General features: G+C 40.2%; 9 protein-coding genes and 1 non-coding gene across 16 annotated transcripts; 4 read left to right on the top strand and 6 right to left on the bottom strand.

The window, feature by feature from the left end:
• Positions 1-2,653: 2,653 nt before the first annotated feature.
• trnap-ugg lies at positions 2,654-2,725 on the top strand. Its single transcript has one exon. It is a non-coding gene; the product is annotated as a tRNA-Pro (tRNA).
• Positions 2,726-10,932: 8,207 nt separating this feature from the next.
• On the bottom strand, positions 10,933-13,642 carry si:ch211-170d8.2 (uncharacterized protein LOC571755 homolog). The gene is made up of 3 exons (XM_012826220.2): positions 12,463-13,642; positions 12,044-12,188; positions 10,933-11,854 (listed from the first exon to the last, which is right to left on the bottom strand). Exons 1-3 carry the CDS (start codon positions 13,007-13,009, stop codon positions 11,500-11,502), a joined length of 1,047 nt encoding a protein of 348 aa, XP_012681674.2. The 5' UTR covers positions 13,010-13,642; the 3' UTR covers positions 10,933-11,499.
• A 92-nt stretch (positions 13,643-13,734) lies between these two features.
• On the bottom strand, positions 13,735-26,078 carry hps4 (HPS4 biogenesis of lysosomal organelles complex 3 subunit 2). Of its 3 annotated transcripts, none has more exons than XM_031570785.2 (13): positions 25,949-26,078; positions 25,144-25,275; positions 24,524-24,614; positions 23,921-24,064; positions 23,225-23,332; positions 22,572-22,688; positions 21,978-22,072; positions 21,592-21,664; positions 17,714-17,850; positions 16,601-17,429; positions 16,029-16,155; positions 15,361-15,472; positions 13,735-15,060 (listed from the first exon to the last, which is right to left on the bottom strand). In XM_031570785.2, exons 2-13 carry the CDS (start codon positions 25,176-25,178, stop codon positions 14,889-14,891), a joined length of 2,040 nt encoding a protein of 679 aa, XP_031426645.2. In that variant the 5' UTR covers positions 25,179-25,275; positions 25,949-26,078; the 3' UTR covers positions 13,735-14,888. The 3 variants fall into 3 exon arrangements, with proteins under 3 accessions (XP_031426645.2, XP_012681683.1, XP_031426646.2); XM_012826229.3 differs by having other exon boundaries at positions 17,714-17,847; XM_031570786.2 differs by having other exon boundaries at positions 25,144-25,244; positions 25,949-26,075.
• Positions 26,079-26,949: 871 nt separating this feature from the next.
• Positions 26,950-31,277, bottom strand: LOC105899093 (hepatic lectin-like). Of its 3 annotated transcripts, none has more exons than XM_042708296.1 (8): positions 31,133-31,277; positions 30,070-30,157; positions 29,326-29,405; positions 29,035-29,133; positions 28,742-28,792; positions 28,392-28,531; positions 27,907-28,022; positions 26,950-27,508 (listed from the first exon to the last, which is right to left on the bottom strand). In XM_042708296.1, the coding sequence occupies exons 2-8, from the start codon at positions 30,153-30,155 to the stop codon at positions 27,349-27,351; spliced, it is 732 nt and encodes a 243-aa protein (XP_042564230.1). In that variant the 5' UTR covers positions 30,156-30,157; positions 31,133-31,277; the 3' UTR covers positions 26,950-27,348. The 3 variants fall into 3 exon arrangements, with proteins under 3 accessions (XP_042564230.1, XP_012681684.2, XP_042564231.1); XM_012826230.3 differs by having other exon boundaries at positions 29,326-29,409; positions 30,074-30,157; XM_042708297.1 differs by lacking the exon at positions 29,326-29,405 and having other exon boundaries at positions 30,074-30,157.
• Positions 31,278-32,325: 1,048 nt separating this feature from the next.
• LOC105899094 (cytochrome c oxidase subunit 6A, mitochondrial) lies at positions 32,326-34,085 on the top strand. Its single transcript, XM_012826232.3, has 3 exons — positions 32,326-32,472; positions 33,372-33,523; positions 33,722-34,085. The coding sequence occupies exons 1-3, from the start codon at positions 32,370-32,372 to the stop codon at positions 33,809-33,811; spliced, it is 345 nt and encodes a 114-aa protein (XP_012681686.1). The 5' UTR covers positions 32,326-32,369; the 3' UTR covers positions 33,812-34,085.
• Positions 34,086-36,878: 2,793 nt separating this feature from the next.
• Positions 36,879-41,332, bottom strand: LOC105899090 (phospholipase A2, minor isoenzyme-like). Of its 2 annotated transcripts, none has more exons than XM_031570783.2 (5): positions 41,225-41,332; positions 40,991-41,043; positions 40,726-40,882; positions 40,171-40,304; positions 36,879-39,244 (listed from the first exon to the last, which is right to left on the bottom strand). In XM_031570783.2, exons 2-5 carry the CDS (start codon positions 41,037-41,039, stop codon positions 39,030-39,032), a joined length of 555 nt encoding a protein of 184 aa, XP_031426643.1. In that variant the 5' UTR covers positions 41,040-41,043; positions 41,225-41,332; the 3' UTR covers positions 36,879-39,029. The 2 variants fall into 2 exon arrangements, with proteins under 2 accessions (XP_031426643.1, XP_031426644.1); XM_031570784.2 differs by having other exon boundaries at positions 41,258-41,317.
• A 3,884-nt stretch (positions 41,333-45,216) lies between these two features.
• LOC105899085 (phospholipase A2-like) lies at positions 45,217-47,986 on the top strand. Of its 2 annotated transcripts, none has more exons than XM_012826219.2 (4): positions 45,217-45,419; positions 46,343-46,499; positions 46,928-47,055; positions 47,784-47,986. In XM_012826219.2, the coding sequence occupies exons 1-4, from the start codon at positions 45,383-45,385 to the stop codon at positions 47,912-47,914; spliced, it is 453 nt and encodes a 150-aa protein (XP_012681673.2). In that variant the 5' UTR covers positions 45,217-45,382; the 3' UTR covers positions 47,915-47,986. The 2 variants fall into 2 exon arrangements, with proteins under 2 accessions (XP_012681673.2, XP_031425847.1); XM_031569987.1 differs by lacking the exon at positions 45,217-45,419 and adding an exon at positions 45,633-46,227.
• Positions 47,987-48,068: 82 nt separating this feature from the next.
• Positions 48,069-52,198, bottom strand: prkab1b (protein kinase, AMP-activated, beta 1 non-catalytic subunit, b). The gene is made up of 8 exons (XM_012826224.3): positions 51,941-52,198; positions 51,344-51,527; positions 50,903-51,069; positions 50,342-50,435; positions 49,911-50,025; positions 49,576-49,709; positions 48,950-49,018; positions 48,069-48,654 (listed from the first exon to the last, which is right to left on the bottom strand). The coding sequence occupies exons 2-8, from the start codon at positions 51,491-51,493 to the stop codon at positions 48,577-48,579; spliced, it is 807 nt and encodes a 268-aa protein (XP_012681678.1). The 5' UTR covers positions 51,494-51,527; positions 51,941-52,198; the 3' UTR covers positions 48,069-48,576.
• A 3,064-nt stretch (positions 52,199-55,262) lies between these two features.
• LOC105899088 (transmembrane protein 233) lies at positions 55,263-59,749 on the bottom strand. The gene is made up of 3 exons (XM_012826223.3): positions 59,233-59,749; positions 56,703-56,837; positions 55,263-56,375 (listed from the first exon to the last, which is right to left on the bottom strand). Exons 1-3 carry the CDS (start codon positions 59,443-59,445, stop codon positions 56,364-56,366), a joined length of 360 nt encoding a protein of 119 aa, XP_012681677.1. The 5' UTR covers positions 59,446-59,749; the 3' UTR covers positions 55,263-56,363.
• A 711-nt stretch (positions 59,750-60,460) lies between these two features.
• Positions 60,461-62,820, top strand: LOC122132979. The gene is made up of 4 exons (XM_042708110.1): positions 60,461-60,614; positions 60,742-61,056; positions 62,270-62,581; positions 62,699-62,820. Exons 1-4 carry the CDS (start codon positions 60,563-60,565, stop codon positions 62,818-62,820), a joined length of 801 nt encoding a protein of 266 aa, XP_042564044.1. The 5' UTR covers positions 60,461-60,562.
• Positions 62,821-68,313: the final 5,493 nt, after the last annotated feature.

Genomic DNA, 68,313 nt, shown 5'->3' with positions numbered 1-68,313 from the left:
AATGTGGACTTCATTCTTGGACTTTGTAAAGGGCCCTCAATTTCTTAGGGCTCTAAAGTGACCATACAGACATTACCCCTGTACAATCGATGGGCAACCCACTGTCTAAATACCCCTTGCCAATGTACCAATGAACGTGCCATCTGGTTTTGAGTGTCATTTTATATAATTTATTTTATTTGTATCATTATTATTATTATTATTATTATTATTATAATTTTTTATTTATTTATTTTTTGTCAGGTAGCTTGTTTCTTATGTTTACTGTATTTGTAACTTGTTCTTCCTTGAAAGGAAGGGGAAAAAAAGAAAAACCAATAAACACATTTTGGAAAAAAAAAAAACAGACAGTACTGGCAGCCCTTATGGAAGACCTTAACTCTTTTTCTCTAATCTCCGGTTTAAAACCAAACTATGAAAAATGTACAATCTTAAAAATTGGTGCCATCAAATATTCAAATATGAAGCTACACTGCTCGGATCAAGTCAAATGGAGCAATGGTCCTGTCAATATGCTTGGGATTAGTATACCAGAAAATATGGCTGAACTGACCAAAGTCAACTTCAATAAAAAAATTATAAAGCTGGACAAGATACTCATGCCTTGGTATGGGAAATCATTGTCCCTTTATGGAAAAGTGACTTTAATAAACACACTCGTAGTTTCTCAATTTGTTTATTTATTTCAATCACTACCTTCACCAGATCAAGGATTCTATAAGATATATGAAACAAAAATATTTTTTGTGGAATGGCAAACCAGAACAAATAAAGCGGAAATACATTTATAATTCTCATGATAGAGGCGGATTTGGTCTAACTAATATATATACCCTGAATCAATCACTAAAAGCTTCTTGGATCCAGAAGGCATACCAAAATAGGGGCTGGGCATACTGTAAGATATTAGAAAACTGTCACCCCCTCTTCAAAACAAATCTGTTTCCATTTATTCAGCTGGAAGCTGCTTTTTTCTCTTGGTTTTTAAAAGAGTATTTAAAAAATGTTTCGATTTTTACTAATGAAGCAATAATGGCTTGGTTACACTTTCAATACCATCCTCCTGAGGGACCAAACGATATCTTAAGCCAGATACTATGGTTAAATTCAAACATACTGATAGAGGGTAAACCTCTATTTTTCCCAACTCTCATCAAAAACGGGATTATATTTGTTAATGACCTGATTGATCCAAAAGGAAGTTTATATGATTTTAATACTTTCTGTAAGATCTTTGGGAAATTATGTACGCTGTTTGAATACAATCAGCTGTGTGCAGCAGTTCCAGTGAGGTGGAAAAAAGGAATTCATAATACAGACCGACTTTTGGTTTGCAGACCTTGCATTAGAGAGTATAAATGGCTTAACAAATGTAAAATAAACAAAGCAGTATATACACATGTTTTACATAGTAGAAAATTGACAGCCTTTCCACACAAGTTTTGCAATTTTTGGGAAAATCAATTTGATACTCCTATTGACTGGAATAAAGTATTCAATCTGATTTATATTACAACTGTTGATTCCAAACTACGTATGCTGCAGATAAAAATTATTTATAAATATCTCCCGACTAAGAAAATGTTAAACATCTGGGGTATTGAGGAGTCGGGTTCCTGTCGCTTTTGTAGTGCAGAAGAAGAAGATCTGTTACACCTATTCTGGTATTGTCCTGTAGTAGCACATTTTTGGGAGACTGTACATGGATGGATAGGTCCCAGCACTAAGAACTTTAGTACATCTCCTGATATAGTTCTGTTGGGTGATTTGAAGATGGGTGGCAATGGGTTGAATAACATAGTAATACTTCTAGCCAAGGCATTCATTTTTAGATCTCAAAATATGAATGAGCTTAATCCAACTTTATTTAAGAAATATGTTAAACAATATTATATGTTGGAAGCCATAATTGCTGGGGATGAGAGTGATAGGGTTACACAAAAATGGGAAAATCTTATTCTCCGGGAAAACTGGAATTGACTAAGGAGTAAAAAAAATATATATATATATAATTATAAAAGATGGGCGTGATAATTCTTGTTTTCTTTTGGGTTCATACACACACATTTTCTTTAGTATTGTTACTACTTTTGTTTGTTGTGTTTTTGTCACTATTTATATATGTATGTTTGTCTAGTTTGGTTTAGTTTTCTTGTTTTTTCCTTGTTGATATGTTTTTTGTTTGGGTTTTGCCCCCCTCAGTCGCGTCCTCGTATGCTTACACCTGTGCGAGTACGGTGACTCTGCTGATAATGCATCCATCCCACTCTTTATTTTTGTCATTGTTAATGTTGTTATTATTATTATTAATATTGTTATTCGGCCTTATTTTGTTATATTATATAGTTTTTGTATATGGGAATGTATGGCTTTGTCTGTACATGTGTATGTGTATAAACTGTTGCCCAACTTTAGATAGGGTCTATATATGTATGTGTGTATATGTATGTGTATATATATACGTACATATGTATATTGTGTTATTATATATACAGTATGTGTAGAAAGAAATAGGAATAAAATATAAATGATAATAGTGATCAAATTTTTTTTTTTTTTAATTATAATAATAGCAGAGTCCCCCAATTGAGGGGGGCTGGTGGCGGGATTAAATTTAAAAAAATAAATAAATAAAAAAATAAAGCAACTGCAGGGCTCATTGGTCTAGGGGTATGATTCTCGCTTTGGGTGCGAGAGGTCCCGAGTTCAAATCCCGGACGAGCCTTTCATTCTGTCAAACTTGTTAATGGGGTCTGGAAGAGTAATCCAATATCTACCTCTGCAGATGGTTACTGATGCTTTAGTTTCTGGCACACTGACAGTGCAGTAGTTTGAAAGCATGCTGAATAAAAGCATTAAATAAAGTTACTGCAGGGCTCGTTTGTCTAGGGCAGGGGTTTTCAACCGGGGGTCCGCGGCCCCCTGGTGGTCCGCGGCGGCATTGCAAGGGGTCCGCGACATGAGCCTATATTAATCATTTCACCATTGATTTTTTTTTTTTATATAAATTTGCTTTGATAATTCAACACATTTCCAGATTACTCTTAAATATCGTGAAACATATCTAAAATAAGAAAAATATGTCTAAAATAATATAAAGGAGATTCACGCTGACAGAATGTAGCCTTGCACCTATCCAGTCTATGGTAGCCTGTGCTTTGCTAATGTTAATGCATTGCGTCCCTAACGTCACGACATACGCATATTCTTCATAACGTACAGTCTCGCATGCGAAGTTGACAAGCATCTGCAGCTAAGCATAGCCTACGTGTACTTTTGAAGTTTAATCGAAAAAGTAATACTTTTGGTGAACGACTGAAGATATCTACTGTCCTTAGCTAACATTTCGTTCTAACGTCGAGTTAGCTGGTCAGAAGCACCAATGGATTGGTTTTTAGTGAGGAGAGTGACAGGGACAGGCTGCCACGATAGAGGGACAAGGACAGGCTTCCAACAAAGCTACACCTTCACAGGAAACAGGGAAACAAAGTCAAAGTCAAAAAAGAAAATGCAATGAGGAATACATCAAATACGGATTCATAGGGACGACAGACAGAGCAGGAGAGGAGGTACCAATGTGTTTCGTGTGTTCAACATGACTGTCAACTGAAGCCATGAAGCCGTCAAAACTATTGCGGCATATGGAGATGCATCACGTTTTCTTGAATGCCAAGCCTATTGAGTACATGCAACAGATGTTGCGTGATTTTCATATGACCTAAGTTCTGGATAAGTTGCCAGACAGAATTTCCAGAGCTTGCTGCAAAAGCAATGAGGTGTCTTTTGCCCTTTAAAACTACCTTTGTGAGAGCGGCTTTTCTACACTGGCGTACTTGAAGAATAAGTACAGGGCAAGGCTTGCACCAGAGAATGATATGAGACTGTCGCTGTCTACCATTTCGCCACGAATAGACAGGCTGTGTGGACTTCAACATGCCCAGATATTACACTGACAGGTCTCCCCTATCTCCACACACATATGCACACGCATGCACGCACACACACACACGCACGCACGCGCTCGCAGGCACATAAGTGGGCCGCGGATTACTTTCTAGTCAGAATGGTGGGACAAAACCAGTTGACCCTGGTCTAGGGGTATGATTCTTGCTTTGGGTGCGATAGGTGGTTGCTAACAATGCCATCCGGTTGCGGGAGATCAAAGCAGCGTTCTTAGCTGGGACATTTGTCAATGTGAACATTGCCAGTGTTGCAACAATAGACCTTATCCTCAAACGCAATCTGGTCGCATCGAAGCAGCTATACAAGGTACAATTCCAAAGGAATAGCAACAATATGAAGGCAGCGTGTGCACAGTATGTACAGGTACGGATCTGTCACTGCAAGGGATTTGTCTTGCTGCATAACATCCAATTACTGTAGATAACAGCACCTTTTGTATATGTTGTAATTTACTCTGAATTTCTTTTTTAAGAGAGTAATGGATCTGGAAGCAGACGCAACACATCATGTGTTCATCTATTTGAATGAGGCGGGATTCAATCTCTCCAAAGTTAGGAGACGTGGCCGTAATATCACTAAATGCCTTGCATGATAGGCTGATGCTGCCACATGAGAGAGGCCTGTTCAGGGCTGACATATCCTGTTTTGTAATCATTTTGGACAATATGGCCTTCCACCATTCATGAGTAGTGAATAACTGGTTCATTGCCCACCCACGTAAGATGATTCTGTTTCTTCCAGCTTACTCTCCAATGCTGAATCCAATCGAGGAGTTTTTCTCCTGCTGACGTTGGAAAGTTTATGATCATAGGCCACATGACCAAATGTCATTACTGGATGCAATGAATGCTGCATGCTTGGCAATCCGCGCAGAGGGCTGTCAGAGATGGATTCGCCATTCCAGAAGATTTTTTCCATGATGCATCGCAATGGAACACATCAACTGTGATGTCGAAGAGAACATGTGGCCTAATCGCCAGGTCCCCGTCGGTAATGTTTGAAAAATGAATATTTACAGGGTTTTCATTTGCTTTTATGGACTTTATAGTTAGATATTTTACCTTTTTACTGTATATTGAAGCCTGTCATTTTGATTTATTACAGTATGTACATGTAATGTGGAAAAATTACTGCAATAAATATTTTTGTGTAAGGATATTGGCCTGCCATGTTGTACACAGTACAACAAATGTAAATCAATGGTGTTGACAAGTCCTTGTTTACAATATTCAGCAATACAAAAACAGAACTACTGTATACACATTTTCAGATTTCAAATACTTTCTGACAGTATATTCCCTAATTAAGAGTGCTCAGTACAAAATCCAAATTGCAGTATGTTGTCAGCAGTCAATACTGTGAGGGTGCTGCACAAAAGTTGAAGTGATGGATGCAGAGGTTGATATTGATAGCTGTAGTTTCAATTTTGTTATCCATTCTTAAATAAATGACATAACATACATTTTCAATTGAGCATAAATTGTAGGTTTTGATGGAAATGTTAGGTTTTGATGGGTGTGTGACAAGTTTTGAGAAGGTGGTGTCATTCTGCAAACATCATATGGTGTTTTGGTCATTTTGTCTTCGGTTAAAGGCTGTGTGAGCGGTTTCGAAAGAGTAAACTGTGGATGGAAAAATGAGCCAAAGTAATCGAGAAAAACTGTAACTTAGAATGTATAGTATTCTAGTGTTCTCCCTTGCCTTGAATCTTTAGAAAAAATCTTTACCACATCATATCCATCCCTAAAATCCCCCATATTCCACAAATATTTCAAGGGAAGCTGTTGTCATGACACCGAGAACAAACTTTTCTGTTGCTTTGCCTGTCACAATACTGTAGATACCAGTTTTGCATGCTAAGACTGCCAGGTGTGAACAGTAGTACAGTGGTTAGTGTTGTTGGCTATCAAGTTGCTCACCTGGGTTCAAGTCCTGAGCAATGCAAGATGCTGTTGTAAGTCACTTTGGATAGACATGTTTGTTGTAGTTGCTTTTGTGGGTCACTTTGTCGGCCACATTGATGGCCAATGACTTTCATATGCAGCAGTAATAGTGGGCAAATGTCTTCAGCGACACTTACAGTACCAGTCAAAAGTTTGGACACACCTTTTTTTGAGAAGTGTTTTCTTTACTTTTATTATTTTCTACATTGTAGATTAATACTGAAGAGATGTAAACTACGAAAGAACACATATGGAATGATGTTCTAAACTAAAAAAAGTGTTATCTACCATGTAGGAAATAACAAAAGTAAAGAAAAAACGTCTCAAAAAATGAGAAAGTGTGTCCAAACTTTTGACTGGTACTGTACATCAATTGATTTCCTTCATAGATGTACATTTCAACGCAAATGTTGTGCTTCACCACTGTTGTATAGTTGTATAGTATAGTTAGTAACAAGGCTGCAAACAAGGCAGTGAAACTGAATACATTCATGAATACATCAGCAAAATTATAGAATAATCCGTTTTATTTCAAGTGTATTATTTCATTTGTCTGTGAAAGAACAACATCTCTCCATCTACAGTGAATTTTGCCTGGATTTGAACTGAAAGTTAAATGTTTTGAACAGAGTATCTTAATATCTGCAAAAACTTCTGTAGTTGCACAGCGTTTTGCTGGTGGTGAACATTGACTGAGACAGGTATCCATAAATCTCGGAAGAAATGGTCATTGACTGCATTTTGTATCTTAGCAATGGAAAAGTATCCACAGTTTAGTTCACATAGTCTACTGATATGCTGAATGTGTTAAGTGTTCTGAGAAAGTGTACATGGTATTGAACCATTGAACTATGATTGGAAAAAAAAATGTAAGTGAAAGAACAACACGTGAGTCTACCACTAGTAGTGTCCTGAAGCCCTAATGCTGATCCATGGTGACATTTTTATGAACTTCACATTTTCAGTACCGAAACATTCTCCCTTGCATGGAAATTTAGGAAAAATCTTTAGCACATCTTATCCAGCCCTAAAATTCCCCATATTCCACAAATATTTTTAAGGCAAGCTGTCTCCATGACACCTACTAACTTTTGTGATTGGTGAGTTTGCCTGACACAATACTGTAGATACCACTTTTGAGTGTTGCAAGTTGACCATGTGTGAACAGTGGTTAGTGTTGCTGAATAACAAGTAGCTAACCAGGGTTCAATTCCTGAGAAACGCAAGATGTAAGTCACTTTGCATAAAAGTTTCTTGTAGTTGCATTTTTGGGTCACTTTGTCTCATTGATAGCCCGTGACTTACATATACAGCAGTAATAGTGGGAAAATGTCTTAATTTTCTCTATATTTTTCCTTCATATATGCACATTTTGATGCAAATGCTGTACTGCACCACTTTTGTATAGTTGTATAGTATAGATGGTAACAAGGCTGCAAACAAACAAAACAAAGCAGAAAAACTGAATAACTTTTCAAGTGTATAATTTCATTTGTCTGTCATAATACAGCATCTTTCCATCTACAATTATCTAAATGTCGGCAAAGTTTTGCTGATGGTGAAGATTAACTGAGACAGGTATCCATGAATTTTGGAAGAAGTGGTGATTGAATGCATTTTGTATCTAAGCAATAGAAAAGTATCCACAGTTTAGTTCACATTTGTCTACTGATATGCTGAATGTGTTAACTATTTTGAAAAAGTGCACATGGTTTTGAAACAAGTGTCAAAATGATTGGAAAAAACCTCTGTTGGCAGGCATTGAAGGAAAACAACCGCCAAAGCTTCAGCACAGAACAAGATGTTGTTACTCTCGCTCAGGCTGCATTCACCTAGTCACTGTAGCACTGAACAAAGTTCTCAACGAAGAAGTTTACAGGGCATTTGGAGCACTTTCACTCTCTTCCTGTCATGAAGGAATTCCTCACAAGATAACAGCTAAGGTGAGGAGTTTCCTCTCGCTTTGGGTGCAAGACGGCCGGGGTTCGAATCCCAGATGAGCCCATGAGATGTTCAGGTGCGTTGCTTCCTTGAGACGCTTTGCCTTGCACCAATGGGTTAGATCATTTCAATATTTTTCAGGCCTTTTTAATTAGGCCTAGCTGAGTGGTCTTGTTTGCATGTTTCATCACTTGTTTTGAGTGCATGCTATATTTTGGGTCTATTCTGGTTTTATTTCCTTGCTTGTTTGCTGTGCACAAATAGGCCTAGGCCTACTGCAATTAAGCTCCTTTCTTTCAAAAACTCTTTTGGATAATAAATCCCTTTTGACTGAAAATGCTCTGTGCGGTTTTATGTTGTTTTCTGGTGCACAATACAATTTTGATTGCAATATCTAGAGGAAGATTTTCTTGTATTCATTTCTAGGCTCCTTTAGCAGGTGCTGATGTTGCTCTTTGTGACACATAACAATCGCTTATTAATAAGAATGGAATATAGATTAGCTAAAATAAGCGGGGTGTCTGTTGGGCCCCGACCTGTTACAAATACGAAAAGGTGGGCCTCGGAGTAGAAAAGGTTGGGAAATTTTTTTTCTGCATAAATGGCAGGTTAGTTGGTCTTGTGTGTTTCTTGCTTTGAGTACGTTATCAGGGGTTCAAATCCTGAACGAACCCTTTCTTGCTTCTCCTCCACTTTAAATATAAAATAATTATATAGTTATGGTAAAGGTATTTAGCAGACACTTTTGTCCAAAGCAAATATGTGTAAGTAATGTTTGAAATTGAGAAACTTGTGAGGACTTTCTGATGGTTTGAATACTTTTTCAGGACACTTTAGTTTACTAAACGAAACAAACACCCAAATGAGACATGAATTTGGAGCTTTTTGAATGGAAGCACCCTCCAAATGAAAAGTGCAAGATGTTGATTTCTAATGTATTGTTTGTTTCAAATTTTGCAAACTTGAGGCATATAAATGATTAGGATTGTATTTGGGTAATTTTTGTTTCTTTAAATATTTGTTTATTTACACATTATTTTAGATAAAGCTGAGGGTTTCTGTCTCTAAACAAAGTTATGTGCTATCTTAGAATGAAATATTACTTTAAATTTCACTCTTACATTTACTGATTACTCTAACTTACTATGTTCTTGCTATTGTCTATGATTACATTTGGAAGATGTTAAGCCTATTATTATGATCAGGGAAGACACAAAGTACTTAGTGGTTATCTTCTCAGTAGCTTTTGGGATTTGTTCTTCATTTAACAAATATTAGGTGTAGTTGACTGTTAAGGGTTTTTTCACATTTAAATAACCAATCAAGAAATCTACCAGTCTAGTGCACTTAATCATTTCATTCTTTCTGGTGACATTTTTAATCCTGTCACTGATGCTGACAGCACCAGCAGTTCACACCTTAGAATGGTCTCACTGGGATAGTATGGTGAAGGGTTGACATAAGTAGCTCATTCCAAAATGAACCACTTCCTGAAAGACACCCTCCAACTTAACAGTTAACCAAACCACACTTGGGTAAGGTACAATTTCTTTACTTAAATATTATTTCTTAATAATGGAGTCATATAGTGTTCTTTGCACACATGATAGGGTGATGGTAGTAGTAACAGAGTAATGGATTTTCACTAACAATGTGTTTTATGCAATTCACAGGGTAGACTGCAGTGTGATCCATATCGCCTTACGTTTAGACCATGGGTAATGGAACATCCAGCCTCCAGCTATCGCAGCCATCAGGAAAACTAAGCCATTCTTATGCATCCAAAGAGGACAAAGCAAAGCTAGAGGACGTCCTGGATAAACAGGAACATGATCTGTGGACAGTTTCTTTATGCAAGGGAAGTGGAAATCGTTGGCGGAGCAGGAGCCGTCGAAACAGATATGTACATCTAACTGAGAATAATGCCGACGGTCAGAAGTCCTGGACCTCATTGGAAGCCTGCAACAACGCTTTTGTAGATGACAAGCACTTGTAATTATAACTCTGGCCATTATTTGGTGATTCATTTTCATTTATTTATACACTCTGCCTCAGTGACCAGTTCTCAGGGTAAATACGTTTATTTAGTGAACCAAAGGAGATGTTGGCTAATATATATATACATTTATACAAGCAAAGGTAGATGATTTATTTTTTCAATATGGTTACTATTGCTGGTTCTTTAACAGTTCTAGGTTTATACAACCTAGTCATCTACATTTGTCCATTCATTTGAATCACTTCAGTCCAGATGTTCTTTATACAAACTTAATTTCCTGGGTGAATTCGCTGGTTTGCTGTATAGCTCATGTTATCTAGCTAATTACATATGGCAGGAAATTTAAGCTACATTTCTTTAACATCTTGAACTCTATCAACAACTTATTAGTTAAATTCTGCATTTGGTGGAGGCCTATGGCTGGTCATCAGAATAAAGTATGTCCAAAAAATCCTGTTCCAGCTTTTGGCTTTCATCAGTGTGTTATCAGTATTATCAACGTGTTACTTTTAAGAGACACAGTTTATTACTTAATGTTTTTCCCCCAACATGTTCAAACTGTATTCCCTACTATTGATGAGCTGGGAGAATAAACGGCTCAAAACTTTACGTGTGTATGATTTCTTATTCACCCTAGTATACTTCCTTCCTCTTGCCTCCTTAACTTGAATTATGTCTTCCATTAGGCCACTACGCTAAAGTCATCTTGATTAACAGGAGGATGAATGTTCTTTCCATGACTTGATGAGTTTAACCTAACCTGTTGCTCAAGTCAGTAAAAAGCCGTAAATCATATCATACAACTTTTTTCTTCACACATTGAGTAAAGATGTTGTCTAATGGAAGCATACAAACCTGATGTAACTGTAAAGAAATTATGGCTTTCAATGCGCTACAACTTATACAAGGAGAAAAAGTAACTCCTATGAACCTATTATGCTAAAAGCTTGCATTGTTAGTGTGTCCATTTTATCATATATTGTAAAACATCATCTTCAGGCAGTTGTTTAGCTCATTTAGATATACTTTTTATTGTCAAAAATCATATGCATTGATATATCAAAATATACACAGAGAAAAAAATAATTCAATGAAATAATAGTTTATTTACAAATGTACATAACTGCATGCTTTGCAGCCTTAAACGTCCTAAGATGTAACCACACTGTTATGTTAAGATAGATAGATAGATAGATGGATACTTAATTAATCCCGAGAGAAATTTAGGTAAAAAGAAATGTTCATATAAACTATGTGCTTATATACAGTGTTTAGTGTGACAACATCTTTTCTTACAAAACAACACCAATATAAGTTAATATATTCAACTTTTGGAGAAGTGCAAAATACCCCCATTAAAATGGGCACTTGAGGTCCAAGTAAACTTTATGCGGCTGACCACCAGTGGGCTGGGAGACAAAAGATGGCATTTAGATTGAAGTGTTAAGCCAGATAATGGTGGGACATTCAAAGGCCATTCACCCCAGTTGTTAGTGGAGTGAAAGGAGAGTTGTCCACAGGATTTCGGAGGTTAGGTACTTATCTGTTGCACTTCAACCGTAGCGTCTTTGTGTTTGTGTATGTGTGTGTATCTTTGTCAGTATTCAGAGTACTTAGCCCCACATGATACAGCCTTTTCCACCTTATTCATCCCTATCTGTACGAGAGAGTGATAAAGGGGGTGTGTTGCAATCTCACTCCATTAGTCTCGCATGGCACAGCTTCTCCACTGCTCCTGCAATGCAGAGCAAATCCTAGTTCCATGGCCTCAGGCAGGGGGCTGCCAGCCTTTCCTCTCCCCCATGCTGTGCCCTCTGTATCCTGCAGTGCCTGGGCCCTTGCCTGGGGCTCCGCTGTGGCCCCTGGCCTGGTCAGGCCCCCCACCTGGCGCATGTGTATCAGGCTGGGACCTCCCTGTGCTCCTCCTACTGCCTGCTGCAGTGTCTGGAAGAAGAAGAGGAGGTCCAGCTTTATCTCCTCAGATCCGTCACAAGACCATGCGTGGTACCTGAAGAGTGAGGAAAAAAAAAGATCTGGGTAGATGAAGAAATCACTGGCCAGTCCAAATCAAATTACTTAGAGTAATAATGTACTGAGTATGTTTAGGACATTCAGACATCAGTTAAGAGAAGAAATAACTCAAAACAACAACAAACTAACAACAAACATGATTGATGATCTGAAAGGGCAATCTCACCTGGTGGGGAGCTTGCGTTTGTCCAGGTAGAATATGACTGGCTCCACTTTCAGGTGTTGAGGATTTGAGAGGATGAGGTGCATCTCAGCTCGAATGACAGTAACAGACAAAACGTCCTGGCTGAGAATGAACTCTAGATCTGTACCTGCGGAAGGAAAAGAAAGGATGGTAGTCAGAAAGGTCGAAAAGAAAAAAAAATTCCAATAAATGCCGAGGGGAAGAAGACGATGGTACACTAACACGAGTGTCACTGTGACAATTCACATAGGATTGGATAGAGTTGGTTGGTTTTATTGTGAACTACAGCAAATTAATGAAAGCATGGTGTAACTATATAATCAAGCGAATAGACAAGATTGTCTGTTCAGTGCAAAAACACTTATAAAAAGTGCCAACTCCAAGATCAGAGCTGCTCTTACCATGATATAGTTGGCCTTGAATTCCCTTCACACTTCCACAGTGGTATCCCATCTGACAACACCGATATACCCGTCTAATAAAGCGGAAAAGCGGTTGCTCAGGAAAGATAGTCCGCAGCGCGCTGTCTTCCGACATGGAAAGTATCCTGATGCGATACAACTGTTCCTGGATGTTTACTGGCCCGGTGGCCTCATTCCACGGTGCTGTGAGCATGGTGCATTGCTCCAAGTCAGACTCTGCGCTTCCACGACGAGATCGCCGGTGTGTATTAATCCGTGAACCTCTGTTATCAATGACAGATTTGGACCGCTGGCCCCGAAGCGCACGACTTTGCGCCGTCATTAATAAAACCATGACACACAAAAGGAGTGAAACTATCCGTGCAAGACGTCCTGCGGCCATTGCTGTAAAATATCCCGTTGTTTGCTTGGACAGTTGATAACCTATGGTTAAACTGTAATTTAATAATCCTCTGTATTTTATCGTTTCCAACCTGAAGTGCTCCAGAACGCCAGGTGCGCTGTGTAAGTAACTGTAGTTATACATTCATTCTCGTATCTGACAAAGGAGCTTCAGTTTTGTGTCGACCGAAATTTGAGCCCTGTTCCCCGTTTCTCCTCCCCCCGGTTTGTTCGAACTTTTAAGTAGCCTACCCATTCACACTCCCAGTCGGTCCTTACGACGTGTTAGCATAATGAGGAGCCCAAAGCACGTAGGCTCCAAGCCTATTCTCATTCAGCAGTGAGTGTAATGACCCCCTAATTACGCTGGGCCAGGACCATTGCCAAACGACTCATTAGCAAGAGAAATGACACTCACAGTGCGAGAGTAAAACTTTCTTCAAGGTTCGTATTCAGTGGGTGGCCGCTACCATCAGAAGATCAGATTGGAACCCGCGGAGCAATTTCGAATAATCTGACCTCAACTACAAAAGAAGTATGCGCTTTCCACGTTTATGTATAATTCATAGATTGATGTGAAATCTCTATTACCGCATTTATATGCAATCGGGAATGTGGTGACGAGCGATTGCATGGAATGTGAAAACAGGTGCGCAACGCAAGCCACACTTAAAGCCTGCCACATAAGGATGGACACAGCATAGCAGTAATGAAATGCCACAAGTGAATCGTCATAAATCTATGGCATTAAATTCAATGTATCGTGTTGACAATACAATGTAGCTATTTTTGCAGTGGCCAACGTTCAGGGCTAAAACCCTGGTTATCTATTAAGCTCTGTCCAACACATTTAACTGAAATTAATCAAACCACACTATCAACAAGCGTCTTTATTTTACATAATGCACATTGTACAAAATTTTAAAAAGTCTTCTTAATATATACATTAGAATCAGCATGTAGAGACATAATCTCAGGCTTCACTGCCTTCCCACAATCCCAGTGTACATTTTTGCTCAAGCCTGGTGTTGCCCTACACCCCACCCCCTTGTCAGGACCATTATGAGGGGGTGAAAGAAACTGATTAGAATTCTGAATTTAGTAGAGCTAAACAAAGAACCAAACATGCAGAACATGTCCACGTTTTTGTCTTTTAGGAGATGTATTTCATTGTCATGGCAACTCAGTGTGGAAGTGAAGTGAAAAAATAAAACATGTTTTAGGATAGACCAATCTGGAGTAAGCGGGGGTGGGGTGGGGGGGGTGAAGCACTGGATCACTCTGGGTCGGCAGAGGACTGGGCTGTGCAACTGAACCATGGTGTGCAGATATTACACTGGATGGCAGAGTCCTTGTGCGAAACAAGTCCTTCTAGGCCAGATTCAGGAGAGGAGACAGCTCTCGCAGTGTCATCTTTGAGACAGTCGAAGCGCAGGGAAAGGAGAAGAGGAGGGGGAAGCCATCTATCAGTTCTCAAGGAAAGCCATGTAGTCAGTGCCAGCGTAGTCAGCCATTTGCAGTTGTCCATCTCAGACTGCAAAGGGGAGGAGACCACAAATATGGTAGAGCTCCAGCTATGTAAGGGTATGTGAAGGGCTCTACCATCAACTTGTTCTTCAAAATATGTGGAAATAAAGCAGCAGCAACATTTGCTATACAAATAGCATAGCTTACAATATGTACCTACTTATAATTTAAGAACATTAAACTACTTCTTTAACAGAGTGTGCATATGTGCATGTTAAAATCACTGTTTACATATGACAAAAGTGCAACTTGAGTTTCCAGAGTGCTCCTATGAAAAATAAAAAAAATTTGAAGTGTCTTTTCTAGAATATTTAAAAAAGGCACCGCTTTTGTTTCTTACAGCTTGTTTCCTACTTTGTACAAAAGTCTAACCCTTGCCAAAGCCATGCACGTACCCATGTCAATATGATAAAGTCATAGAGGTTGGGATGTGTGCTTTGTAACAGAGCTTTCAAGATCAGCTCAAAAGCTCCGTGGCTGTCTAACCCCAGGGCGGCTCAAAGCAGGTTGACCCCATGTTTGAGCAGCCGGTGGCGGGCTTTGTTGGGCAGGGAGAAGGCGCTATCCAGGTGGTTGGGGATGCCAGAGTTCCTGACTGAGGTGGCATGCTGCAGGAAGTAGGTCTCCTGGGCTGGGCTGCGCGTGCTGTACACCGCTGCTCCCGCACTCCTGACAGAGAGAGAGAGAGAGCGCGCATGTGAGCGAGCGCACACACACACACACACACACACTTTCATACCTGTCCAGGCATATGCATCACCCACTGAACTTTTGCATACTCAGTGACATACAGAACATATTACTATGATTCTGAATCTGTGCAGAAGGGAACACTGTGTAGAGCAATGTTTGGGTGCAGAGATAGTCGGTCAGTGTGCTGTGATCATTTAAATACAACAGCGGCACCGAACCTCCCCCAAGACACACACACAGATACACACAAACAAACACACACACACACACACTAACCTGACAATGGCCTCCTGCAGAGTCTGTGTTTGGGAGAAATGTGAATGGAGAAGGGCTGTGGCTCTCACAAAGGAGCGATCCTGAGGTGCAACTGACCGTCCAGACAGGTTGGCTGCAGACACACAGGCAACACATAAATAGCAATGCTTTTCCAATGGAAAAAAAACAAACAAACAAGTGACTACACACCTATGTGTGCAGACACACGCCATGTCACTTGGTGTCTCCTATTTAAACAAATTAAAAATAAACATCACCACAACCAGACTAACCAAACCTCCAATTACAACCAAGTATACTAATACTGTACAAATGGTTTTGCTGATGACTAAAGCTACCTCTTTACCTGCCTTGTAGCATGTATGCATTTACTCACCATGCATGAGTGTGTGGGGTTTTCCTATTTATCATTCTCATCTAAGGCATGTGTGTATGTGATCATGAATGTATTCTGATTGCAGTTGTGCCTGTGTGTGTGAGGGTGTGTGAGGAAGAAGGAAAGAGATGGAGATTGAGTTTAAATGTTTGTGGATAACAACAATTCACACAGATGTCTGTGTGTGTGTTTGTGTCTGAGTTTATTAATGTTACATTTGTGTCTAAGGATGTTTTGAGAGTTTGTGTGTGGGTGTCTCTGAGATGTTGTGTCAGTATGAAGAGCCTCTTACTGGTGAGCGTGTTCTGGATGCAGTCGTAATGAGCGAAAGTGTAGGGACCATGGGGCCCCGGGCCCCCGGGCGTGCTGGTCCTCAGATGAGCCTCCAGTCCATTTAGAGAAGCCAGGCTGCTGTGGGACTGCACAGAGAACACAAGCATATATACCAATATGAGGAATACAACATCAATGTAGCTACTCTTTTGTATAATCTGTGCACATTGTCTGGAGGACAGTTTTATCCAGCCAGGTATAAAGTTTACATTTTACAAACATGTAGTTTGATAGTTTGTGTTTCTAGATTTGAGTCTCTGTGCTTTCTTTGATAGATGTGTTTCTAAATCCAAGATCTGCTCTAAGATGACAATGGGATGGATCTGTCCTTAGCCCAAGATACATCTGGCAAATCAGTCCCAGATAAGGGCCACATCCATTTTAGAGTTGGATGCAGCTTTGGAGTTTTCATCATGTATTTATTATAGTGCAGTATGGAACTCTCTTTATATTTGCTAGGCATATTTCAAATGTTTTCAGAGAGGGCGTGCACACACACACACACACACACACACACACACACACACTTACCACCTCTTCCACAGCTGCCTGGTCACTGTGGAAGTGCGGCTCCACAAGCAGAGCGAGCACCAGCGCCCTCACCCTGTGCTGGTACAGGGCCCTGGGCAGCAATACCTGCTCCTCTTCCGATGACTCTCCCTCCCCACTCTCCCCTCTGCCCATCCCGTTCTCTCTCATCTCTCCGTCTCCCACACCTTCTCTATCCTTCACCTCAATCTTTCTTCCACTGTTCTTCATGTTTGCTTGTCTGTTCTCGTCTCTCTCCTGGTTATCTTTTTTTATGTTTGCTTTCTCCTTCTTCTTCTTCTCTTCTTTGTCTGGCATCTCAGCCCCATTCGACAGAGGCTTGAGATGGCTTGTGTCTGGCGGTTCGTCGCCGGAGCTCTGGTCAGAGTGGTGATCGGAGGCTGGCTCCTGGTGATAGCCATTGGTGTGACAGCCATTTCCATTCTGCAGGATCAAGTCGCCACGTGCTTCCACCTTGCTTTGGTCCATCCTCAGCTCCACCTTTTTGCTGCAACCATTAGCCATCTTGCCTCTTACCACTTCCTCCTCCAGTTCACATGACGCAATCTCATTGGACAGATCGTGATCATGTGACTCGGCATCCGTTGTGCAGGGGTTTTCTGATTGGTGAAGGGGGCTGAACTCGGGGGTGGTGGCTTGAGAGGACGATGGACAGGGGCTTAAGCAGGACTCGTCAGAAAGACACAAAAAAGGGGTAGGGGCAGGGTCAAGTTTAGCAGCGTCTAATTCGCTGGGGGGAGTGTCGGATAGCGTGCGTGACAGGAGGCGGGACTTTCTTGGTCGAGGTGGAGGTTGGGGAGTACAGTGAGACCTAAGAGTGCGACAGAGAGACAGACACACAGGCAGACAACAGTCTTGTTGATCAGGGTGTACACAGAAAAGGTGCTTGGATTATTGGGTGCACACGGTTTCATACATCTGAATTTGTTTTGTGCATACACAGCATTTCAGCTCAGAGTAATGCTGTTATAGTATAAATTCTATGCAAGGCTTTGTACATAAGGCCCCTGGACTATAAATACAATTTCAGGGTGTTCTTACAAAAAAATACAGCAAAATACAGTGGTAACATGTTTGACATGTTTGAGGCTGTACCTGCATGTCCTATTCACTGGAGGGCAGCACAGTGCCTGGAGCTCAGCGGGGGTGAGGAACACTGGTGTTGTTCCTGTGCTGGAAGAGGGCGTACCACAAGCACTGCTGATCCCATTGGCCACTGGCCTGTGGTCCTGCTTAAAAACCAGTGTGTGTCGTTAACCTTACTTCTGCATGGTTACTCAGTTTATGTTTACAATGGTGTTGGGTCACATAGGCTTCATAACCCCAGAGACCACAAATGCTGAGAAAAGAGTGTGCTATTCAGTGACCGTGGTTACATGGATTCGAATAACTGCCTTAGTCGGACTGAAATCGCATTATCCGTTTCATGTAAGCACCTTAGTCGGATCGTAGTCGGACCGCACATAGTCGGACTAACACCCCTGGATAACTCGATCCGATCCAGTTGATAGTTCGACTATTGCGGCATGTAACGGTGAATTGGATAAGGAACTGGACTTTGCGTCTTTGCGCATGCTTGAGATCCCGCCGCCATCCTCCCTCCCTCCCTGCCAGGTCGTGACCCGGAAGACGAAAGAGACGATACGTTGTCTCAGCTGTTCATACTAATGACACGTTTATTTATGAATATCCTGCAGACTGTCTCACAAGCTTATTCTTGTTGACTATGAACAAACATAACAGAAGAGGTCCGAAGATATGAGTACCTTTACAACCCCTCCTTAAAAACGTATAAGGACGTTCAAATTACGATACTTATGTGGTGCCAGTGTTGACAAAAACGTTGACTGCGACTGTTTGGACAGAGCGCGCTAATTCACCGAACAAATACTTTCATATTAATTTCCCACCACTTGTTAGTCATGTCATCCATTCATATCGATGTGAATCAATCAATACTAATACATCTTTAACTGTGATGTGTTTTTGTTTCATTTCACAACGTATTTACTGTATAATCAACGATAGCAGGTGCCCGCTTGTAAACAGTCCACATTTTATTTGCTTAAAACACACAGCAGTACTGTCAAATCAGAAAGCAAATCAGCTGTTAAAGGGCTGTTACCTGACCAAATACCTTTCAAACTCGGTGATAGTATTCACAACTAATTTGTTCTTCATTCTATCAAATATGATGAAGTGTGGTCCGCGACGGCCACAAGTAAATTATTGCGACATTTCTAACATACAACTCAGAACGAAGAGAACACAGCCAGTAGTAGCCTAATCTAATAAAGAGTTGTCTAATCTATTAACAAGGTCATGGATTGGTGGCTTAAGACAGGAACTATGAAAAGAAAATTAAATGAGAAAGCCTCAAACATAGACAAGGAGAAAGTGATTCAGCCTCATAGGGCATTATCTCGTCGCGGAGTTGCATTCAAAACACTGTGTTTTTCTCCCGCTGAGACAGCAAGATGATAACTAGGCTATATTCTGTGTTGTGTGACGTTGGATAATGACAGCTTTTAATTATGAAAAGTTGACTACTAGGATGGCTGTATTAATGCCAGTGGGCTAGCCTACTGTTGGTAGTGAAATACTGCGGTCAGTATGCGCATCGTTGTGTTTTGTGATGTCTGTCTGAGTGTGTGATGGGAGTATGAGGCTGTGAGCGAACTAGTTTGTAACATAACCAAGTCACGCATGGAGCAGGGTTCCAGATGCTTTGCCTTGCGCATTGTCATATCTATAACTAGCCGACTGGTACGTACAAAAGGAGAGCCCGCGAAAATCATGTGTGCGCTAACAATTGTCTGGCGCCAGGTCTTGGGTAGGAGGCATGTTGTTCCGGGGATATTTAGTTAAATGGTCCGCGAATTTTTATTGGCTAAGTGGTCCTTGGTCTGAAAAAGTTTGAGAAACACTGCTTTATAGACAATAACGATCATACACTCCCATTGCACTCAAACAACCACACTCAAACGAGGAGATATTGTATCAATTAGCCTATTAAGTACTGTATTTATTGATTGCAAAGAGTTCAACGTTACAGCAACATAACTTTGCTCCGGTCGCTAAATCTGATATATCCGTGTGCATCATCGCTCTCCCTCTCTCTCTCTGCCACACCCACCCTGTAACCTACGTGTTTATACATTATAGAAGCAAGACCATTATATTGTAACAAATCACGGAAGCGTGGTATATTTGTTATGGCTTTTTATTAAACACAAATCACTGTCACAATGGCACGGGCTTTATGCCCACGAACAGACTGTGCTACCGTCACCCACCTGTATAAGCTCTGTCCCAACACAGAACAACGACATGTAATTAGAACGGTAAGGAACATATAGCCTAGGGAACGTCATGCATAACATAAAGTATAACAGTATGCGCCCGCTGCACGGCATTACGGGGCGCCTATGCCGACACGTTATAATATTCTGGTTTAAAGTTAATGCTTGTGAAATCAGCTGTCACTCGACTATTACCTGACCAATACCTGTCAAACTCGGTCATAGAAAAATATCATGAATGCATATTTATTACGATGGGGAAACTATAAAATCGGAGTACGGACAACTAATGCCCAGCGTTGACGATGCAGATATAGAGCTGGAAACAGCTAAATGAGCTACAGCCCAAATGCAGTGAGCTTTATCAAGCCCTGGAAAGTTCGGCACATTTGCCCGTTTCCACAGCGTCTGCTGAGCGGTCATTCAGTACAATGGGGCGTCTTAAGACATATCTTACGAAGTACGATGACTGACAAAAGACTGACTGGACTTGCTCTTATGAATATTCACACAGATTTGGAAATCGACAGCGAAGAAGTACTTAAACAATTTGATGCAACTTGCAGAAGGGCAATGCGTTTTGGCTGTAACCCATTATTTGCGCGCGCGTGTGTGTGTGAATGTGCATACGTTTCTCTCGCCTTTTATCTTTCACCTTTGAATAATGTAACTTATAAACACATCGGCCTGGCAGAAACAAACAAACAAACAAACAAACAACCCAAGAGGCAACACGCATTTCTGGACCGATGAACAGACGCGATTCATGCTCAATCAACTGTTGTTGTTATTGGTAGTGGTGAAGAGGTCAAGCGGAAAGGGCTGTATCACCACTAGTTGTAATAAAAACAGCGCCACCTATCGTATCGGATATGACATGCTTTCGGCCAATGATTCGATTTATTCACTGCCATGTACATTGGGATAATAGCACCTACCCTCGAAAGAAAGCATAGTCCGACTAAGCAAAGATTCGAATTATACCATCATGTAAACACACTGAGTGTGATGATGCCTGGTTCAATTTTCTAAAGTTACTAAAAATGTACAGGATTACAACATGTAAATTGACAGCAGGTCAGGTGAATTGACAACTTGGTCTTAGTCTTCCAACACAGATTTAGTAAAAACAAACAATTTGACAGTTAACTGTATTTTCCCATCTATTAACCGTATTCACAGTATTTATGTAATTTTATAAAAACAAACCTATGCATTGGCCACACCCGTCTAATAACCACAGTTCATTCAACGTGTCTCTGCAGTGGGAATCAAAACCATTAACGTGTTAGAAAGGGGAAAGGGGGAGGGGGGACTGCTTCCCCTTCATTCGCTACATTGGTATCAGAGTAAGCCCTTGCTCCACTGATGTCCCATCATTTCTCTCAGGATTGTTTAGTATCTATATGAAGCCATTTAACGTCATCCATAAGTGGTTGTGATCACTTGGAACTCAATTTTGAGAAATTATACGTTACTTCCAGTTGACTTCCACACTCTATTCCCAGCTGCCTGACCGCACGAAAACTACTACGTGAAAAACATGCATTACCATGTACAGGCCGCACCTGAGGATTAACCACAGGGCTGCAATCAATTAATAAACCGCGGTTAATAGTCGGGAAAATCCAGTAGTCACTGCCATTTAGCAGAAAACAAGAAACTGCTTACTTGACTGTAGCTCTCTGTTTCATGGACCATCACCTTCACTGTCAAATCAGGAGGCATCTGAGTACTCACGACCCTAGAAAACAAAATCAGTGCAAATTTAATCATGGAATTAAGATGATACACGTGCAAAACATGTGCAAAACATGGCCCTAGTGCAAAAGACGGAAATGCTGGTAACTAATACAACTACTCTAGAACATCAGCACTATCAATGAAGGTGATATTCTGAATGTTGATAATTGATTGGATAAAGGTAGTCAAGGTATCTGCATCTCAAATTGTCAACAAATCTGTCGAGAAAAAGTCTCAAGGGACTAATACCTGTTTACGTTACTTGCTTAAATTGTTCTGGATGAATAAAATGCATAATTCAAGTCTTTATTTACCTGCCTCTGTAGAGTATGCACCCTGCCAACACTAGGGGGCACCGTTGGCATGCCTGCAGGATCAGGGCGGCCTTCAAAAGTAACAGGGGATCAATCTACAGGAGAGAAAAAAGTGCCAGTGGCAGAGCAGCCTTTACTGTAGCTTTCTGGAATGTGCTGTTCCATATGTTTGTGTGCGAGTGTGTACATTTCATAGTAAATTCAGCTCATGTGTCGTGTCATGCGTTTAATGTGACATGCATGGTCCATGTGAGGACTAATCAGTTTCATGCAGAGAGAATCAACCACCTTAACTTTAAGGACATTACAGTGATAACAAGGTTGGGTTGGATGGTTATAAGGTATCTTACTCCTAACTGAGCCAACATTTGTTTAGTTTTTTTTTTTACCTCAGGGGGGGCTTCATATTTTAAACTGAAAACTCATAGTCTTGAAAAATTAGGCTGAATGCTCTTAGTGTACCCATAGGGTAGTGTGTGTGTGTGTGTGTGTGTGTGTGTGTGTGTGTGTGTGGTGTGTGTGGTGTGTGTGTTTGTGAGATGATGCTGATGAACCCATGAGAGCGTGTTGAATACCGGGTGCAGGGATGCGTACATGTGTGGAGTCGATGGTTCTCAGGCAGCTGAAGATGTGGTGGAGCTCAGAAGAGCCTCCCTGGAGGTGGGTGAGGTACCTGGCCCAGCGCAACGCCAAATCAGCCCGACTGTGCAGCTGGGATCAGGAGAGGGGGATGAGTGATGGGGGAATGAGGGACAGGAGAGGGGGATGAGTGATGGGGGAATATGAATGAGGGACAGGAGAGGGGGATGAGTGATGGGGGAATATGAATGAGGGACAGGAGAGGGGGATGAGTGATGGGGGAATATGAATGAGGGATGACCAGAAACACTTTAATGTGAAAAGTGAAAGTTGTTCATTCTGAAAAGTTCACCCAAATAATATGGTCTACTCCTACATATCCTTGTGCAATTAAACCACCATATTACGTTTCTATTTCATCTATGTAAAGCAACGAAATTGGATAGAACAGTATCCTTTTCTGTACTATGCCAAGGAAGTGTTGTCAGACACTAGACTAGAAGAGCGTGAGCGTGAGTGACTACTTTTGCGTGAGTGACTACTTTTGTGATTCATTAATGCTACACTGAGTTCCATCTTGTGTCAGTATTCATCAGAATCATCAAGGACACATACAAGTTAGCTGTGGCCATGAATCTTATACGCAAATGTAAGTTTCAGTACTGTACCTGGTAACTTTGTCGTATAGGGCCATTGTAGAAACAGAAGAGGCTGATCAACTGATCTAAGAGTTTACACACACTCACATCTGGAATGTCCGGAGGACAACTGAAAGCCTGAGAGAGAAAGGGGGAGGGGGACAGAAATTAAACAACATTACAGCATTCACATTTAATTTGTGAGATTATGAAAATAAAAATGATATGAGATGATGAGAGAGGGGAATGAAAATTAACCGGTCTATATAAAACAATACTTCAAAGAACAGTCTTGCCTTGCAAACACCAATAACCAGAAAGCTGGAACTAATAAAAGCTAGCCAGATTGCCAACTGAGGTATTTTGATTATATTTTGTGGTGAAGCAGATGGGCCACCCCTTATGTGACGTGGTTCTGCTTAAGGTTCCTTCCTGATTAACAGAGAGTTTTTCTTTGCCCCTGTTGCCATTGTGCTTGCTCTAAGGGGGTCCAGGCTCTGGGCTCTGTAAAGTACCTTGAGAAAATTGTATTGTTCTTGCGCTGTATAAATGAAATTGAATTGAATTGAATTGATATGTGTTTGTCTCTCCTTCACATGACCGTACCATCAGAATGAATTTGAGGATGCTATGACAACTAGCTACTTACAAGAACAACACCTTGAAAACAATACAAACCTAAATAAAATGTATACTAAATGACCTTGACATACACTTAACACTCACCCATAGGAAGTGGTCCTTCATGCGTACAGCAAACTTGCTCCCGCGCAGTCTCAGCAGACGCACAGGTGAGCGGGACAGCTCTGAAACGCACTGGCACACACCTGCCAGCTGCCCACACAGCAACTCCTGCTGCTCCAGTGGAGTCTGGCGGAAAAGATGGATTAAGGGGTTAAATCTTAAACAAACATCTACTGGTAGCACATACTCATGACCCAGTGACCCTGAGGTCATGGGGTTGAAGTTGGACTGTGGGCTTCACCTACAGGGTGTAAATGCATACAAAAAGTGTTTCTTTTTTCATGTTTTGAGGCTTTTTTCATGTTTTTCAGGCTGGGGACACTAGCTTCCAATTATAATATTTCTACTAGACATTTTACTGACCAAGTTATTTAAAAAACATCTGTACGCCCCCCCCTGCAAATGTGTGGTAACCAGAGCTCTAGTTCCTATCACTCTTGTGAAAAACGAGAAAAAACAACACAAATATATTTATATAGACCCTTATCCTACTTACGCATCACTGATTTAGTACTCAAGAGTACAAAATCACAACCCGATGCCCACCTCTTTGCTGCAACCCCTAAACTGCACCTATATACCTACCTCCTCAGGGTAGAAGAAGCATATGCCAGCCCGCGTCGGGTCTCCTTCCTCTTGGACCTTCGACCCATCATAGAGGAAGAAGTAATTACACCTACGAAGAGAAAAATTATACCAAACATTGCACTAGCGTGAATAGCCTACCAATAGACTTGCTAAAAATTCAGTTTGAATCTAAATGGTCAAATTGGACATTTAAGTCTCATTGTCGGGCTATTGTATAAGCATTCCTGAACTAATCCGGTCTCATAACTATTTAGGACACTGTGGTGAACTTTGTTAAATTACCCAAGCACGTTCTACGTCATTGGAAGAAATATATTTAACCTATTTTACAGAGGCTAATTAAGGTAGGCAACTATTTTATGAAGTATGAGTGAGTAGCAGTGAAGCAGTCTATCCCTTTAGGCGAAGTTTGTCAGATGATATCCTACACAGAGAAGTGTGTGTCTGATCCTTGGGTGTATGAGGAACCTCTGACTAGCGCTGAGCATTGCTCTGGTTGATGGGAAACATAGTGAGTGCGTGAGTGTGTTTGTGAGTGAGTGAGTGAGTGAGAGTGAAAGAGAGAGAGAGATGCACTGACAAGCCAAGACCTCATTCAAAGTGTACAGGTGACTCACCTCCTTGAATCTGTTGGACAGGCTGAATCGGCCATCAGATGTCAATCTATTAGTTCTTGATCACGCTCAAATACTATCCGTCCTCAATTCCGCCATTGCTTCTGGTAGGGTTGCACAAACCAGAAGTTCACGCTTGAAAGAAAATGAATATCGGCACACTTGATGATTCGTATTTCACAACAACATAGCTATGTGGAATCACTTTTTTGACATCGGCAACATTGCTAACTATTCGGGTGTTCCTTAAACGTCCAACTCAGTCGATGCAGTGGGGTATTATACTGGGCAAAGTATAATTAACTTTGACAGCTATCTAGCAGAAGATACAATCGAGACAAAGTTCCGCCTTGCAATTGAAAAGCTTTAAGAGTATACTTTAATTTCCCAACGAACTGTTTGTTTCGCCGATGTGTAACCTAATTTGATGTGTAATCGTATGGTCACCAAGTAAACAGATTGTAAATGTCACGGTCACTAAATAAAACCGATGCACTACAGAACGTGTTCAAGTTATTAACACTAAAGTTATTCTACCGAGGGGACAACTACAAAAAACATCACGAAAAAAGCAAACTCAAACATTTTTTTTAAAGCAAAGTCGGATTTAGCCTAATTTCCCCAACATCAATTTGAACCGCTACTGTAGGCTACCACACCACCACCGAGTGAGCTAACTTCGCTTGGTGTCATATCAACAGATAGCTCATGGTATAAAAGTTCTTAAAATAATCGCTACTGAGAAGAAGAAAAAAAACTGCTAACATAACTGTACAGCACAAACCTACCGAAAGTTTATAAAACTTACTTCTGCACAGATTCCCACCAACTTCATCCAAATGTTGTAAGTTTCAGACACTTTGACCCAGTCAAGCGATTTGATGAGGAATGTGGGTCACAAGAGAGAAATCATGTGAGGATATCTTGAGAGTAAGGCAAGCATGCAGGGTCAAAAACTCAAGATTTTGCAACTTCCTCTCTGAGCCATAGTGTTACAACGTGGTCTGAGCCACGAAGTGGTAGAAATATCCAGTGTTTTAGGTTCTTATTTCGGGCAACACTCATACCAAACAGTGTATACATAACTGTGCGTTAACCCTCCTATTATGTTCAAATTTTACCCACATCTATTATGCTTGGGGTCAATTTGACCCCAGCAATTTAAACCTCCAAAAAAATATTATAATTCTTTTTTTTTTACCCAAGTTTTTGTGTCAGGTACTTTAGGTTTGTTTGTTGACTACCTAAATAGCCCTTAAAAATAAAACCATACCCCCACCCACCCCCTTTATACATCTAGAATACATGTTACGCGACTATGGAGAAATATGCAGATCACCATAAAATCTCACTGATTGACCTAAAATTGGAAAGAAATATCCTTCTGGTGTTTTTATGGCTTCATATTATTTCTAAGTACATATTGTTGTTATCTATAACATTTGGAATACAAAACTATTTCTTTTATCAAGAAAAGTAACAATGTGATGAAAAAAGTTGATATTTCTTATATATTTTATACAATTAAAACAGCCTGGGGTCAAATTGACCCCAAACAACACCTATGCGTAAAGTATGTGTACAGGACATTGAAAACATATCATCATGTTAATTTTGTCTTTGCCCAGTTGTCCCCATTAAATTAGGAAAAGTCATTAAATATGAAGCAAAAAAAATTATGTCAAACATTTATTTAGAGACGTTAAACATTGAATGGGGTCAAATTGACCCCAAACATAATAGGAGGGTTAAGAATCATTATGTAGTTATTAACCTGATAATATCACACACACAAACACACGACACGTCTACATTTTCACCCCTTTAGTCGTAGGATACAAGTATTTCCACTTTGTCTTAATACAGGGGACGTTTTATTACAGGGAAAGTATTGTACATTGTAGCGAAAGCTACAAAGCGAGTCATAATCAGTCTGCCAGCATGTAGAAATAATTTCACATTTCTCTCATTTCAAAACAAGTACACTTTGCATACACCCAATTATCTACAAGAGCATTATCAAACAAACCAGCAAATAATTTCTTCAGCTTTACAGTTTGCTCCTTATTTTAACAGTTGCAACAAATTGCATAACTGACATAAATTTAGTTTCACAAAAAATATATTTTTTAATTTGCATATGCATTGCATATGCATTGAGATATGATGAATACGTGATCACAGATGTCCTGGACATAATACTCCATATTATCCTTTTAGTTTAGCCTCACAAATGTATAAGTAGTCCAAGGTGCAGTCAGCATCATTCCATCGTCTAAGGCCCCTTTTAATATGTGGATGGAGCTGGGCACAGTCTTCTCCGTTTAGACGCACATGCCAATCATCTGGTTGATTATTGTCCCAAAACCTGAGAGGGACAACGAAAATATGTGTGTTTCAGTGGGTTGTCTTTTCTGTAATTAATTCATTTTTTTCTATGATGAAATTTTTTTTTTATGGGAAAATAACAGTTTTTTTTCCAGTCATGTTGCTGGGCACTCTTAAAACAATGGTGGAATTATGGCGGCTTGGCCATATCTGGAAGCTCTTTAGGCTACTTGTGTTAAAGAAAAGTGTGCTGCAGTTAGCTATTAAGTAGTCTACATCACTACTGCAGAGTATAACACGCATTAGACATAAGCTTGATGATATAAACCTGTCATACAACTTGATAGATAACCCTCACCCATGACACATGCAGTACGTACACCACACCACCCTCTCTTTCTTGCCCTTTTCCTTCAACAGTATTCAGCGTTTGCTTACTTTGGTACTGTTTCGAAGTCTGTCCCATCAACCAATGTCCAGTTGCCTTCCTGACCATATTCCACCAGCCCAAACCAGTACATGGCTGCCTCATTCGCAACTTCCGTTATGTACTCCTGGAAATGAGCACATATAGTCATTCAGGAGTACTTCTGAAGTCTCGTTTAAATACGTCACATGCATGTGTCTGTCTACCATGCCATGTGATAGATTTCAATTACAAATTTCAATCTACGTGTGGGGTTAAAGTGAAATACTGTTGGCAGGCTGAGGAGTATAGCGAATATTATTTCTAAGAAAGTATCACACATGAATAGGTTTAAAAGTGAGTGAGTTGTCAGTGCCATGAATGATGAAGCAGTGCTTGGATAAATAAGTTTAATGCAGCAAAGCAACAATCTACAAGATTATTCATTACCTTAGAAGATGTTTTAAGGCTAAACAAATGAGATAAATGAATTTCCCTAGTCACGCAGAGCTCTTACCATCTCCTCTGAAGTGTTGGGCACGAACAGAAGTCCACTCTGCTCGATGCATCGCTGCTCTGCACTGTGCCAGTTGGTTTTCTGTGTGGACAAGTAGTAGCAGTGGTCTTTAAAGGACAGCCAGCCACTGTGACAGTCCCCTGCCGATGTTAAGAGAAAGTGGGGAAAAAATTTACATTGGAGGGCATTTCAAGATGGAAGGTATAAGTCTGTGTCTGGCACAGATCACAAGTTATTTGATACAAAATTAGTGTATGGTCAGTGCACTCCTAAAACTTCCCATGTATGTGCATTTCACCTTGGTTTCATAATAAAGGTATAAGTTGCTATGAGACATAAGCAGCTCCTACCTTGCTCCTCCTCAAAAAAATGTGGGATAAAATCTTCTTCGCCTGTGTGTTCTGCATAGGGGAAACAAAATGTGACCTACTGATAAATAGAGCACAGTGAACATGATTTAAATTCAGCAAATAATTGGAAGACTTACTCAGAAATACATTAATTAGTATAATTTGAAATTAAATATGCAAAGCCATTAGCATGGTTACCACTACAACATTACTCAAAATATTTACCCTTTCCGATATCTGATATTCCATGACACATGAGCTTAAATGTGATTTCATTGTATTAGAGCACTGACCTTGCTGGGGAGACTGAGAAAATGGAGAATGAAGTGGGGAGCTTTTCGCTGTAGTCAGGTAAATCTTGATATCTTCAATACCCTGGCTCAGCTGAGAGACTGAAGAAAGTCATAGTTATTCAAAAAGTTAAAATATGTGTAGGGTTTTGTCCAGTGTTACGTATCACCAAGTCTATGTTATGAAGGTTTCAGTTCATCAATTATGATATAACACAAATGATAATTAATTTATGTGTTGTGTGTGCCAATTAAAAATAGGAACCAGATTTTTTTTCCAGCTCTGGTAAGTACATTTAATTCCAGTGATCATCAAGAGGATGAGTAAGAGAAGCAGCAAAAGGCCGTACAGGATATATGCCATTCTGTTCTGTCTGCCTAAGAGAGAGAGAGAGAGAGAGAGAGAGAGAGAGAGAGAGAGAGAGAGAAAGTGCAGGGGGTTATAATGATGAGATAATGCACTTTAACAGACTTCAAAGCAGAGCTGTTACAGTGCTCAGTGTACAGGCACTGCCAAGGAATTTTGATAAGCTGCTAAACCCATAATTTCATGTGTATTAAGACTTCAAGATTTAATGACTTAGAATGGATTATAAACTTTTTTGAAACAATCACACAATTTAAACTACATCTTTTTGCACAAGTAATCTGTTGGGTTTTGTGGACGCATTGTCTGTTTCTGCTGTGGGTACATGTTGCTGCAAGTGCTTCAAGCCAATAAAGCACAAAATAGGTACATCAGGACACCAGAGCACTAATGGAATGGAAATCTGAACAGAAAACCCTCACAAATAGTGGTTTGCTATATCCACAAAAAGAGAAAGATGGTACAGGCATCCCAGTGGTTACTGAAACTCACCAACTGTTTACTCAAACTAACTAGTGAGAAAGGTTTGGAGTTGGTCTATAAACGTTATGTTCAAATGATGTGCTACTAGCCTCAGTCTAGTGTCTCTCAGAGAGCTGAATAGTTCTCATCAGGTTTAGATCAGAAATCTGTCTCATGAAGATTATGAACACCAATCTCAAATTCACAACCTACCTTTTAGAGGGACCAGTCTTGGGTTGTGATGGAGATTCTCCGTATCCGATCCGCTGAATCGGTCATAGTTTACACTCTCCATTACTGAAAAAAAGACATCTGATTGACATACACCTAAATCCTATGACAGGTCATATATATCTGTGCACCATCAATGTTTCTTTGATGGCCATTTGATGTTTGCATTTAGATTAGTTTGATTACGTTTGTTGAAGCAATAATAGTTATTTTACTGCATGTGTCACTTCATCTTTGTCCTGACCATAAATACAGTATGCTGACTTGAACATAGTCTGACAGCAGAGTTAAACTGAGAACAAACAAAGAAGCTGTTTGAAATCGGCCACGTGGAATGATTTCAAGGACATGGAAGAAATATGTTGAACATTAACTCCAAAACGGTTAAGACTAGTCTGAAATCTACATTATTAAGTATGATGTCTAAGTTGTGTAGGGTAGGTGTAAGATGTGTTTAAAGGTTTTTAAACAATGTATTTGAGGATAAAATGGTGATAATTTGAGTCAATTTGAATATAATCCTCACAATTAGATTAGAACAGGTCAGACTCATAAAAAAGACACTTTTGAAGGCCTTATGAAGTCTTCAAATGTAATTGCTATAATATTAATGACTGATGTTTGCAGCTGTTCTATGACAGTTCTGTGTGTAGTTGAATAAATGTACTTAATGCCATTTTTTAAACATGCCCTGGTCATGGTTATGGTCAATGCTATATAGTCATATTCATCATTACTTTACATTCTTAGTTTGTTAGGTAATGAAACATGAAACATTTAGTGTAGCTCCTAAGACCCGCTGATTAGATATAGGTACACTTCAGTTGGAAGATAAAAAAAAATGGCTTTGTGCTTTTGACCCACTTATTTACAGGGGAAGCAAATATCACTCTTGTCCTTTACCCGCTGTATTATTGTGAATAGCCATGCCATAACATAAAGAAGCAATGTTTATATTCTGAATCTTTTAATTATTTCACAAAACCCACTGTAAAATGATCTAATGCTGTTCTCTCAGCAGCCTATTACAGATTATTTTACCTGCATCCACAAGCAATCTGCCCGTCCTCCTGTCTGGCGTGGCTGGGCGGTGGAATCAATATGTCAGTATTGCCCTTATGTCCTTCTGTCCCAAATAACTGTTCGACACAGTACACATGTGATTGCTGGGAACCTGTCCAGAGTTACAAAGGACAGGAGGCAGGCCCTAAGGCAAACAATTAGGTACATAAAGCATTGACTTATCTTATAAACTGAAAATATTTTTTTTTTTATTATTACATAAAGAATTTTATCAATAAAATTAATTAAAACATCTTAGGTACTGTATAATCAGCACATTATTTGAGAATTGGTATTCTTTGCTACTGAGCTCCCTCTTAAGTTGCTTGAGTGTTTACTTTTACACCACTGTCGTAAATAAAGATGAATGTCTATCCCTGTGGGTTTGTTGTGCACCCAGAGGTCCCCCCCTTTGGGCTGGTGGTGGTGAAGTGTCCCAAGTCATAAACCCCACAGAGATTCCCCCCTTTGGGCTGGTGGTGGTGAAGTGTCATGTCATGGAGGTATGCCACATCAGGTTTACTGGGGGAAAACCCCAGCTTGAATTAGGTCTTCAATCAACCCAGGCTCCTCACTCCACTGTCAAACAAATCAGGCTTTAAGAACCCCTACTGGACAGTGTACATGTGTATTTGTTGACAAGCTGAAGGATATAGAAAGACAATGACAGAAGTCAAAGAAGCATGTCAACTGACAAGGTAGAGTAATATTACAAGATTTTACACAAATGTTGTTTTTATTTTATTGTATTGTTGGAGATTAACGATAACATATCAAAAAGAATAGCAAAAAAAGAATGACCACTTTTAGTTTTGCTGAAATATTTAAGATAGACCGAACATGCAAACCATTATGACACATTATATGGATGGCGACATTCAACTGGGAAGTGAGGTTATAGATATATAGATAGATAGATAGATAGATAGATAGATGGATACTTCATTAATCCCGAGGGAAATGTAGGGTTATTATTGGTACATAGACAATCAGCAGCTTGTGAATCTTTAAAACTCAGACAATGTAGGATGCAAGGGGTGAGGGGCAATACACTTTATATAATTATGGTTTTAGAATGATTTAATACTTTTCTCCAGTCCATTCAGTGGCGCTACGTTTTCACTACTCTATCAATCACAAATGTTCACTAAGGAAGAAGGACCAGAAAAGACGTTGCATCACTTCCGTATACTTGCCTACCTTTCAAACATTGAAGATGGCTTCCCTCGGACGCTTATCGCGAGCTGTGTTGCGGGCTCCCTTGGCTCAGGCCCGTCAGCTCTCAGCTGCAGCAGGAGCTCATGGGGCTCATGAAGGAGGTGGGTGTACAATGGCAAATGCCATTGTCTGTTATGCTAATCAGATTTTTGTCATTTTTAACTAAAATGGATTGTTCGTTGTTTTGACCTTGGTGACTAGCGAGGTTGGCAACGTTAGTTAGCTTATCCTGTAGTTGTTTCTGTATTAGTTTCGAGAGTTATACATCTCGATATTTACCTGTCTGGTTTTCTGTGTTAAGAAGGGCAAATTATATCAAAAGAACGAACAAAGCCCGTGGTTTACTTGCCTCCAAAGGGCTCACTTAGCATGCTAACTAACTTGGCCAGTTACCGAACTAGCTCGCCGCAACCCCGAACGGCTTCCAGGAACCAGCCTGCAGCACAAATCCTTAACCTTAAATCAACCGTCACAACAGTGATATAACCTCAGTCCTCTGTACGTACATTTGCCAAATTTGTCGTACAAATAATCTTGGCGACATTATACCTATGTGCGCCACTTTAGCTGATAAAATCCCTCGAAATGGATTTAGTTAAAATATTACAACATTCTTCACGTTAGCTAAATGAGATTTAATGTGCATAATACACACTTAAACGCACTTAACGACCTTTCTTTTACATTACCTGATGCTTTTGTACTAAACGACTTGAGAGGTTGCTACAATACAGTACTTTGCCAACTTGCCTAGGCTAACTTCACCTAAGTAACATGACTTAGTAGTTAAAGTAAGCTAGCTAAGAATGGGTTGCTGGATGTGTGTGTGTGTGTTTTTTGTTCAGGATGACTTGTATCAGTAGTTAATTGTTTCATGTGTGTTTGTTTTTATTTTTTTATATAGTTTAGTTTGTCAATCACTTTTGTCCCGATGTGTTTAAATAGTCGCTTAAGGTAGTGTGACTCGACTGTTGAATATCAATTTGTTTTGTCTCCATAGGGTCAAGGGTGTGGAAGATCCTCACTTTTGTTGTTGCTTTTCCTGGGGTTGCTGTTTGCATGTTAAATATGTACCTCAAAATGCAGCAACATCAAGCGCACTATGTGCAGCCTGAATTTGTCCCCTACAGTCACCTTCGCATCCGCACCAAGGTGAGATATCTTAACTTTCAGTCGGCAATAATGTATTGTTGCTATACTATTGCTGAAGGATATGGCATTCTCTGTGGAAATGGCTTTTATGAAGCGTATTCTACATTAATGAATCTTCTAATTTACAGCTCACAGTAAATGCAATGCAATAATGATTATATATTGAGTCATAAAATGCTGTATGTTCCTTTTGTCCAGCGTTTTCCCTGGGGTGATGGTGTTAAGAGCTTTTTCCACAACGACGAATTGAATGCCCTCCCAGACGGGTATGCAGAACATGAGGAGTAAATTAGATGTCATACATATGAACAACTTTACCCTCAAACTGGGACCACAGTCCCCCTCTCCCCTCCCTTAATAACCTGGAGCTACCACCAGGCTTGGACCACACTCCGTAAAGTTTACTCAAACCTCTTGTAAAAAGTAAAGAAAAAAAACTTTCTGTTTACCTCTGTGCTTTCTGTTAAACTAGAGGCACCCAATGGAAATAGTTACATTACTTCTGGACCATCTTGACACATTCTCAGTTCAAACCTATGTGAAATAAATAACCATATTTAAATTCCCTGCAGTGCTCTGCTTTTTCTTTCACTGGGTTATTTTTCATTAGATAAGGCAAATGTTATCAGTGCTAAAGTATTATTTCATTTGCATTTAGCTTGAAATCAGTCTTTTGAAAAGTACAGTCGCCTGAGGCTTAGCTGTGACAGAGCCATTCTGTCCTACTTGATACCTGTAGATGAACGTGTCTACATGTAAACATTCAACTGACAGACTGTAGTTTATCGAGGTGGAAGACGATGGGATCAGAAAAGGTGAGTCAACATTAACCATTCCCACTTATATGCCCTTTTTTAGTGCTAGAGACTGCCCAGGTGTCTGATATGGCTCGCTATGCTAGAATGACCAAGGCAGATTCAAGCTGGTGCTTTGTAAAAATCACAACACATAACCAAACAACCAGATACTGTATAGCCCACGATAGGTCTGCTACCCATCAGCCAGGGCAGAAATAATTGTGGTGCGGAACTCTTGCACTGCCTGTATCCCGCCCCTTGTGCTGTTCCGTGGTTCAAGCACAGAATTGGCATTAATGGAATGATCTGAATAGTCATTTTTGCTGTTTATTAGTGTTTCATTTTTTTAAATACAAGGAGGGTTTTTTAAGAACACATGAATTACAGCTGAATAAAAAAAACTCAGTCATAAGGCACCTGCATGCATAAAACTGCTGTGGAATTCTTCACAATCATGATTACCAACATGTTGACTCTAGACATTAAACTTTTTGACAAGCAGGAAGAACTATTTGTTTTACTGTGAACTAGCAGCAGTTATAACTTGCTTTTACTCACAAAGCAGCTGGATTGGCTGCTAGGTATTTGCCAGCGGTTGATATGAGGTCCAAAGTCTGTTTTGATATTTTTTTTAGATTGGGAGTTGGTGGAACATTTTAAAGGGATCTCAAGTCTGGCTCCACCTAAATAAATCGATTGGTTTAATACTGACTTGCTAAGAACTTCCTTCCGCATCAGTAATCAAGATTTCAGAGTGATGCTCGCTACACTGAACAGTGTATTTTTCAAGATCCTAAATCGAAGCTATTGAAGTTGTTACTTTTTCATTTCTGAAATACTGAAAGAGAAATTGTGAATTGTTTGGGTACAATTCTTCATATTAAGCATCTATCACTGTTGATCTGGTCTCAACAGTTTGTGTCTTCAAAGAAGATGCATAGGTCTATTTAGTAGAGATTACAGGATCCATTCTATAGTGGAGGAAGCATTTTATACAGTGGCTAAAGCACATCTGTATTCTATTTACATAGTCTATCTGTAGCCTTAGTAGGGTGTACCTTAGATAAATTGATGCAGAAACCTTCAGAATTTTCTAACAGAATATGTTACATGAATTCATTCTCAAATGGAGTGTTCTTGATTATAGCTGACTAGCATAATCAAACATCTTCAAAAACCAACACGGATAGAGAAAATCTTCAGGTGCATGGCATGCAGTGGCTGATTGTAAGAGATCACAAAGATGCAATCTATTACATAAAGTCATTTTAATTTCAAATCAAATTATTCCTCACTAAAGGCAGAACACTTGCTTGAAATTAGTTTTACCTTTTAATGCCGTGCTGTTTTGCTGTTAAGGTTACTTTACATTACCTGATTAAAGTTGACCTCCATTATCACACCTACATTACCTTGCCTTAACCACTTTCTTCTAAACCACCATGTTAGCCTGCTACTAGAAAGGCAAAGATCATTTCATAAATTTAAAACATTCTTGAAAAAATGTCTAAACATCGAATCATTAATGAAAATTTCCCATGATTGGTCTCCTTATGAGGAATGATCACACTAACCTCACTGAAACATCTGTGATAACTGCTGCTCAAGTCTTGGTTGTGGCAGCTATTGTAGTAATAATTTACAGCACTAGATAGTGTCTTAAACGCTAATGTCTTCAAGAGGCTCCATGCCAGTGTCCCAGCATCATGTATGGTTCTCTCGGGGTCTTGGGTTGTAGTATGATGTCACGACAACAGGTTCCCCTCCAGCTTCATTTGGAAGAGCAGGACTACAAAAGTGACGAGGAGAGAGGGGAAGAGACCTATGGCGTCTGACCTGCAGACCTCATCAGGTAGGCTGTTGTTGGAGTCATCATAAGGAGCACTAGCGAAGCAATCTGCCGCAACTTTGTCACACATGCAAATGAACATGTCACAGTCATCATTGCTGGCTGCAATATACATGTTTGAGGGAGAGAGAGAGAGAAAATAAATTAAATTCATCCATAGTAACTGATACACACAACAATAATATACACAGTTTAATTAAAATGTTTGTGACTAACAGCATGTTCAAATGTAGAGCTTAGGCATTTGTGAGAAAGAAAGAAAAGGTATAAGAATCGAAAAAAAGAAAAACTATTATTCTGTATGTGTGCACGCCTGTGTGGGTGATGGTGTGGTGTGGGACTCACACAGACAGGTAATTGTCTTGTGCTCATCACATTCAAACTCATAGAAGTTGAAGTAGGGGCTGTCAAAGAAAGAGCCACAGGACTCAAAGTTTTGGGCTTTCTCATAACACTCATCATGGGCCTGACAGCACCTGGAGAAGAGAAAGATGATTGACTTCTTCTATGTCAGTACCATTCACTGCCAATCACACACACACACACACACACACACACGCACTGGACCTGTCTAGATCGTCCACAGGTGTTCCCTCTCCTCCAAGCCCACAGAAGCATCCATAGTCCCAGAAGTCTAGCAGAGGGTTTCTGTCTGGCAGTTTGCATTCCACCATCTGCCTGAACTGCATGAGAGCTCGACTCTCACACGCCGCCACTGAAAGGAGGGAAAGAAACCCTTCCTACCACATGTGAAAAATCAAACATTGCAGTGCCATTTTTCTCATCTTGGTTAACCAACGTGCTAAAAGCGATGATGATCTTACAGCAATAACGCATGTTGATGTTGTATGCTTGTGTGTGTATGTTAACTAAGTGCATGTGGATGTTGTATGCTTGTGTGTGTGTTAACTAAGTGTAATGGATCAACAAAATAGAGACTTACACACTGGCAGTAAAAGGATCAGAAAGAAAGTGGAGAAAGGGTGTTTCATGTTACTGTCTGGGAAGATCAAACAGTAAAGTTACTTTAGTGATCAGATACCCAGACAGAATTTCTGAGAACATAGTAATAGTTGTAATTTTCTTTCAGCTGAAGAGAATATGAGAATATTATATTAAGGTGAAAGTCTATAAAACCTTCTTAAAACAAACGAATGAATGAATACGATTATATTGCCAAACTAAAGATGTGAACCTTATCATTAAATTAATAGATACTGAATAACCTCCCCTGAAATAAACATCTATTATATGAACACTGGTTTCCTCTACCAAAAAAAACCAACATGAAACAAACACTACAATTTCAAAATCTTACCAGAACAGCATTTCAAAATGTAAACAGCCCTACCTGCTAAAAGCTCCAGAGTTCAAGTGAAGTACTGTGTTTTTAGAATAAATGTAAAAAATTGTGCACAAAATTGAAAACGAATGCTATCGTTTCCTCTCAATGCAGGTCTACAACTAATTTGGTGTGTTGTGAGCCCATGGATGTCAACAGATGCAGCCTACATGTGCATATGTGCAAAATCAGAAGATGCTCAGCATTTTAGTGAAACCTGAAAACCGTTTGTCAGGTTCTGTGTGGATTTAGTGTGTGTGTGTGTGAGTCCTTTGGCTGCTTCCTCATAGCAAAGCTTACCGCACGCATGTGTTGAGGTCCATTTTTTTTCCGTCATCGGCACGCAAGGCAAAGAACAAGTTCCTTTAAATTGATAAATACATCACTTATTCCCTCTGCGGTTATATGTATATATATATATAAGGAAGGTACATACACACAATCGGAGGAAATATGAGGACACAAATATAATTATATTGCTATGTGGTGCAATACCACAGGCTGTGTGTTTATTAAACTGGCTTTTTGTATGAAACAATGGGAGATCCTCAGACTTATGCCAGACAGTGGGTCTAGCTTCTCAATCACAACAACTGAAGAGTGGGTTCATTTCAAAGGTTGCAGAAGCATAAGGTGATAAGAGCAGGCATAAAGTGTAACAGCATAACCAAGATAACATTGTAAATACAGACTTCCCCTGTTGGAAAGTATAATTTCATAGCCATGTACTACATAATAGCTTGAATGCATATTGTAGGCTTCAACAATTTATTGTATAAATACTCATTGCATTATCAAACTGTCATCTACCACATTGACCACCACTTTTCATTTGGGTGCCTAGTGCTTTCAATAATACTGTGAATGCTTTAAATATTAGCAGTAGCATACTAGAAATCCAGAGCCACTTACAGTAAATACATAACCTACATAGAAATAATAAATACAGGGCTACATACAAAACTCTATTCATTCCAATAGAGTGAAAGAGAGCACACAACATTCACATCCTGTTATGCTTTTCCCCTTTCCTTTAGGGTGTTACATTGCTTTTTGTGCATGTAAACGGTCTGCAATGTTACAAAGCCCAAAGTACACCCCAGAGGGAGTAACTGTCCCACAGAAACAACTTCTCAGCTCACTGAAATGCCTCAGTGAAATTCCAGCCCTTGCGTTACACCATGACGCAATCTCATAACACAATCCTTATTGACTGCCTAGCTGACCAATCAGAGCACACTCGGCTTAAAAACACAGGAGCTTTAACAGAAAGTTTTAAGGGTGAACAGAGATGTACAGTACGAGAGAAAAAAAAATTACACCAAAAATTAAATTATGAACATTGAATATAAGGCAACATTCATACGGTCCACTGCTGGATCTACTACATTATTATTTATTACCCTTCATATTAACACATTACATTCATCATGATGATCCTGAAGGTAATGGTGTTTATACCATGTCCATATTGCCCCCTCACAGACCTGCTACATGCTATGTTTTAAATGGTCAAGATTAAGAACTCCTCTCTAATACTGTGAGTAAGATGAAGAGGAGGGCAGTCATGGGACAGATGGAGGAAGATGGGACAGGTGCTCCCGGTGATGCGCTGCAGGTGCCGCTAGGCAGGTTGCTGTTGAGGTTGGATGCGTTGTAGGGAGAGCTGGAAAAACATTCCGCTGCCACCCGGTCACACTCGCAAATGAACAAGTCACACTCATCGTTGCTGGCTGGAAGAGACAGACAGACAGATGGACTGATATATATATATTAGTGCTGTCAAACGATTAAAATATTTAATCGCGATTAATCGCATTTATGTCATAGTTAACTCAAAATTAATCGCGATTAATCGCAATTTTTTATCTATTCTAAATGTCCCTTCATTTATTTATTTTTTCCATCATTTTATTTTTACTTTAATGCCCTTATCAACATGGAAAAGTTGATTGGCTTGCTTTATGCAAATGTTTTATTTTATTGAAAACCAATATTGCCAAACAGGGCGGTACAAAATAAAATTATAAAGTGCACATTTCAGGTTTCAGGGAACATAGCAGTCAGGCCTCTTATTTCAGAAACATTGAACCGTAACAGTTAGGTTACCAATAAAAGGTAAACCTACTACTTCTTTGCTTTCAGCCAGCTGCCTGTTGACATTTTCAGACAACAGTGAAGCTCGCTTCTTTGGCACAACACAACTTTTAAAAGTAAACTTTCCATTCAGAAGCTTTTTATCATCCATTTCGCCGTATCGCGCTCACCATTCACTCAAACCGTAACGTTAGCCTACTACAGAGTTTGCGAGGCCAAAAAGAATGTTAATCTAAAAAAAATAATAATAAAAAAAAAAATAATAATAATAATAAAAAAAAAATTCGCGTTAATCTCGCGATAAAAAAATTAACGGCGTTAATTTGGGTTTGCGTTAACGCCGTTAATAACGCGTTAAACTGACAGCACTAATATATATATATATATATATATATAGATAGATATATATAGATATGGAATATCTATATATAGATAGAGAGACAGAGAGACATCACTGACTAGAAAGTAAACATGTACCACCGTGGCCAGTATAGACTGTCCCCAATAACCCTGAGCACTTGAACAATCCCTATTCTGTACTAGTTTTGTTTAATTTACTTACACAGGCACGTGACTGTCTTGCTGGTCTTATTGCAGGTGAAGTCATAGATGTTTGTGAAAGGACTGTCCAGTAAAAATCGACAGGCATTGTGGTTCTGAGCAAGACCGTAGCATCCATCATGCACTTCGCAGCACCTGGAAGAATGGAGGACTTGTTTTGATCTCAGTATAAGGCTGTTACATAAAACACAGCAGTTTCTATAAAATTAAATAACGCATCTAGACAGAACACATAAGCGAGTTTTTTTAAAGGTGTCCTGTGTGTTGTCAGAAAAAAAGCCTAATTTCTGTGCTAGATTCTAGATGCACAAAAATTCTGTAATTACATAGATGATAAAAAAAAATGTAATGTTTGATCTATGTTTCTTGTACATATCTTTCAAAAGTTATAATAATTGTATACTATTATAATTTATAGTGTTAGAAAATTAACCTGAATGAAGATGGGTTTTGAGTAACAATATCTTGACAGTGATTCGTCAGAACTACAGCACAATGCCCAGCACCCTGTTTAGACTATTGTCTTCCCTTCCACTTCCCTGCCTCTCCCTCTGACCTGTCCAGCTGATCAACAGGCGTGCCTTCTCCTCCCAGTCCACAGAAGCAGCCGTAGTCATTAAAGTCCAGCAGAGGGTTGCTGTTTGGCAGAGTGCACTTGATCATCTCCCGGAACTGGATCAGGTTGCGGTCAGGAACGGACACAAGCAAGGAAACTTAAAACGCAAATCAAAGAGCAAAGGCCATGATAAATAAGATACAATACGAAAATAAAAGAACCAATAAATAACTAAATAAACAAAAGGGCAAGAATTTATACTTACAGACAGGCAAACTAAAGCTGAAGATAAGGAGTGAAGGAAGGAGGTTCATTTTCCTGTTAAAAGAAATATTGAGGTTTAAGACAGTCCTTGCAGACTATATTATGTTAAATAAAAAAACAATAGATAAATAAGTATGCTTTTCTCTGAAATATTGGGCATATGCTAGTAGATTGGTTCCACCTTCCAATGGAACCTGTCAATGGTACATTTCAAAGTTTAGCTGGAGTGTATTACCTAGTTTGCCCAGACAGAACTCAGAACTCTCACCATGCTAAAAATGACGAACCAACACGGGACAAGGGACAGACTGAACTTAAATGTCAGAAGGGGGAAAACGAGTAATGGGAAACCGATGAACTAAACAAGGGGAATTAACGAGACACAGGAGAAACAAATCAGGCAAATAAACAGGGTTATGATTAGGGACAGGAGTCAGGACAGGTGAGGGAAACACAACGGGAAACAGGTGAGGGCACACAATGAAAACAAAGGAACATGTGTATGCGACATGACAAGTCCGTTATATTGTCTTTTGGCAACCAGAGGCCGCCAATGTGCCAAATCTTGGCAATGACTGCCACGATACGTGACAGGCCCATGCTACCACCCTCCACCAAGTTTCATGAAACTCAGCCAGGTCATTTTTCTGTAATCCTACTGACAGACAAACAAACAAACCAACCAACCAACCAAAAAACAAACAAACAAACAAACAGTAATGTAAACATAATCTTCTTGGCAGAGGTAAATATTGCCAATGTTGTGAGAGGTTGGAGAGCATTATCTGTAGTCTCTTTGCTGTATTGCTGACTATTTGCAGGCATACCAATATGATTATATGATAGTCTGCACACATTTTCACTAAGGACTTCTTAAGATACAAGCAGGTTGTCACTCCATCTGATCAATGTGATTGTCATTTGGATATACACAACCAAAAGTAAAACGCATGGTGCACTCAAACACTTTTGTTTATTTTTAACTTTGGGCACTGTGTGGAGATCAAGATGAAATGACAATTTTGTCACATGTCATGGCAGATGATATATCCTGCAATACGGTATAATGTCCAGAGATAAGAGTGTCATATGACTGTTGATAGCTGTCATAAAATACTTGATGCTTTGACAGCTCATATGTAATTAATGCTGTAATGACAATTAGGCCTTCAGTTAATATAGGCAGCAATGGCAACACGACACTGGCAAATACACTCATATAAACCTGCTGACAGGGCTTTTGATGTTATAAAACTAACTGAGATTAATCTGAATCTGTGTCTCATTCAAGTCTTGACAAAAGCAGGCATTAGCCAGCACATTCCAAAAGGCTTTCGTCCCTGAACTTGATACTATAGCCTGCTTATTTTGATGTGAAAGAGCCCTGAACAAAAGACATCTCTATAGGTAAAGTATTCTGCTATGAAAAATACCCCTGTGGAATCCTTGAACAGTTCAATATTACAGTTGTGATCATCAAAGACTCCATTCATTCCTCCTGTTCACAGTATTAGCTTTTGGCAGATGGCCTGGGGTTCAGGTTGAAGAGGGCTGGGAAGAATTTCGCTAACGCTCCCTTTGCACATTCTGGATGGAAATTAACTTTTACAGAGGCTTGGAGTTGTCTGTGTACGAAGAGTGGAAGTAGATCATTTGCCTTAGTCTCCTTTACAAGTAATTAATGAAGTTTATATCCACCTATAGCCCTCCCTAGCAATAAACTTAAAATCAATGTCATTGTTTTTACAGAGTTATTGGTTGTAATGTTGTTTTAGTCAGATACTAAAAATCACCTACCTTTTCTTTTCAAGGTAATTCCTTGATATACTTTTTTCAGAGATGAAGTAGGTGAAAAATTGTGTTTTTTCAGGAAGGTTTGCGCTGGCCTGGAGTCGAAAGAGACTGATGGCCTGGAGTTGGTACAGACAGCTTTTATAGCATACCGAGCTTTCTCACCTGTCTCGCCTGATCAGGTGATCAGGTTTTTCAGGAAGGTCTGCGCTGCCTGGAGTTGAAAGAGACTGATGGGATGTTCGGCCAGCTCCAGGTTTCATCGTACAGACAGCTTTTATAGCATACCGAGCTTTCTCACCTGTCTTGCCTGTCTCGCCTGATCAGATTTTCCACCTGTGTGTATGTTATCAGCTGCTTACCTCATATAACCAGTTTGTGAGCTGGCTGCTAACGTGAGACCTTATGCAGACAGCGTGCACTATGTTATGGGCACACCCATATTGTAAGGGAACATAGTTTAACATCTTACCTCACCCTCTCATCACCTAGATAAACTAGAGCAGTTAGACACGCCACACAAGACACCCAAAGGCTCTCCCAGTCACTTACTCTTAAATTATCAAGTCATGTTCTGCTGAATGACAAAAATCTATTTGGGAAATGGATGTAACAAGACTATGCTTTATCATTGTATTTAACTACAGTTTTATGCAAAAGTTTGCTAAAGCACCCCTGATAATTATCATTATTTCAGATTATAATCTGGTGGTCTTTCAAAGCAGCAATTCAATTTGGACATAATTTACACATGGGAAAGGTAACTTTTCAGATCTGTAATAACATTTATTGAATCGACAGAAACAATGCAGGTAGCATCATACCAATAACAGATATGTGCAAAAATGTGGGCACCCCAGTGGAATAATCACATAAATATTTAGTAGAGCCTCCCTTTGCTGAAGTAACAGCCTTTAGACGCTTCTTATGATAAATCCCTGAATTCTGACTGCAGGTATTTTGGACCATTCCTCCTTACAAATTGTCTCTGAGTCAGGATTGATGGCTTCCGAGCATGGACAGCCCACTTCAGATATTTTTCTTGACCTACCACATCTTTCCTTCACAAGGACTGTTCCTGTGGCTTTCCATTTTCTTACTACATTTCTGACTGTGGAGACAGACACCTCTGGCGGGTAGAGGCGGGCAAATGTTGGTTTTGAGGGATGTTGTGCATATAAATATTTATAGACAACGTATTTATTATGTATTATGTAGTCTTTAATATAGAAATAGATACACAACAACTGTATTTGTTAACAAAAAATAAATAATTAATTTATTATTATGTATGTATTCACAATGAATTTATTCAAAATCACTTATTTATCATTATAACAACTAACTATAGCAATAATGTTAATAATAATAATAATAATAATAATTTTTTCATGACTTTTTATATTACAACAAAATCATTCATATGAACATCACAGCAACAGTTGATGTATAGTTGATGTATATATGATCGGGATATGCATTATAATTTAAAACAATGGCCAGTAGTAGTGTGTGTGTGTGTGTGTGTGTGTGTGTGTGTGTGTGTGTGTGTGTGTGTGTGTGTGTGTGTGTGTGTGTGTGTGTGTGTGTGTGTGTGTGTGTGTGTGAGTAAGAGAGGGGGGCACAAAGTGTCAGTGATACAGAATTGAGGAGAAACTATGAGATTGGAAACAAATCTCAGATAGAAATCATATATGGATCTATTCAGAATAGCAGTTCAAATGAACTACTGTTTTGTAGTATTGTATATGTGGGTGGCTGACTTGGCTGCCCTACCTGTTTTCTTAGATGGTGTGTACTTTGTAGGCTTAGTATAGTTTATTTTGCAAAACAAAAGAGAGCACAAAGTGCTGTTGTTCAAACTTGTTATATTCTCTGTAACTGTTTTTTTTTTAACCAAACTGAAAGTCCTCTTTGAGAAGGCATTGCTATGTGGAATAAAAAGTAATGCCTGACATGTTGACGGACGTCATTCTTACCGCCGTGCCCGGGAGGGGGGCGGGAGATGGGCAAAAAGAAATACAAGAGAAACGCGGGAGTTGGCAGGTCTATTCATGATTGGTTGCAACTTTATTTGCAGTTTAAGTTTCAATTAGCTAATCAAAATAATTGTTTCAATTTGTTTCAACCAATCAGCATTAAGTGACTACAGGTATTCAAATCAACACACTTAAAAGGGTGCCAACATTTATGCACAACCTATTTTTCACATTCGATTTTATTTCATACAACTCAATACTGCTACATTAAGAATTTTTGTCTGAAAAACCTCCCATTTCCAGCTTTCTCTAGAAAATGAATGACATATTGCTATGATGTTTTCTTATTTAGATAGAGCAAATTAACATGCAACCTCAGAGGGTAGCCCAAACCCTTGCATAATACTGTATGTTTTGTTTTGTATTACATCATTTCCAGTGCACTCATAACACTCCAGATGGTTTGTTTCCAGGCTCTGACAGTCTCCACTTCCCCACAGTTCTCTAAATATACTTTTCCTGCTTCCCTTATCACCTGTTGTGACGTTCTCTTTCCCCTGTCTTCTCTCTATATATAACACACATCTGGCTGAGCACTCTCTCTGGATCGGAACTCTGCCACCATGAACTTCTCTGGCCTTGTTTTGCTGGTATTTGCAGGTGAGACCTGAACTCTGGGATCTTCCATCATTTTACTCTCAATCCCCTCTCACCTTCTTTCTTGTCTTTAATCTCTTGCTTCACTCTCTCTCCTTCGCAACTAGCATGCATCTGTGCCTAAAGGCTGTCCTGTTTCTTACCTATGTCTCTCTAAGATCATGCTTGTTGGCCCATAACCAGAGCAACATAGGTATCTTAGTTTGAAAGCCATAATGAAATATCACTCTTATTTTTTGTGTTGATATAGGTGTCTTTGGATGTAGTGCACCTGCACAGCTGAAATACAGTGTCCAGTGACAATAAGTACAAGTCGATGTAGCGTCAACATGGCAGAACATTTACTTAGATCATTTAAAAATGTCCTTTTCTGTTTTACCAGTTAATAGTGATATGCAGGTTTCATAACACCAAATGTTTCATATGAAACATAGCACCCATTTACTTCATTTAAGTCTGCCACATTCAGAGCAATTCTGGAAGATGAATATGAATAGTCATATTATTCTTTGTACAGACTAAGCAAGGCCTCAATCACCTGAACCTCTGAACTGTTGTATCTGATCTGACAAATTTGAGTTCTGGCACTTGTCATATCCGTTTGATTATAATCTAAACATGGACTTCAAGAACATTATATGGCACTGACGCAGACACTAGTTTTAACTACTCATATAACATTGTTTTGTTTTATAGTTTATGTTATTACGTGGAATAGTGTACAATTTATCATTCCAAAAACAGACACAATTCAGGGTTACACTAATTTTGTAAATGATGTAACCCAGCTGTAGCGATATTGGTTTTATTGGTAAGTAATTGTTATTTATGGAACAAGCATTTATAATCATGGACAGAATCCATTCAGGTATTTCCACATTCATGTCCACCTTCTCTCTGCCCTCCTGTCTCTGTCTGTGAACCAGTCAGCGGTGCCCTCGGTGCCCATGTGCCTCTTGCCCTCTGGCAGTTTGGGAAGATGATCCAGTGCACCCAGCCCAAAGTCAACCCCTTCATCTACAATGATTATGGCTGTTGGTGTGGCCTCGGGGGATCTGGTCAGCCCAAAGATGACATCGACATGTACGGGTCTTTCACACACCTAACCACACAGTGACCATGTGAGAGGCTAGTGCTGGGTCTGTTGCTGAAACTCTGCTGTCTGTTGCTGTGTGACTGATTCTTATCTGGCATTGAGATAAAAGTTCACGTGGCTGGCCTTAAATGTTGCTGAATTTTCTGAATATATGTGACCTTCCTATCTCTTCGGAAATGTCAACCAGCTGCATGTGACAACTGATTTCTCAGTGGGGGTGGGGAAATTTGTGACTCTTTATCTTCTGTGGGGAGGCAGTAACAGAGGAAGTAATCAGAACACACCATATGGACACCAGTTCAACACCTGTGAACCCCAAACTCTTTCACAGGTTTACAGATTGGGTGCCATGTATGGCAATATGGGATGGTACTCAGAGTCTCTCTCCTCTCTCTCTCTTCTCTCTCTCCCTCAGGTGCTGCCAAGTTCATGACCGCTGTTATGCCGCCAGTAGGAAGCTACCAGAGTGCAGGCCCATAATTGACGTGCCATACATCAAAGTGTATGACTTTACCTGTTCCACACAACAAGTCAGCTGCTCAGGTGAGGGCTTCAAACAGGACAAACCAGTCACACCCAGTGAACCGGCCACAATTGTGTGTTTACATTTACGGCAACTTATCTCTATGGCCAGTCAGGTTATAATAAACAGATTATCAGTGGCATGTCCAGTTAACGTGACCTTATCTTGACCATAACCTCAACATCTTCCTACATCTATTTGTATTCCTCATTGCCATCAGGAGGGCTGGATTGTGACAAACATCGGCCCTGGCATTTTGGCGCACCAGGGCTTTGTGCTTCCCTTAAATGTGTTACAGTGTAGGCTACCCATTGTACCATATGCCCAAACCACAAAGCTTTGCAAGTGGTTAAGTCGACAATACAATCTACGATCTAATTTTTAATAGTCCAATGAGGTATTTTTATGAAGACGTTAAGTAAGAGTTCATTGAGTATTAACATATCAGGTACAGAATTATTGGATTCCCTGATAAAGATGTGCAGAAAGCATCTTTATAAAAAAAGATACAATATTGAAATAATACTACATTGCTAATGGCCAAGTTGTTATGGGAGGTATTACTTCTAAATATTCTCCAGTGTCACTTTCCATGAACAAAGTAATCAAAGCTTAAAGTGGGGTAATGCTGTTTGTTCGTTTGGGATCTTGAGCACTCAAGTTAAATAGGTGTGGCTTTAGAAACATTCTCAATGACATATTTATCCTGTACAGTGACTGCCTAACAAACCCCTATTACTGTGCGCAGCCTCCAATGACGCATGCCAGGCTGCTGTGTGTGAATGTGACCGTATCGCTGCCCACTGCTTTGCCCGATATGCAGCCACCTACAACTCTGACTACAAGAACCTTGCACCCAAAGTTCACTGCCTTAACTGAGGTCTTCACAAATGTGCTTGTGTCAACAAAATGTGTACTGACCTGAAAACAATAAAAAAATGTTGAATTCTTGAGTGACCTTGATGTGTGTGTCTGTACTACTTTTGATTAACACAAAAAACAAAAACCTTCAGTTCAAGACAAGCAGTCTGAGTTTGATTAGCAGTCAGAGTATGATTTATTTTGAATTAAATTATAAAAGAACATTATGATTAAGAGCCAACAATTTATGAAACAAAGGCAGCAAGTACCTGCTGCACTGTTCTACATGTTAACATACATTTACAAACCACATGGATAACCTGATACATTCCTGATAGATCCCAAACTACAGGTTTGTAATAAGTCTCTGTCTCGAACTGATTGTCACTTTCTTTTATATGAAATATATATAATGCTTTCAATATATATATCAAAATAACTTTTATCCCCAGTTTCTCCCACACCTGTGAATATTGTCCACACAGAGGTTTTGCAATAACGAAGGGCGGTGTGTTCCACATAGTGCAGGGTTATTCTGAGAAACCCATAGCTGATTCTGACAAAAAAGGTGTGTCAGATAACACGCACACACACCCAAACACACATATACATACACACTTGTGCGTCAGATAACACCCACACACCCAAACACACACATACATACACACTTGTGTGTTTTGCTATATGGGTTTGTAGAGTAAAGTAGTGACATACTTCTTTTTATATCGGTGAGTTCCGCTAAGAACCATCACACCATCCTGAAAGAAGATGAAATAACAATATGTTTGTTAATAGCTAATGAAGTATTTCTTTTCATACATATTCTTCCATTTCTCAGGCACATATTAGCATCTTCACGACCATCTATCCCTTGGTTTTCATCTATTGACTCTCCCTTAAAACAAGTATGGTTTTAATCCAAATAAATGCAGTCAGAACGTCAACAAATGGTTGTTTCCACTTGGTTTATCTGAATCTTAACGCCTGTGCAGAAACAAACAAAGAACCTTCACTGTGTTTTCAACTCAAATTAACCCTAACCCACAAACATACCTTAATGGAGAGTGCATACAGGTGATTTAGCATCACATGGTTGGGTTCAGGGAGCAGCGCTGGATCACACTGTGAACAGATTACACAAATTTTACTGCGCAGAATACTTAATGCTTTGCATTTACTGCACTAAATGAAACCATCTACTTTGATGTTCAATAGAGAACGAGAGGTTCTAGGTAAGAGAGAGAATACATTTGTAATCCCTGAATATGTGGAAAAGTTAAATGAGATTTATTATTCCAGTAATAGGAACATGGCCTTGAATGGCCATGGCCTGGATTCTACAGAGTGACACCCAGTTTGGAGAACACTTACAGAGACACCCAGTTTGGAGAACACTTACAGTGACACCCAGTTTGGAGAACACTTACAGTGACACCCAGTTTGGAGAACACTTACAGTGACACCCAGTTTGGAGAACACTTACAGTGACACCCAGTTTACAGTACACTTACAGTGACACCCAGTTTGGAGAACACTTACAGTGACACCCAGTTTACAGTACACTTACAGTGACACCCAGTTTGGAGAACACTTACAGTGACACCCAGTTTGGAGAACACTTACAGAGACACCCAGTTTGGAGAACACTTACAGTGACACCCAGTTTGGAGAACACTTACAGAGACACCGGTGTGCTTATTGAGGAGAACCTGCAGCAGGTGTGGAGGCAGGATGGGAGGGGACTTCAGCTTGGCGTCGGGCCGCACAGAGTAAGGCTCCTGGTGGTAGGGCCCTGGTGGGGAGCTGGACAGGTCTGGAAGAAGGAGATAGATTTTCTAGAACGTTCCTTGAAGAAGCCCAAGAGGACAGTGAGGTGGTCTCTGAAAACTGATCTTACTCCTTGTATGCTTAATCCCAAATGCATACATGTCGTGTGTGTTTGTGTGTGTGTGTCTGTCTGTCTGTCTGTCTTTTTAACTTTAGTACTTAATGAATAATGAAAACAAAACTTTACCTGATATGTCAGCAGTCTTTTCTGAGTCGATTTTCAGGGCATCAAACACTTCAAAGTCAGTCTTCTTCACCCTGATCACATTATTCACAGTGCCAGTTTTGCCACATGCCATAGGCTAGAAACGACACAGGTATTTGGGTTATGACATGAAAAACATAGTTGACTTCAGAAATTGTTTTGTTAAGGGGCTTGAACTAATTTGGAAACAGACTGCTAAGCACAGGGGAATTATGTTTTAAACCATTGATCCATTCAGTAGACTTCATCAGTTACAGTAGTGCATCGTCACTCTTCTGTCTATTTCCATACAAAGCTGTACGGATTTGCTATTTCCTTACTGTTCTATAACATAATGTACAATATTCTGTATTACATGCCACAGAGTGTGGTTATGTCAGGGGTCTAGTTTTGTAACAGGATTTCACCCTCACCTCTGTTGGGTCCAACGTCCACTGCCCATCCACATAATATTTGTACTGGTGCTCCCCCTCTGGTAGGTCAAGAACTGCTACAAAGTTGTTCTGACTTTAAGGTGGTATAGACACAAATACATTTCAGTTAAAATTAATTGAAAAAATACCAGCCTACAAGCTTACCTCGATATATTTAGTAAATCTACTCTAAAAAAACATACTTTACTGGTCATGGCAAAATATGTGTTGAAAACAATATTCTCAATAATGCAGTTCAATCAGTACAATCACTGCTCACATACATTACAATCACCTCACTTCCACGGCACCTAGCTTTCAGGTATTTGTATTCAGGTGAAAATTCAGTCAACAGGCAGTCATTTTTTTTCTCAACTATGAGCACCACTGACATCTAGTGGGTTACATGGTACACAACAGGTACACACCAACTCAAAACGTTTGGCACAGTCTGTAAGCAGGGTTGCCAACTCTAACGCATTTGGCTTTTATATCCTGTCTCGCTAACGTGGAAACAAATTCCATTGACTTTCCAGTGACATCACTGGATGATCTCTGCACCTGCGGGAGAGAGGGATCTTGGTGGTCCAGTTGTTAAATGAACCAGACAGGTAGACCTCCCGTCCTCCGCCAGTCCATCGGAACATTGTTGGCCGATTTTGTGAAGGGCATTTGATGTCTGACTCCAGATCTTGTTGCCAGGCGAGAAACTCCTGAGCCTCAGGACCCTGTAAGGATGATAACGTTGACAGAGGCAGAACTAATGCATTCTTGAGGACCTGAGACCTTGAGCCCATTTCACTTGAGACGCTTTTCACGGTAGCATATCATTAATTGCTCAAAATTGACTAAACAGTAATTGATGCAGTAATAAGAAACTGGGCCTGTCTGTCTGTACAGACAATAGTAGCCTACTGGAGACAGCAGGTTGTATAGGAAGAGTAAAGTGAGAAGTAATCTATGGTAAAGGAAACTACACGTGAAACAACATTTAACACGCACTTTAGGATCATCCGCATGAAACAAATCTGCATCCTCGCTGCTGTCCATCAAGATATTGGAATGATGTTCCTCCTTCGCCTTCTCGCTGTCCCGACGGTGTCTCTCACCATGCCCCCCGCCGTGACCTCTCTCGCTGTTGGTGTTACCCATCGCTGTGCCCGGTGCAGTAGGCCAATGCAGTACACTGACAGACACACAACGAGGCTTTAGCTATAGTTGAATTGTTATACCTCACTGTTTCTCCTGCTAGCCAACAATTAAACCATACAATCAAGTGTGTAACCTTTGGTCGTCATGCATGATGCCTGCGAACTCATGCAGGATACTTGTCTCAGCTAGGTGTCGCAACATCACAACATCACTGGACTGACTGAATATTGTCATACTGTGTGCTGTACAATACACTGTACACATTGAGTACAACACAATACATTTCCATTAGGCCAATTTCAGGTTCTTAACAGATTAGGGCATTACAGATAAGATTTTGCGCTAAATAGCGCAACTCCAGATCAACAGGGTGAGTTCCGCTGACCTCAAACAAATATCTACACAAAAACCTACGGTACATCATCGTGCAACCAGGTCATCTCGTACCTTAATATGAGAGTTGAAATCGAGCTTTAAAAAACAATTCACATTGCCATTCCAAATCCCGCACAGCGTCCTTGTCTTGGGTTAACTTTTAACGAGGACAAACCCCTTCCGCATCCGATGGACTTTGTTCAGTGTAGACAACTTGTAGACCAACCTACAATATTTTGACTAAAAACAATGGCATCTGTAATCTGAGACGATGGAGGATCACGGCATTATCTAATGGCGAATACGTAACTAAGGTTATGGCGATGGTAATAAAAAAAAAATAAAAAAACATGTTTTTGTTTCCGCTACTTTTCTTAGCAACCTGTTGTATTTACCAGTTCAGAAACGTCACAGCTTTGTCTGCTTCTGTTTTTGTTCTTCCGTAAGGTGAACTAGTAGATCATGAAGTAAACCATAGGCCCAAACTAATGCGTTCAGTTATCAGACAGGAACAAAATATTTGTAAATAGCTTAGAACAAAACATTTGTTAAATTTGCCTAATGTAGGCCTAGTATTTTGCAGCAACTACATTTAGGGGATGGACGATCAGATTTCGGTCACCACGCAGTTGGATAATGTGCACATACTATTAACGCTCTAACTTATCTTAAATTGACAATTGTCCCTGTGTACTTCAGTGACGTGGCATTTATTTATATGATGGTAGATATTAAGTTGAGTTTCAGGTTATGGTGTCTGGTACAACATCATTTTATTATGATTTATTCAGGTGGTCTTTGCCTCTGAGCTCTGGGCAGTAATGCCAATACCACGGGGCACCTACTGGAAAAAACGCTCAGTTCCTGCCTTATTGGTATAATGGACAGATCCCTTAGGAATGATACTGAGGCTGAAGTGATTAATGGCATACCTTTGCCCCATTAAACTAGGTCTGTGATGGAAGCCACCAACTGCGTATTAGCTACGTCTCATCTTAACTACTCCTGTCTGTGTCACATTCTCACGGCTATTGCATTTCACTGCGTCATGCCACAGCAACACAACACTCTGGGAAGCATGGGCAGGGGGCCTGCATCGGATCCATAGACTGTATACACACTTAGATAAACACAGACGGAGGTGCGAACAGTGGACCAATAGGCCCTGGGCATTGGAGAGACTTGGCACCCGCTTGGAAAGTTGCAGGGACCATGTATGGCATGGCCTGTTTTGTCTGATCCTGATCACTATACAGTACAGTTTCATCTATCGCTCATTACTGAGCATATCCCATCCTTCACAGTCTCTTTCGGCATCCATTCATGCAAATCTGTGAAACACTTGTCAGAGTTTGCAAAGCAATCCTCTTCGTCATCGTCATCATCATCATCAACACTATCACAACCAGCCTCAATATTGCGTTTGGCTCCGATGCAAAGGGTGTAAATCAGTGGAGCCAGTTTGGCATCATCCTCAGTGCCAGGTTTATAGGGAATTTGGGCGCTATATTTAGGCAGGGCCGGTGATACGATTACATATCGGAATACAGGATCCTCTAGACTCTGCAGATTGCTGTGGGTGTGAAAGCAGCGAGGGAAAGGAGGCCAGAGGAGAGGAAGAGGGGAAAACCAGAGAGACTGAGAGGGGGCGGGGGGGCGGGAGCGGAGGAGTGGCTAAGTGGCTAGCAGAGAGAGCAGTAGTGAGGGACTCAGTGATGGCAAGAGTAGAAAGTGGTATCAGGGAGAGAGAGTGAGTGAAAGTAAGAAAATATTCAATATAAAACATTTTATAGTAGTAGTAATAATAGTAATAATATAAACACAAGGGCCCTCATTCTCGAACATTTTCTGAAGTTTCTTCTGAAATGTTTCTTACGGGCTTCGGAAAAACAACGTAAGCAAAAGACATCCGCCAAATTCATGCACGCTTGAAAATGTGGTCCTACGCAGCAGAAGTTTTCTGGGCTGTGCTCCCCCGGAAGAGTTTTCTTAAATTGAAAGCGCGTTCTCGTGCTCCTGAATTTGCATACATACACGCCCTGCCAGCTCTTTATAAGGGCACGCAACCGTAGTGACGTGTGCAGTCGGAATCGACCGAATCTACACGAAAGCAACTCGTAAACGAGTCATGTCAAAGCGGAAAGCGATCACCCTCGAGTAAACGCAGATCTAACTTCAACTATATATGTCTATGACTTGAACGGTGCAGAGATGGACTGTTGCAGGATGTAGATGTGTCCATTCTATTCCACTATAGCTATATCAACGTAATTGAGTTTAGTGCTTATTTATTTATTCACTTACATTTGCAGTGTTCGTGTACATTACATTTAGTCATTTAGCAGACACTTTTGTCCAAAGCGACGTACAAGGGATAGAACAGTCAAGCTACGAGCAATAGAGACCTAGTGTAACAATAAATACTACTTTACATAAGAAATAGAAAAACGAAATAGGAAATAAAAACGAAGTGCAGGAATGTAACTGCTATAAGTGCAAGTTAAGCACTAGTCGAAGTGCCAGTTAGGAAGGGAGGTGCTCTCTGAAGAGTTGGGTCTTCAAAAGCTTCTTAAAGGTAGAGAGGGACACTCCTGCTCTGGTAGTGCTAGGCAGTTCGTTCCACCAACGTGGAACTACTTGAAAATTCTGGATTGCCGTACTTGCACAGAAGGCAGTGCCAAACGACGCTCACTAGACGAGCGCAGCATTCCGGTGTAGTGCTTTTATTTATTTTATGACATCACAGTGCCTCGTAGAATCATGACTATAGGCCTACATGTGAAACGTAATTGTTAATGATACTTTAATCCGAGGATCTGTAGAGTTGATGTGAACGCAATCACCAACGATTTCTCACAAATTCATTAACACGGAGAGTTTTCTTAAATGCGATTCCCCAAAAAACCACAAGATGGCCCACGGGGCCATCTTGTGGTTTTTTAAGGAATCGCATTTGAGAAAACTCTGGCCGAGTTACGACTGCTATTTCGAGTTCGGAAAGTCTTCTGAAGTTCAGAGCAAATCCCAGATGAGAAAACTTTCATGAATGCCAAATGTTGTCCTAAATCCAATTCCTCTTAAATTCCTCTTAAATTCCTCTTAAATTCTTCTTAACTGCGTTCGAGAATGAGGCCCAAGGTTGTTAAGGCTACAAGTGAGAGACAGAACATATCAATTAGTCGTGGACACTGACTGAGAAATGAACAGAGAAAAATAGCAGAATAGCAGAATAGCAGAGACGAATAGCAGAACGAGCAAGTAGAGGTCAATGTGAATTAAGACATGATGTTGAAATCAAACTAATTATAAGTTGAATAAAGTTAAAGTTAAACCTTAAAAAGATAGGCTCTGTAATGTGAGAGACGTGATAACGCAAAAAACATTATATCCAGAGTGCATAATTATATATTTATTAAAATGCATCGCTATGTACAAGGTATATAGAAAGGCAAACCATCAAAATGTACAAAAGCCAATAGAAATGTATTACCATCATAATACATGGTAATATTACAAAGGACAGAATGTTTAGTATGCAGTCAAATTAAAGCATACCAGCATGTCATTCTCTTATATTGTAAATCACTCTTGATTGACACACTTGTAAGACTACAGTGGATATTCATCACATCAGTTTCACTGAAAGTTACACTTCTTTCTCAAAACCTCATCTCATTTTTCAAATACTGTCCCATCATTTAAGTTTTGCATCCACAATGCAACCAAATGAGGTCGTATCTACTTGACATATAAAAAAGTTGATTTAAAAAAAAGTGAATGTTTAAGAGATTGTCATCGGCTTTCATGCACATTCCGAACACTTAAGACTTGGTGCTGGCAAACTAAATCATGTTTTTGTGTGTAAATGTCCTGCACAAGATGCTCCCTACCTGAAATTGGTACAATTGTCTGACTCCTCATACTTTTTCATGTTCTTGATTATATTTCTTATAATAACTTTTATTAGATTTCCTTTCAGGGAAAGAAAAAAAAAAGACTTACTTTTTATGTAGTGTTACAAACTCAATTATGTCACATTCACATGAGAAAATCCTGTTTGAGATATTGATACTATTCATGGGAGATCATTGGGCATAGAAAAAGGGTAGTGGTACAGATAAGACCATCAGTGAAGAGAACATCGTCCTCGTATGTACAGCCTCTTTGTTGACCTGATATCCTCAGCTTGGGCGTAAGTTTACCGAGATCAATCAGTGCTTCCCTCACTCAGCTGGAGTCACGAAGGGACGAGCTGGAAATGGTACTGAGCTGAATGTTAAAAATAAAACAGAGGCTGCCCACAGTCTCTTTGTAGCAGGCAGAAAGAGGGAGATGGGAAAAGAAGAGAGAGAAAGAGAGAAGGAGACCATGCCTGCCTCAGTGTGTGGGTCCAGTCTCTGTGATGTGTCCTTGGGCATCGATCCTTCTGTTGAGAATAGTTACTGCTCCAGGATATATCTTCATATGTTTAGTGCTTCCTACTTTTTGGAAGGTTTCATACTGCGTTCTAAGAAGTCACAGAGAAAAAGATACGGTTAGAGAATTATTGTGACTGCTTTGTATGACATTTGTTGGACATATGGATAAACTGACACAGTGTGCACACAGTGTCTGTGTGTGTTTGTGTGTCTCTGTGTGTGTGTGCATGCATGTATGTTTGTGTTTTTTGATGGATAAATTGACATAGTGTTGTGTGTGTTTGTCTCTTTCTCTCTCTCTATGTGTGTGTGTGTGTGTGTGTATGTGTGTGTGTGTGTGTGTGTGTGTGTGTGTGTGTGTGTGTGTGAGTGTGTGAGTGAGTGTGTGTGCATGCATGTGTGTTTACGTTCAGTACCGTTGTGAAGTGGACAATGGTGGATATGATGATGATGACGATGCCAATAACCATTGAGGCTATGCCCATGTGAAAAGCCTTCCTCCCCAGTCGCTGGGCACCATCATAGTCTTCCTCATCATAACTACTCTGGGCCTAACAGAGAGAGAGAGAGAAGGGGAGGGGGGGGGGGAGAGGAGAGAAAGAGTGAGAAACTAAGTTCAATTGAATACAATTTGCTAAAGTATTTTACAAAAAAGTGACAGATGAAAAGAGTAAGATGGTCAATATCAGGTGTTTGAACTTTGATAAACATCAAATTGGGCAAGAATGATTGCTTGTCATCAGTGGACCAAAGCAGCCCAGGGGTACATAGTGATGATGCCGGCCTCACTCCCACGCTGGTGCTGAGATCACCTCCTCAAACAGGCTCAGTGACACTGTGTCCTCTCCTCCTGTATATCACTTTTATTACTAGAACTTCAGAAGGGCAATCTTTTTCAAGTTACATATTTTTTGGGGGCTTTTTTTAATCGATAGTGCAGTGAAGAGGTGGGGAGTGGACAGGAGAAATGATATCGGGCCAGATTTGAACCTGTGTCCTCCATGGACGTCAAGCCCGAATGTGGTCGGGGCTACTGCTTGCGTCACAGTGACCCCCTCAAGTTACATATTTGAGTGCTTTTCATTTCAGTCAGTAGGTCTGCTTCAGCTGCATGTGATTGCCCTAAACCCAGTTCAGAGTAAACTGGAGCACTGTCGTCTGCCTCACTCATCTCCACATCCTTGCTTACAAACCACTGTCACGATCTCACTGTCATACCCCATCCCCTTTCTCTCTCTCTCTCTCTCTTTCTCTCTCTGTCTCTCACTTTCTTACTCTCTCTCACTATCTTACTCTCTCTCTCTCTCTCTCTCACTCTCTCTCCTTCTCTTTCTCTTTCTCTCTCTCTCTCTCTAAATCACTCTCTCTCAGTGTGTTTGCACTTTCCCATGAAGAGGCAGGTGCAATGTTGTTGTTTTTTTTCTTTACATAATCTGTGGTTATGTCAGGTGTCTGTAGAGTACGCCGATCTGCAACATTCATCCTGTTTCTCACAGCTGTGAGACCTAGACACCTTCAGACCTAGTCACACTTTGAGGCCTCAGTCAACCTGAAACCAGAAGGTGTTGCACTCTGCCACACAAACTCTGCTGGAACACTACGCAGCAGCAAGGCTCGGCTTACAGTCATGTGCGTGACAAGGCTGCAGACGAGTCTGAGACCCACGGTGCTTTCTTAGACTGGAGGCCTTCAAGTGAAGCAAGCTAGTTTTTGGGACATTAAAATATAATGAAATCTTGAAGTAGCTTATTTAGTCATTACTCATGATTTAGTAAAGTTAACTCTACTAAAGGTAACTCTACTGTTGTGTATACTTTTTCAATTTTTGTAGAAGGCCGGCAGTGCCTTTTGCAAAAGGTGTAAATGTTAGTTTCACTACCCTTTTGTAACAAAGCTCAGGTTTTTGGGGAAAGTTTTAGAGAGACAGTTTTTCCAGACGCGGAGGAGGAACACAGTTGCCTACTCATGCTGAGGCATAAAGGAAGCCTAAAAAACCACCACGCTCAGGACTCTGTGTGGGACGAAGCACTTAGGATTTCAGATTTTAGCAACTGGTGTCCATTTGTTTTCCATTTTTCATTCCACCCTTTTTTCTTATCACATATATCTTCTACATGAAACTGCTATAAGCTGTTATAGAGTCTGAGCCAAATGACCCAACAATTGCAGTTGTATCATACACAATAAATGCTGATCTTTCTCCATTCATGAGACTGTAACTTTATTTGGTATATACTTTTCATATTTAAAACAGTCCTCCACTGGAATATAGACTCAGCAACTACAAAAGCACAATAATTAAAAGAGAAATGATCATGTTTTGGTCTGCATATTTGTGTGTCCTACGCATTTGTCTGTGTGTGTGTGTGTGTGTGTGTGTGTGTGTTTATGTGTGTGTGTGCATGCATGTGAGCATGTGCCTGCATGTATGTATGTGTGTTTGTAAATGGCAGTGAGTGTAGATGTGAGGCACAAATGGAGAACCTAGCTTTGGTGGGATCTATTTTTATCTTCTGAGAGTTTTAGTGGTCTGAATCATGAGGACACGAGGCACTGCTTGGGTTTCACAGACAGGTATCCACAGTCACCCAAAGACAATTAAACTAAATGTATGGCTCTGCAATGGAAATAATGTGGCTAATTAAACTTAGGAATTTAGTCATCACAGCTCTGCCTGTGGAAACTATCCACAGAAAATATTCCTCCATACAGAATCAACCTATATATTCCATTATCATCGTTAAGCGTCCTAGCATTATACTCTCAATAGAAATGACTGTATTTGTGTAGCAGCTCTCCTTAGATGAAGCTGTAAAACTGTTATAATATCTAAGCATGCCATAGGGACAATGAAACGTACAACTACTATGACAGATGCCAGTGAGCAATACGTTCCTCATCAGCATATTGTGGATAGCTCAACCCACATGAACCATGCAGCCCTACCATCATAGAGAACACCAGGGCCACAATGTTGATGGGCCAGGCAGGACAGAAGCAGGTGAAGATGGTCAGGAAGATGTAGTTCTTCAGCGGCGGAGGCTCCTGAGCTTCCCCAAGTCGGGGGTCTGCAAGTCCACGGTCTGTGCTGCCATGTCCCGCACTCCCACTCAAGGACTGCTTCATCTTTTTCTCCGTCTGCGCAGCTCCTGGGCTCATGGCTGGAGGTATCCAAAGGAAAGGAACGGAGAGGAGAGGATCGTTGGCGTAGATGGATCAGTAGGAATGACCAGTAAAGCTCAGACGTTGAATCGGAGCAGGCGGCTGGAAAAAGCAACTGGACGAGAGAGGAGGAAAAAATTAGTGCGCGTGCGGGGAGGTGTGAGAAGAGAGGGAGATAGAAAGTGAAGAGGAGGAAGAGTGTTGGGTTGTGAGAAAGGAGGGAACAGCAGAGGAGTGCAATGGGAGATGACCTATTTCTTTGAGGGGGTGAACCTTACCCCTTGAGTGTGTGTGTGTGTGTGTGTGTGTGAGAGCGCGAGAGAGAGAGTGAGAGAGAGAGAGAGAGAGAGAGAATGTCAATTTCATCCACATAAGTGGAAGTAACTGAGAGGAAATTACTAACATACCCTCCCAGTATTGATGACCCTTTATGTCAAACCTCAGATAACACTGATAATTCATGTATGATTAAAAAAGATCTTAACATAAACAAATTAAATGTAATGTTAGGCTACAGTGCTGGGAATGTAGTTGTGTTTTTTTATTTTAAGAAACAGCATCCATGGAACTCTTTTGTAAGGGGTCTACTAATAACAAGATTGACTGCTAGAGCCCACAAAGAAATGTCTCATAATATGGAGTTTAAAGCTGCAAGTGAGATTATATGCAAATTATGTTCAAAACAATGGGAGCGAAAAAGAGATATTACAAAATATTATTGAAGCATCTGAAATCCAAAACAATAGCCTACACATATCCATAAAAAACACCCAAATCAACTAGCTACCGAATTCACTTCTACAGGTGGAGCGTTAACAATTAAACAATTAAAAAGTGTACGACATAATGTTGTATCTAAATCTGCAGTCATGGACGTTCCAAAACATTTTATGTTGACATTTGACCAAGAGAATGCATTGGTGGAATGAAAGTAGCGGTAAGTCAGACTGACACACGGATGCTGTGGTACTTTCAGATGTCTTAAAGGAAACTGCGCTTTTGCTGAGTCGTTACTGGTGCTCTTCTATCGGGGAAGCGACAGTTGATGCCATTTTCACGAATCTCAAATGCCATTTCGAATTATAAGGTGAACTGATGCAGTAAAATTCATCAAATGATTTCATTCAGCGCTATAGTTTTACTCTGGGGTACCTTCGATCGCTTTGGTAAGTGTTGATGATAATACAAACTATTTGGCACAGTAACGAAAGTACAGTGAAAGTAAATTATACAAATGTTGATGATACAATGTACCTGACTTTCTTTTATTGACTGTCATCTTATCTTTTTCAGGGTCTGCCTATGAAGTGTCTGTTCGTCAGACCCCACACGTTATAAATGTTGCCGAGGGCGCAAACGACAACATCACCTGTCATTTTGATATTCCAGATAATACCCTTGTTAAAATGCGCGTCACCTGGAAAAAAGATAATGGAACCAACGTACATTTTGAGACCATGGAATTACGCCATTCAAATACTTCTTCAAGTGTTCTGCAGTTTCACTCATTGCTTCGGAATCAGAGCGGGTTGTACACGTGTGAAGTGGAGATTGATATACCTAAACTCTGGAAGGGTCAAGGAAATGGCACCTATGTTATAGTCACTGGTAAGGCAGTTCATTATTTTTCAGACAGGCCTCTGGTCCATTCACAAAAATGTGTCAAGGTAATGGTGAAAATGCCTGAAGTCACACTCAATTTGTCCATTTTGTGTATGGCAGGCAGGAATATTTGTTTTGTAGTTTACATATGTATATGAAAGCTTTACACTTTTGAGGAACTAACACTCACCCTCTGAAGGGTGAGGAATTCACCCTCTGGAGAACTCACCTTAAGACAAAAATATTGTAAATTTAATTTAAGGGAGAGGTCAAAATAAAGTTATTGAAATAAAGTAATTGTGTGTGTGTGTACATGCGTGTACATGTAAGTGTGTGTCTGTGTGTGAGAGAGAGAGAGATTAAGAGGGATGAAAAGATGTGTGTGTTTGTGTGTGTGTGTGTGTGAGAGAGAGAGAGTGAGAGGGGACAGGATAAATTGGGACAGGATAGCACACAAATGTGTATGTCAAGTGAACACATCCATATGGTGAGACAAGAACCTTTTATCACACAGTTGGTAGATTAAATATAGCAGTAATATACTAAAATGTTCCAACCAATAGACTTCAGATGCCAAACTTGAAAATCATTTATTAGGAGTTTTGCATGTTTTAAAGAGACATTGTTTATATGTGTGAAAGGAAAAATAAAATTACGTGAGCCCGTGATAGATTCCAGAGGTTCTCACTCCTGTTACAGAGTTTAGGCTCTGAGTAGTTTCCATCTTTTCCTGCTCTGCCTTTCTGACTGAACTAAGCAGTGGGAATCTTGATTAACTGAATACACCTGACCTAGTTAATCATAAGAACCTTAAGGTGTGTTTGAGGGAGGGATAGAAAGAAGATGTTTTCCTACAGAAAAGAGGCTTGACAACCCCTGATCTACGCACCACTCTATTCAGTACACTGACAGAATGTGGGCGGGTGACTTGAAGTAGCCTGAACACTTGTCGGCGATAGGCGACATATCTGCAAGTACCCACTCCTGGCTATTACAAATGCCGTTTCACGTGCCCCCAAATACAGCACTTTGACATTATCAGTTCGATAAAGGATTTTTTTAACGCTGTGTTTTGTTGTCTACAATTTTGTATGCTTTTGGTAACTCTATTCAAATGCCACGATTTTGCGCGGATCTGTGGAACTATGCGTCTATTAATGATTTTTTATCCTCTCTTCTGAATGAAGGATTGTTGTGATATTCTCTTATCTTTTCACAGATGGAATTACTGTTCGTCAGGAGCCGCACAACTTGCAGGTTTCTGAAGGTGCAAGTGTGAATATGACCTGTAATTTCAGCATCCAAACTGTACGTAATTACACAATGTTGGCGAACGTAACCTGGATTAGAATAGATGACAAGCGATCGAAGGTCCATTTTGAAAGGATAAACTCTCAACTGGCTGCCTCTTCAAGTCTACAGCTTCCTTCAATGCGTTTGAATGACAGTGGTTTGTACATATGTGAAGTGGACATCGTATCACCAAAGCTCTTGAAGGGCAAGGGGAACGGCACTCACATTGTGGTGACAGGTAGGCACCGTTCAGAAATGTTTGCATTAGGCACTTCCTTTCTTAGATAAGCCATTGTTTCTTTTACAGCTATAGGATGTGACTGAAAGTGAAAATTATGTTTCACCGACATTTCAGACGAGCATGAATATGTGGGCCAGCTGAGCGATGAATTAATTATTGTAGTTTTTAAAGTCTTTAAAGACATATTTCTTGAGATTGGATGTGTGAAAACAATCTCGCAATTACTAATAACGTGAGTTTCATATGGTTCATCATCCATAGCAATCAAACCCGGGTGGCCAGGCAACCTGGCAGCTGCAGGTGTTAGCCTGTTTGGTCTGCTGGCGATCATGGTTGTAATAGCCATAATATCCAAAAAACGTCGAGGTATTTGGAAACATTTTACCAAATGTTACAAACATTTCTTTATATTTAGTTCCATTTGTAATACCATTCCATGTATAATACTTATACACTTCTGGAACGTGTCCTTAGGTCTATATGAGTAGAAAAACTACTGACAATTCTTTTTTGTCTTCAGGAAACAGCCAGGTCAGTGTGAACAGAGCAGAAAATGATCAACAGGTAAGTTGCTAACAGTATAACTGTAATATAGTTGCTGTTTTATGCCCTTTAGGCAGACTTCATCTGTTTGACTGCTTCCATGTCTATGATAATATTTTGTCCACTTGTAAATGGTCAGCTGATAAAAAATACTAAAACATGCTGCAAAGTAGTATATCTAATGTACATCTCCACAGATTGGTATGTGGTGACACGCATGTAGGCTGTAGATCACAAGCAACTTTTAACCTATGATTTAAATAACTGATCCAAAATGGTCTTTAGGCTGAGGTCCCCGAGGTTACTTATGCATCTATCAACAATCAAAGGTCTCACAGCTCTAAAAACCGACAGGTACGTTCACTACAAACACATAGTAGATTACAGTCTGAACTGAAAGATAAGTAATAGCAGACATCTGCTTCATGGGCGAAATCTGTTTGAATGCTTCAATGTCTATGATAATATTTCGTCCACTCGTAAATTATCAGCTGATCAAAACTGCTAAAACATATTTCACAATAGCATATCTAATGTAAAATCTCCACAGATTGGTATGCGGGGACAGACATGTAGGCTATTGATCACAAGCAACTGTAGACCTATGATTTAAATAACTGATCCAAAATGGTCTTTAGGTTGAGGTCGCTGAGGTTACTTATGCATCCATCAATAATCAAAGGACCCACAGCTCTAAAAACCAACAGGTATGTTCACTACGTACTTACATCGGATACCGATGTCAGGCCTACAGTCTGAACTAAAAGATATGTAATAGCAGACATTTGCTCTGTGAGTGATATTTATAATGGTAGGCAATGTGAGCACAGGCATAGTCTTATTTCAGTCTACATTGAATGGCAATGTAATCATCTAATTAGTTGTGTATATGCTTGAATCACAGAGGATGGAGGACAAAAAACAGGGCCAGGATTCCACTAACGAGGAGCAAGTTCTCTATTCTGCTATCCGAATAAAACATCCAGATTAGATGAGCCATCATCACATCACATCTTTTCTACAGTGATAAAATAGCCAGTGTGTTTGTGAAATTATGTGAATGTAAATAGCTGACATGAAATGGGCTTTAAATATTTTATTCATAAATACTATAATAGTAAACAAGAAAGAGAGAGCTGTTTATGTATGAATAGGTAGGAGCTTGTCTAGACACTAGATGAATGTGAATTGAAGATATCTCATTCTGATGTAATTCAAGGTCTAGGCTCTGTCAAGCGCTTAGAGACTATTTCAATTGTTACTGTCACTATATAAATAAAACTGAAATCGAAAATTGAAAGCAATACACCTTTGAGGAATTAAAACTTTAAGGAATTCCCCCTCTGAAGAACTCACCTTAAGAGTAAAAAACAGCATGTGGGCCACAGTAACCACTGTGATTACAAGATTATGTTTTTCCCATCCAATTCTGGAGATTGTTCAGGTTAAGAGGCAAACCTATTTTGCTACAGGTACCTTGTATGACAAGATAAAAGAAGAGTTTGCAAAATGATTTTCATGTTTTCCAAAAATATTGTAAATTAAGTTTGAGGGAGAGGTGAAAATAAAATGATTGAAAAAAAGTTATTGCGTATTTGTGCGTGTCTCTCTGTGTGTGTATGTGTGTGTGTGTGTGTGTGTGTGTGTGTGGGTGTGTGTGTGTGTGTGTGTGTGTGCGTGCACGCATGTATGTGTGTGTGTGTGAGAGTGAGAGAGATGAAAAGGTGTGTGTGTGAGAGAGAGATAGATAAAAAGGTGTGTGTGACAGAAAGAGAGGGTGTGGGATAGAGATGTAAAGAAAGAGTCTGGGTATCTTATAATGTTGGTATGAGATACACTAGAGACTAATTAAACCTACTGAGAGGCTGACGGTGCAGCATGAAGACACCAGTCTTTGATGAAAGCCTGAGTGAGGGCTCCTAACCACATGGGATGGTCACTGTTGTGTTTCTCATGCACGCCTGCATCTATAAGTAGGAAGCCAAAGTTATTTGGTTTACAGTGGAACAACCACACAGCTCAAAGGCAGACATATCAAACCTGCTAAGCAACTGGTTGAGGTTAAGATGCACGTTCATATTTTTCCCCTTGCTCGAGATTTGAGCGCTGCTCATCATAAATGACAAGCAGCTACTCAGTTCACATGGAGAAGATTAGAACCAATTGGGGACAGGATAGCACACAAATGTGTATGTCAAGTCAACGCGTCTGTGTGCAAGACAAAGTTGTGCCTAAACGCCCCAGAGAGTGGCAGTTGCAACAAGAGCTAAATTCACAGTTAGCACTGATTATCCTCTTGTAACAGATTAGACCCTCACTGGCCCATGATACTCTCACACACGGTACAAACACACACTGCTAACCCCCCCCCCTAGCTTCCACCAACACTGCCTCCGTGCCAACTACTTGGCATATCTAGTACGCCATCCCTCCCTGAAGCACCACCCCTTGCCGATCGGACATGGATGGGAGTTGGTGGATGGTCATTGTCGCCCTGTCCGCTACACACAACCTGCTCTTCCAACTCATCAACCTGCATCAAGGCCAGTTGAAGACAGCGAGGAAGATGAGAGCGAGTATGATTGTGATGACAAGAGAAATGATGATGTGCAGAGTAGGCGATGGGATTCATCGGATAGTGGTGATTTAGATTCTAGTGAGGCAGAATGCTCTGATTTGGACTAATCTTATATATCAATGTAGATCAATTATTGACTAGATCAATTATGGACACCTGGACACGGACATTTTTATGCAAGTCTAGGAGCTTAACCTGACACATAGATTTAAAAGTTTCACCACATCTGCTTGATGGAGTGTGACACATTACTGTGGGCGCTATGAGTAGGGGGGCACCAGACTGCAGCAAGCCAGAAGGTGCTGAACAAAGGCACCCATCTTTCAAAAACCCACAAGCGTGACAAGTGACAAATGGCATGCGCGTTGTTGCATTCTTCACTGCAAATTAGTGCATGAGTGACTGACAAACTTATACATGTATGTATCCCGCAGGTCCTCAAACGGAGCTTGTCTCGCCATGCAAAACTTTGATTTTGTTTATCTTCCTGTTCTCGTCTGTTCTTAGTAGCTTAAATGATGAGCATTATAGACTGTACACCTGCCTGTGTAGTGCATTGCAGCAATGATAGAAAGAGGTGTGAATTTATTTAAAATAAAGTCATTTTTACTCTCCCTTCTAGCCTTCAGAGGAGATGGGTTTCTGCTATTCTTTTTACCATCTGAAAGTTAACTGTCATGGTCAGCTAATAGAGCAACACTTACTGCTCATTAGTACTATTACTATTACTTCTACTACTAATACAACTACATATCAGCAGTGTTATTCCATCGACAGTCCTAAACGTGTTATGCTTGGATTTGACCAGGGGTGCCCGGGCCATACGGCAGTAGCACCACGTCATCGCACTTTATCTCATGGACATAACTCAAGACCCTGTCACTAATTTCAAGTTAGAGAGGTAAAAGAGTGAAAGCAAAGTAGTTTATAATTAAAGCATAAAATAAGAGAAAATAGAGAACCGAATGCAGTTGTATGGGAAGAGGTTCTATGTAGAGCAAGTCTAGTCGCTGGATTAAAAACTTTGTGCAAAACTGCTAGATGAAATGAGAGCCATGTCTGTGTAGGCTATGAGGCTTCGACTGCAGCAAGACAGAAGGAACAATGGGACACATCTTTGAAAAACCCACAAGTGTGCAAAGGTGTGTCTGATCTCCTTCCATGTAGCCCACAGGATGTGTATTCACACGCACACAACTGCTTTTGGTTTCTCTCCTGTGTCCTCTGTTCACTGTCTGAAAAGATGATAGTTTTATTTTAGTCAGACAGTATCTATGCAGTGCATCAGAGCAATAACAGGTGCTTCATTTATTAAAAATAAAGTATTTTTCCATCCCTTTGGTGAGTGTCTGACTTCAACCTTTAAGTTGGGTTTGATCATTGCTTCATGCTTATTGAACTGAGAGGTGCACAGTTAGTTGCTGGAAGGATGCAAGATGCAGTCAGATGCGGTAGTGGAGTCTGGGCGGGTGACTCGAAGTAGCCTGTTTGTTAAATTATGCTAATTTTAATAGCTGACATGATATTGCCTTTAAATATTTTACTGATAAATACTATAATAGTAAACAAGAAATAGAGAGCTGTTTGTGTATGAATAGGTTGGCACTTGTCTAGACTCTAGATGAATGTGAATTGAAGATATCTTATTCTTATTATTCAGGGTCTAGGCTTTGTCAAGCGCTTAGAGACTATTTCAATTGTTACTGGCACTATATAAATAAAACTGAAATTGAAAATTGAAAGCTCTACACTTTTGAGGAACTAACACTTTAAGGAATTCACCCTCTGAAGAACTCACCTTAAGAGTATGAAACAGCATGTGGGCCACATAAAAATATAAGGAAATAAAACTACCAAGATGCCTTCAGAATCAGAGATCCTGTCCTCCCCCGTGATAGATTCCAGAGGTTCATTTTTCCTGCTCTGCCCATCTGACTGAGCTAAGCAGTGGGAATCTTGATTAACTGAATAACTGATTTGGTTAAGCATAAGAATCTTAAGGTGTGCACGAGGGAGGGATAGATAGATATTTTTCCGTGCAGAGAAGAGGCTTGACAACCCCTGATCCAGTGCACTGTATTCAGTACACAGACAGAATGTTTAGCACTGGCCTGGCAGCGTTTCACATTGGCCAGCAGAGGGAGGCAGGGGCCAAGCCTGACAAAAGGCTGATACTGAGCAAGTCTGATTGTAATATTACTGTACCTTAATCTTTCCTTGATTTTTGTCTCCCAAGATACAAGAGTCAACTCAATTCATTTTCTCCCTTTCCCCCTAAAAACAACTGCGCTTCTGCCAGAGCATCTCATGTACCCTTCTGTGTGAAAGACAAAGCTGTGCCTAAAAGCCCCAGAGAGAGTGGCAGTTGCAACAAGAGCCAAATTTACAGTTGCCACATTATCCTCTTGTAACAGATTAGACCCTGACTTGCCTATGATACTCACACACACACACACACACATGGTACAAACACACACCGCTGATAACCGCTGCTACCCCCCCCCCCCCCCAAAAAAAATAACCTGCAATCAGCTCAAGGAGAGCTGTGCCTCAGATGACTATTGAACTGAGAGGCGCACAGTTACTTGCTGGAAGGATGCAATATGTA

This window comes from Clupea harengus, chromosome 7, assembly GCF_900700415.2.
Source record: "Clupea harengus chromosome 7, Ch_v2.0.2, whole genome shotgun sequence".
Taxonomy (NCBI): domain Eukaryota; kingdom Metazoa; phylum Chordata; class Actinopteri; order Clupeiformes; family Clupeidae; genus Clupea; species Clupea harengus.
Note: the sequence above shows the minus strand (reverse complement) of the source record. Positions and strands in the feature narration are given on the sequence as shown.

What these genes read in the sequence shown, in the direction of transcription:
- si:ch211-170d8.2 (XM_012826220.2), bottom strand. Translation starts at nt 13,009, where the DNA reads ATGTATAACTACAGTTACTTACACAGCGCACCTGGCGTTCTGGAGCAC. An exon ending in TCAAGGCCAACTATATCATG is followed by an intron (nt 12,189 to 12,462) that starts GTAAGAGCAGCT and finishes TTCCTTCCGCAG; the next exon opens with GTACAGATCTAGAGTTCATT. An exon ending in AAACGCAAGCTCCCCACCAG is followed by an intron (nt 11,855 to 12,043) that starts GTGAGATTGCCC and finishes CTCACTCTTCAG; the next exon opens with GTACCACGCATGGTCTTGTG.
- hps4 (XM_031570785.2), bottom strand. Translation starts at nt 25,178, where the DNA reads ATGGCCGATTCAGCCTGTCCAACAGATTCAAGGAG. An exon ending in TGTCCAACAGATTCAAGGAG is followed by an intron (nt 24,615 to 25,143) that starts GTGAGTCACCTG and finishes TTCTCTTCGTAG; the next exon opens with GTGTAATTACTTCTTCCTCT. An exon ending in AGGCAGCTGTGGAAGAGGTG is followed by an intron (nt 16,156 to 16,600) that starts GTAAGTGTGTGT and finishes TTCTCTGTGCAG; the next exon opens with TCCCACAGCAGCCTGGCTTC.
- LOC105899093 (XM_042708296.1), bottom strand. Translation starts at nt 30,155, where the DNA reads ATGGAGAGTGTAAACTATGACCGATTCAGCGGATCGGATACGGAGAAT. An exon ending in CTGGTCCCTCTAAAAGGTAG is followed by an intron (nt 29,406 to 30,069) that starts GTTGTGAATTTG and finishes TCTCTTAGGCAG; the next exon opens with ACAGAACAGAATGGCATATA. An exon ending in TTCTCAGTCTCCCCAGCAAG is followed by an intron (nt 28,793 to 29,034) that starts GTCAGTGCTCTA and finishes TCCCCTATGCAG; the next exon opens with AACACACAGGCGAAGAAGAT.
- LOC105899094 (XM_012826232.3), top strand. Translation starts at nt 32,370, where the DNA reads ATGGCTTCCCTCGGACGCTTATCGCGAGCTGTGTTGCGGGCTCCCTTG. An exon ending in TCATGGGGCTCATGAAGGAG is followed by an intron (nt 32,473 to 33,371) that starts GTGGGTGTACAA and finishes TTGTCTCCATAG; the next exon opens with GGTCAAGGGTGTGGAAGATC. An exon ending in ACCTTCGCATCCGCACCAAG is followed by an intron (nt 33,524 to 33,721) that starts GTGAGATATCTT and finishes CCTTTTGTCCAG; the next exon opens with CGTTTTCCCTGGGGTGATGG.
- LOC105899090 (XM_031570783.2), bottom strand. Translation starts at nt 41,039, where the DNA reads ATGAACCTCCTTCCTTCACTCCTTATCTTCAGCTTTAGTTTGCCTGTC. An exon ending in CCTGTTGATCAGCTGGACAG is followed by an intron (nt 40,305 to 40,725) that starts GTCAGAGGGAGA and finishes CCATTCTTCCAG; the next exon opens with GTGCTGCGAAGTGCATGATG. An exon ending in CAAGACAGTCACGTGCCTGT is followed by an intron (nt 39,245 to 40,170) that starts GTAAGTAAATTA and finishes TGTCTCTTCCAG; the next exon opens with CCAGCAACGATGAGTGTGAC.
- LOC105899085 (XM_012826219.2), top strand. Translation starts at nt 45,383, where the DNA reads ATGAACTTCTCTGGCCTTGTTTTGCTGGTATTTGCAG. An exon ending in CCCAAAGATGACATCGACAT is followed by an intron (nt 46,500 to 46,927) that starts GTACGGGTCTTT and finishes TCTCTCCCTCAG; the next exon opens with GTGCTGCCAAGTTCATGACC. An exon ending in ACAACAAGTCAGCTGCTCAG is followed by an intron (nt 47,056 to 47,783) that starts GTGAGGGCTTCA and finishes TACTGTGCGCAG; the next exon opens with CCTCCAATGACGCATGCCAG.
- prkab1b (XM_012826224.3), bottom strand. Translation starts at nt 51,493, where the DNA reads ATGGGTAACACCAACAGCGAGAGAGGTCACGGCGGGGGGCATGGTGAG. An exon ending in AAGATCCCTCTCTCCCGCAG is followed by an intron (nt 50,436 to 50,902) that starts GTGCAGAGATCA and finishes ACCACCTTAAAG; the next exon opens with TCAGAACAACTTTGTAGCAG. An exon ending in ATAAGCACACCGGTGTCTCT is followed by an intron (nt 49,019 to 49,575) that starts GTAAGTGTTCTC and finishes ATCTGTTCACAG; the next exon opens with TGTGATCCAGCGCTGCTCCC.
- LOC105899088 (XM_012826223.3), bottom strand. Translation starts at nt 59,445, where the DNA reads ATGAGCCCAGGAGCTGCGCAGACGGAGAAAAAGATGAAGCAGTCCTTG. An exon ending in CCCTGGTGTTCTCTATGATG is followed by an intron (nt 56,838 to 59,232) that starts GTAGGGCTGCAT and finishes TCTCTCTGTTAG; the next exon opens with GCCCAGAGTAGTTATGATGA.
- LOC122132979 (XM_042708110.1), top strand. Translation starts at nt 60,563, where the DNA reads ATGATTTCATTCAGCGCTATAGTTTTACTCTGGGGTACCTTCGATCGC. An exon ending in GGGTACCTTCGATCGCTTTG is followed by an intron (nt 60,615 to 60,741) that starts GTAAGTGTTGAT and finishes TATCTTTTTCAG; the next exon opens with GGTCTGCCTATGAAGTGTCT. An exon ending in CACTCACATTGTGGTGACAG is followed by an intron (nt 62,582 to 62,698) that starts GTAGGCACCGTT and finishes CCGACATTTCAG; the next exon opens with ACGAGCATGAATATGTGGGC.